At 42.1% G+C, this 61,924-nt stretch overlaps 2 protein-coding genes across 3 annotated transcripts; one reads left to right on the forward strand and one right to left on the reverse strand.

The window, feature by feature from the left end:
- The first annotated feature begins 24,255 nt into the window (after positions 1 to 24,255).
- Krr1 (KRR1 small subunit processome component homolog) lies at positions 24,256 to 37,498 on the forward strand. The gene is made up of 10 exons (XM_052753362.1): positions 24,256 to 24,592; positions 27,176 to 27,348; positions 28,601 to 28,735; positions 29,022 to 29,147; positions 29,229 to 29,312; positions 30,493 to 30,549; positions 31,354 to 31,524; positions 35,867 to 35,944; positions 36,027 to 36,120; positions 36,983 to 37,498. Exons 1-10 carry the CDS (start codon positions 24,508 to 24,510, stop codon positions 37,123 to 37,125), a joined length of 1,146 nt encoding a protein of 381 aa, XP_052609322.1. The 5' UTR covers positions 24,256 to 24,507; the 3' UTR covers positions 37,126 to 37,498.
- Positions 37,499 to 37,502: 4 nt separating this feature from the next.
- On the reverse strand, positions 37,503 to 56,811 carry Glipr1 (GLI pathogenesis related 1). 2 transcript variants are annotated; one of them, XM_052753364.1, is made up of 6 exons: positions 55,947 to 56,811; positions 52,754 to 52,993; positions 47,270 to 47,369; positions 40,277 to 40,362; positions 38,242 to 38,268; positions 37,503 to 38,150 (listed from the first exon to the last, which is right to left on the reverse strand). In XM_052753364.1, exons 1-6 carry the CDS (start codon positions 56,256 to 56,258, stop codon positions 38,061 to 38,063), a joined length of 855 nt encoding a protein of 284 aa, XP_052609324.1. In that variant the 5' UTR covers positions 56,259 to 56,811; the 3' UTR covers positions 37,503 to 38,060. The 2 variants fall into 2 exon arrangements, with proteins under 2 accessions (XP_052609324.1, XP_052609323.1); XM_052753363.1 differs by having other exon boundaries at positions 47,270 to 47,382; positions 55,947 to 56,802.
- Between the last annotated feature and the right edge of the window lie 5,113 nt (positions 56,812 to 61,924).

Here is a 61,924-nt window from a genome sequence, read left to right on the forward strand (position 1 = left end):
TGCCTCTCACCCTCCTCCTTGTTTGGTTTAATGTCATGTAAAGTGTCCTTATGGTTTAAAATGAGTAGGTTAGGACAGAAAATGGAGACACTTTAAGGAATTTTTTTTAAAAGGCTTCTAAGAATAATTTTTCAAATCACGGTGTAGTTCTCTTAAAAATCATCACATTAAAGATTTCTTTAGCAGTATGGACCACATACCTCATGGGCACTAATAAAAATGTCCCCTGCCTAAAGAACAGCTGTTCTTATCGGTTAAGCTGATTGGAATGGAGAACTGTGGCCAGCTGCAGAATGCATTCAGGAGCAGTGAGAGAAACTGGCAGCTGCTATCCCAAGTCTATAAATATTTTAAATTAAAATTTGCCTCCTGGTTCTCAATTTGTGTAGTAGCGAGGAATTCTGGTTGGTAACTTTAGGGGTAAAAGGACACCTTTCTCTTCAAGAAAAGTCTCTTCACTCTTCCATTAACAATAATGGTGGCGTCCTGCTGCCTGATGGGAAAACAGGCTCCCTAAGGAGACATTTACGTGTACCCAGTAATTTCAAAGCTCCTTTGCTTTCTTTTAATACCTGCATATTTAGACCAGAGTCCCCATTTTCCAGCAGACATTCTTGAGAAAGGTGAAGACAGTGGATGGAATTTTCTTTGAAGTTTCTAGACGAGAGGAGCAGTGAAACACCCATCCCCATCACCCACGCACCCTCCATGCATTTTCTCACTGAAATTCTGCACTTACAGCTCGTCAAACTCTTTCTGCACTCTGACAGTTCCCTTTCATCTCATCCACCATTTGTTCTAGTGGTCTCTGCAGTTGAGTTCCCAGCCTCTTCTCTGCAAGCTCTCCTTAGGCACACTCAGATTCTTTTTATGGTTTTATAATCATCATGCAAATATACCCCTCTACAGCTCTGCCTCTCACCTAAGCACCAGATTCATCTGGATTGCCCTAGGCGCTTCAGGCTCTTTAGGGTCCACATATCTGCTTCTCCAGTCTTGCTAATCTCAGCGAATGGCACCTACATCCTCATTACTGAACACTTACCTGAGACTTCTTTTCCTCCCTCATCTTCTTGACTAAATCCTATCACTTTTCAAGTCTTAATAGTTTTACCTCCTAAATATTTCTCAATCCTTTCACTTCTACCTTCATCTCTAACCCCTTTCAGAGAGCTGAAAACATGCTTGCCTAGCATCCAGCAATGACCTCCTCACAGGCATCCCTGTCTCTAGAACCAGCCCTTCAAATGCCCCATCTTCCTAGAATAAAATCTGACCACATTGCTCCTTCAGTTAAGACATCATTGGCTTCTATCTTCTCTAGAATAAAGTTTAAGTTTTCAGCGTGGGCTGTAAGGTTCTGCCTGAGTGGGCTGTGAGATTCAAGCTTCCATGCCAGGAAAGGAGGGTCATGCTCTCCGCCACTTGCTCCTGCTCCGACCACCCAAGAGAGCAGAGGCCCCTTCTTCCTCAGCTCTGATCCAGTCATATATGCAGACAAGACCACGCCCTAGGGCTTGTTACCCCAAAGCCATTGGCTGAACAGATCGAATTCCCACAACACTGCATGCTGGGAAAAGATTTTTGAGGTGCCTCAGACACATAAAACTTTACTTACCTGTGCACAGACCAGTAGGCAGGCAGATGAAGTAGTCATCCAGGTATATGCTAGGGCATGCAGGTTGCATGCAGGTGGGCACATACACACATGTAGACTAGCATATAGGCTACATGGATGTAGGCATATAGATCATATAGACCTATGGATTGAAAACTAGCAAAGGCACCCACCTTTACCCCATGGCCATATTATAAAGATACATACAAAATTGACGTATTGCCACAACTAGTGTGAGGAATCTTATGTCATGGATTACAACACTATTTTCTTTTGGTCCTCTGGATATACAGTACCAGCCACTTTGTGCTGACTCAGAGTCCTCTGGATCTCCAGCATTACCCATCTTGGCCCATGCGCGAGATCCATATCAGTACCATGCTGTCTAAACATAAACTGGCCCCGTATAGTTTTCTGTTCCTCCAGGATTGGTTTCTCTTGCCACTCCTCACTTTTACAGTTTGTGCCTAATGGTAGTGTACTTTAGCAGTTCCTCATCCACTAGCTAGCCTGTGTAAAAATAGCTTGAAGTTCACATTAAGTGAAATCTTCCAGAGATGCACTCTTCCTATCTCCAAGCATACGATTCTATGGTTTTTTATTTTATTTTATACGTGTGTATGTGTGTTGTATGCAAATTTGCATGCTCATATAGTCACATGCGGAGGTCAGAGGAAGATGCTGGATGTCTTTCTGTATTGCTTCTATCTTAATTTTTGTGATACGGGCTCTCTCACTAAACCTAGAACTCAGCATTTCAACTAAATTGACTGTCCCAGAATTTGTCTTCATCCTGCAACACTGTAAATACAGGTATATATTCTCAACAGCAACTCAGGTCATCTTGTTTCCATAGCAAGTATTTCTCACCCACCGAGCCATCCCCATGACCCTTAATCATGCACGACCATTGTAACATTTACCAAAGAATATTATATCCATTTTTACAAGCTCATGTCTCTAATTGTGATACTCTGAGCAAAAGCCAGGTCTAACTTAAGATCATTTCCCACAGTTACCATCACAGGGATAGCTAAATGTTTCATTATGAAAAATGAAAACAAAGAAAGAGTTTTAAATAATAAACTTAGATCAGCATTTTTGGAAGTCTTAACGTTAAATAGGCAATTAAAGAACATTAGAATTTTTGAAGTACCCATTGGTTTTATTTAATGAGATAAATACTCTACTGAAGGCTGAAAAGGAATTTCTCTTTTATTTACAGATAATATTTAGTCAAATCTGTTTATGTTTGTGTAGGATAATGGCACACTGGGAGCATCTCTTATTCATTTAATTTCTTTCAGTCTCATGACTGAAGATTTATGCTTCAGATACCTCCATTAGATAATATCTTTTATAATGTATTATTAACGTGTCTGTTGTGGCAGCATAAATAACCTTTCCAACACTCTTATTTGTGAAGAAACTTTTTTTAAGCCTTTCTTCACTGAGGATCCAAGGCTTAGATGCAAGTCTAAGGGACTGGATGTAGGTTTTAATCAGTCCATGGTAGAGAATCTGCTTGCTTACACAGTTGTCTAAGATGTTTGCCAGCAGAAATACAAAAAATTACACGAAACATTACTTAGTCTGATTCTCTGTATTCAAGTCGCAATCGAGCCTGAATCTGTAAAGCATGCCCATTGCTAGCTAGGTGGCCTAGTATGGAGTCTTCTCAACACAATGGGGGTGTGAGCATTCTCTAGAGGAGTGTCAGTAAGGTTAACGTGCCGTGAGGATTTGCCTGATGGAACAATCTACCAAAGATTGTAAAATAAGTGTGCATAGTGTGTGTAGGAGATAGTAGAGGGAAAAAACAAGGAATGAAAAATCGAATATTAAAAATAAGTACAAAATGGAGGAGCCAAAGAAAACTTCAATACATCAGATGGATTTAGCTAACCTGAAGAGTGGGGGACTGTTATTCCATAACTTTGGGGATTTATGTATTCTGCCTGTTTTGTAATGAAATCATTCTCTATTGTTTCCTTTTGCAAGTTTCTGGTAAGCTTCCAGAACGTCTATGGCAATTAGGGACACCTATTGGGTTCACATTGCCTAGCAATTTACATCTTCATCTATAGCGATAGTTACTTTGTCTTTGTGGGTTAATTATGGTCAATTATAGTCTAAAAGTTCCAAGTGTTGCCTGTTTACAAAGAACACTTTTGGTTTTTGGAAGATGAATGTATTGATATAGTGTCAATTTAAAACCCAGGCTCTATTTATGGCATTATCAGAAACACAAAATTAGCTTTTTGAAACTTGGTGAAATTTATTTCTCTCTCTCTGGCCATTAATCTCTCTGCTAGAGAAATATTAATTTTAATAAATAATTCAGTGGCATAAATTTAATTCTGACACCATTGCTAACTGCCTTGAACAAAACTAGAAAATAAATAAATTCAGGAGATTTGAGTTTTGTTTTTATTTTTCATAACATAAACAATACTGTAAACAAAACAAGACCCAGGAGATCTGTGTGGGTGTACAGGGGTGCTAGGGACCTTATGATCTTAAAACAGCTCTTCCATTTCGTATTAAGAAGGTGGAGGTTTAATTCACCTACATTCCTTAGATGTAGGGTCCTTGGGAACTGATTAAATCTAGATAACCATTAGGATGGCACCCCCATGACTGGAGGCTGAAGGCTTAATGAGAAAGTGGAAAGAGACCATACATAGACATGTGCCACCATGTGCCACCTCAAGGGACTCTGCCCTCAAGGAAGCTATCACCTTGAACCTGAACCTCCAAAACAGAAACTATTTTCTTTACAAAGTTATCCTGCCTGGAGTACTTTGTTATAATAATACTGGTCTAAAACAAAGAAATATATGAGGGAACTAAGCCTCCTCAAAGTCCCACATTTACCTAAAATTACATTGCTAAATGTGTTTTAGCAAAGACTTGAGCTGGGCATTTGACGTCAGAGCCTTGGTTTCCTATGAAGCAAAGAATCTCACAGATAATACACATATCTAAATATCTGAGACTGTTTTCTCCAAAGTAGAAAATATGCTCCATGATAGGCAGCTTCAGGCAGCCTTACCCTTTTTTCATGTGTATGTGGGGTGTGTGTGCATATGTGTATGTGTGTTTGCACGTGGGTGGGCATGCATGTGTATGTGTGTCCATGCATGTGGAGGCTGGAAGTTGATGGATGCTGAGTGTCTTTCTCAACTGCTCTCCATCGTATACGTTGAGGCAGAGTCTCTCTCTGAACCCAGGGCTCGCCATGTCTGCTAGTTTCACCAGCCAGCTAGCTTGAGGATGGATGCCTGTCTCTTATGAATGGCATCGCAGACAGGCAGCCATCCCTAACCAGTTCTGGGAATTCAAACTCCTGTTCTCCCTGAGTGCCTTATCCTCTGAGCAGCTCCCCAGCCTCTAACTTTACACCTTTAAAAATCACATCATCTCAGCTTCAGACTCTGCCTCTGAATGAGACATAGCTTGTCAGCATTACATTTCCAGTGGTCACAGTTGTGGGCTTCTCAGAATTAAAAGGATTCTCATCTTCCTGTGCGGACAGGTTGGTGCTGACAGATTTATTTTTATTTAGTTTGGCTATTCCAATGTTTATTGATCAAACCTCAAACCTAGAAGATAAAGTGGTGCTAAGATGTCTTCATGCCACGTAAGCAAGTATAAGTGTGCTCTGACCAATTGTTGTCCACTGGAAATTTTGATTATGACCTTTCTTTATATGGTTAATATTATTATTATTATAAATGAATAGTACAGGATTATATTAATCTATGATAAGTGCTAAATAAAATAAACATATCAGGTTTGATATGGGTTATGCAAGCCTGAGACAGTCTTTTCCCTCTGAGGCACTATTAAAGAACTCAGCCCAACAGTGGTGGTGTTCACACCTTTAATTCCAGCACTCAGGAGGCAAAGACAGATCTCTGAGTTCGAGGCCAACCTGGTCTACAGAGTGAGTTCTGGGATAGCCAGGGCAACACAGAGAAACCTTGTCTTAAAAAAAAAAAATGAGCCGGGCGGTGGTGGCGCACGCCTTTAATCCCAGCACTCGGGAGGCAGAGCCAGGCGGATCTCTGTGAGTTCGAGGCCAGCCTGGGCTACCAAGTGAGTTCCAGGAAAGGCGCAAAGCTACACAGAGAAACCCTGTCTCGAAAAACCAAAAAAAAAAAAAAAAAAAAAAAAATGAACTCACTTCGTCTGTTTTTACTGTGTCTGTTTTAGAGACAACTTTCAACTTCATGGTTTCATGATATCTGTTAGAGTTCCAGGCATCACAGGCATGTTCTAAACAGGAAGGCTCGGAAAAACACAGAAACTTCGATTATAGCTTCTTGGTGAGAAGTAGATTGCACAGCTACCCTTCCCTGAGAGAGAAACTGGGAGGCATTTCATGCATCTTCTTCCAGCTTTGGCAACAGAGGAGAGCCATTGAGGGGCATTGAAAGAGTCCGCCTGCAGCATCTGCTGGAACTCATCTTGGAAGCTAAAGGAACCATCAGAATGCTTCTCTGTCTTTGGACATGTGATGCAATACCTTTATTTGGCAGTACAAGGTCTGAGGGAATTTGCAAATCCACTTAGTTCTGGGGGAAGATGATAGGGTAGTACCTTGGGGACATAGGCAGCTCACAATGAACCAGAAGAAAGTGCCAGCCACAGTGATGTAGGAATAGGAAAACAGCCTTGGCTTTGGGAGATGGATGTCTCACGGCCTTGTCATGTTATTTCCAGCAGGGTAAAGACCTTAGGATTCCAGTGTTGATTGTCACTGTTGGTGCTATGGGCACAATCAGACACAACGGTTGTCTCCACTGACTCTCCAAAAGGCCCAAAACTGTTCTCATAGGGAAGGCATTGAATCTGCCGTGGGGAGTAGGGAGATATTATGTTTTGAGTATAAAATATCTCCCATAGGTTCATGTGCTGAACATTGGATTTATTTATTTTATGTTTATGAATATTCTATCTCCATGTAAGATTTTATCAGAAGAGGGCATCAGATCCCACTATAACTAGTTATGAACCACCATGCGTTTAGCTGGAAATTGAACTCAGAAAGAACAGCTAGAAAGAGCAGCCAGTGCCCTTAACCGCTGAGCCATCTTTCCAGCCCTGATCTGAGTCTTTTTTGTTGTTGTTGTTGCATTCATTAGCAACAAAGTTAAACATGTTTCTATAATGAAAAAAGAAGTCACCCTACAGTTTGTAGAAAGTGTATCCTGAAAGGGTGAGAACTTTTTTAACAGGTGGGTCCTAGCTGGAGGTTGCCAGGGTGTGTCTTTGTGGGTGCTATGCCTAACTCCATCCTTTTCCTGGGTTTCCCTTGCTCTGCTTTCTCTCTACCCTGAGGCCGGCAGCTCCGCTCTGCCATTCCTTCACCACCCTGAATTACTGAGACCTCTGAAACCCTGAGCCAAAATATGTAATTCCTACCGGAAGCTTGTCTTGGTCAGCTGTGTGGTTCCAAGGGTGCAAAACTCAGAGGTTAAGAGCAGTAACTGTTCTTCCAGAGGTCCTGAGTTCAATTCCCAGCAACCACATGGTGGCTCACAACCATCTGTAATGACATCTGGTGCCCTCTTCTGGTGTGAAGGCATACATGCAGGCAGGACACGGTGCATAATAAATCTTTTTTTTTTTTTTTTTTTAAAGCAACACAAGATGTTTGAGTAGGATCCCATGACCTTGGCACTGGAAAGACCCTGCCAGCTCACCTCCAGCCATGCTAGCTAGCTGTGTGTGAGAAAACTAAAGCCTAGGAAATCAAATCATTCATCTCAGCAGATCACAATGGAAGTCCATGGCTGCCTTCTCTCTCTCTCTCTCTCTCTCTCTCTCTCTCTCTCTCTCTCTCTCTCTCTCTCTCTCTCTCTCTTTCCCTCTCCCCCTCTCCCATTTGGAAGATGTAGGAGCACGCTGAAGTGTGTTTCTGTTGCACGATGTGCTCCCCACGTGGAACACTGAACTCAATAGTTAACACGCGCCATTTTGCTTAGGTTAGTTTAGTATCTGCCCCTTCTTCCCAACATGCTCATGCGTGGGTAGAACTGTGTCAGTCTCATTAGAGCCTGGTGCCCTTTGGGTGATGAAGTTGTCATTAGATACATTTTCACAGTATGAATAAATGACAGAATCTATGGTTCAGAATATACTAACCAGGCCCTGGTTAAACCCAGTGTGGGCCACAGAGCAAAAACAAAAAGCAGAGAGATGAAATCAGGGCAGAGACTTTGTGGAAGAAGTGGGAGGTTGATGGTAGTGAGAGGCAGACAGGAGAGGGTGGAGAGACAAGTGTGACTAGAATATATTACACACGTGTGTGAAATTGTCAACAAATAATAATAATTCTCAAAAAAACTTAATTAAAAAACGTAAATGCTAACCGACACCAAGTGGAGATTATAGTTGTCCCTCAAGTGACCAGTGTGTCCAAGGCTGTCACTTAGGTCACCAGCAGAAGCTTTGTAAAGAGCCAACACCACTAGACACGGGTAGAGTCTCCCACTCGCTCCATCACTGACTTTCTCATTGTCTACTTTCGCCATCATTTCGGAGCGCCCAAGCCCATCCTGTTGGTGAATCTATGAGGGAGAGAAAGAGAGATACTTCTAACGCAATGTTCCATTATCAGAGGAGACACTGGTTATCCGGGAACGGTATAAAGTCGGGAACCTCGGGTAGGAACTGAACCAGACAGATGCTCTAACTGGAGAGCTAGAAAAAGGAAGCCAGTGCCTGTTGAGATCATCCCTGAGGAGTCCTCACTGAGCTGGCTGGCTGGTGTGGAATGTGTGGCTACTTAGCCTATTTTCCATCCCCAGACCTTAGCCAGCTGGAGTCCACTGAGGTTAAAAATGTTCAATCTCATTTTTTCCCCCAACTATCTTTGGACTCTGCTGTCTGCATTATGTGTCCAATGCCTTACTTTCCGGGTGCCGTTTCAATGGTTACAGAATTAATTTTCTAATTGCATCCGTAATAGAGATGTTGCTTAAGATCCAGGGGCCCCAGACTCCATAGACTGCCAGGTAAGAAAAGACTGTGAGGAGGTGGACCGACATCAGGCAGTAGCTGGCTACCCAAGGTAAGAATGTGCTATAGAGAGAGGAGTCACTTGTTGCTATTCCTAAGTCTAATTGTATTCCTAAGTCTAATTGTAAACCCTACGCTCAGTGCAGGATGAGAAACCACAGATAGTGGCGATCTTGAAACATCAGTTAAGGTCTCCTTACAACACACAAGGGCTCCCTCTAGTGGTGAAAAAGAGAATACTGAACTCCTTCCTCTCACAGGCTAGCATTCCCGTCAGAGGTAGACTTGTGAACTTCTGAACATCGTGGTTTTGTTTTCTTTTAAATCAGGGTCTAAATAGGCGGATCTTGACCTTAAAGTGATTGCCCTAACTGTCATATTGCCTCGGCATCATTCATTTCAGACCACCAGTCAAGCTCAGCCGTTGTGTGTTCCCATCAAGTAAAGTCCATATTCTAAAAAATCATAATATCTCATTGAATACCTGTTGAAATAAACACCAATAATTTCTCATTTCTTAGCCCACAAACATGTCATAAACACAAATAATGACACAATCTATCCCTTTGTGAGTTTTTTTCTTTTTCCAATATTACCTTTTATTGAATTTGGCTTTTCAAAACTTCTACTAGTTTTCAGGTCAGAGTTCACCATGTACCTCCTAGATAGCATGGGGTTTTTCCATGAGTTTTCCATAACAGACATTGCAAGATTGGCACTTCCATCCATATAATCATGTATACATCTATGCAATATTGGACATTACATCTATAGGTTGTAAAATAACTCAAGATTTGTGGCCCCTTGTCTTTGTCAGCCCCCCCTCTATACCCTTAAAGAACTCCAACCCTTCTATAGGTGCATTCAAACTGTTAAGTATAAAAAATGGTGAGTCCTGGAGAGTTGTAATAGATATTCAGTTATCATCAGCGAATGCCAAACATGAGATTTATTTTAGAAAGAAAAAGCAGAATTTGAAGTCACTGTTGAAATGCAAACACTTTCAAACTGCATCTTAACCGTTGTGATCATCACGTTCCCAGATTTATCTGAAAGCAAATAGCTTTTGTAATGGGAGAACTACATTTTATTGATCTCTGTTAGATCCAGGCATGTTTCCTAGATGCTCGTGTCTGTACACCACACACACACACACATGAGAGAGAGAGAGAGAGAGAGAGAGAGAGAGAGAGAGAGAGAGAGAGAGAGAGAGAGAGAGAACAGAGACAGACAGAGAGACAGAAAGGGAGGTGGGGGGGGGGGAACGCCATGTTTGATTGTTATTTGCTTTCTCATGGTTCATGCTTCAGAAACTTGGTCTCAGTAAGGAAATGTTGAAAGGTTCCACATGATTAGGTCATTGGAGGTGCCACCTTCAGAAGGGATTGATGTAGCAAGTGTTTCATTTTACTATAATCAAACACGTAAAATACCATTGTCCTGTTTTAGAAAAGTAGAAAAGTTAAGTAACTTGCCAAGGTCACATTGCTGCTAAGCTGCATAGCTGGGATTCAACTGCATTAGCCCAATATTTGCTCATGCAGCAAATGTTTACTAAGCCTGTACCAAGGACGTGACACTGAGAAGATGAGGGAATTCGGGGAAAGGCAACAAAATTGATTCTTTCAGAGTCATTCATAACTTTAAAAGACTGTGAGAAGAGCTGGGTACCACATTGTACGCCTATAATCCCTTCACTTGGGAGGCTGAGGCAAGAGTATCTGGAGGTCAGCCAAAACAAACAAACAAACAAACAAACAACCCCCCCAAAACCATCAAGCAACAACAAACACAAACAATAAGAACACACAGCCCCTCACCCCACCATTATGAAAGGACCACAACAGAATACTTATTGGGTGGGAACCATTTTATTTATAAAACAAGAGTGTGTTTTTGGTTTTGTTTTGATTTTTTTTTTTGAGACAAGAGTCTTGCTAAATTGCTTATGATGGCTCCACACTCCTGGTTTTAAACTTGTGGATAAAAGGGCTGGAGAGATGGCTCAGCAATTAGAAGCACTGGCTATTCTTCCAGAGGCCCTGAGCAACACAACTATCTGTAATGAGATCCGGTGCCCTCTTCTGGCTTACAGGGATACATGCAGACAGAACACTGTATACATAATAAATAAATATTCTAAATAAATAAATAAATAAATGTAATTTAAAAAAAGACTTGAGGATAAAAGCCATCCTTTTGCCTCAGTCTCCGAAGTAGCTGATTGTAGATGTAAACCACTGTGTCTAGATTCTCCACTTAGAATCTTACCATACCCTTGGTTCAGAGGAAATGAGAATATATAGCCACCTAGAAACTTACACTGTGACTGTAAAGTATCTAGTTCCCTCTACAAATTTACGTGTGACTGTAAAGTATTTAGTTCCCTCTAGAAATTTATTTTATGACTGTAAAGTTTCTAGTTCCCTCTAGAAATTTACATGTGACTGTAAAGTTTCTAGTTTCTGATCTCTCCTATCTTAGGCTTACTTCTTTTGAGCACAGTAGGGACCCTCTCTCTCAGAAACCACACTAATAGATGATATAGCCCAACATTTTGCCCACTCTTCCAATACTGTCACATCCCATCTTTATTTCCCCAAACTGATAAAGTGGGGAAAAAAACCCACACCTTGTCAAATCAATTTCCTTATTAGTAAAGCTGGGCTACTAAACACATAATGGGAAGACACAGCTCACATCATGACTTGTGAGTGTATGATGAAAGTGTAGAGAAACCCAGATGTGGTTGTTTGAATGAGAATGGCCCCATAGACTCCAGAGGGTGATACTATTTGAAAGCATTAGGAGGTGTGCTCTTGTTGGGGGAAGTGTGTCACTAGGGTGGGCTTTGAGATTTCAGAAGCCCAAGGCAGGCCCAGTGTCTCACTCTCTTCCTGCTGCCTGCCGATTTGGATCTAGAATTCTCAGCTCCTTCTCCAGCACTATGTCTGCCTGCATGCCACTGTGTTTCCTGCCGTGATGACAATGAAGTAAAACTCTGAACTTTAAGCCAGTCCCAATCAAATGCTTTTCTTTATAAGAGTTGCAGTGATCATGGTGTCTCTTTATAACATAAGACACTAGTGTGGGCTTTTTTTCTTCCTACCTATTGATTACTGTTGATGAGCCCACGAGGGCTCAAAATCATGCTGTGCAAATTGCCCTTTTCCCAAATGCACTGTCACTGACTGAACCCCGCCCCCCCCCACACACAGTGTGTTATAGTTATAGTTGTCATTCATCTTGTATTTTAGGATGAACACACTATGAGATCAGAAGGCTGTCTATGCTATATCTTTTGGTATAATAGGCTTGTGCCTGAAACTGCCTGAGGCACAGTAGGCAATAAATTTATTCAACAAATATTACTAGGTGTAAGGGATTTAGAGAAGAAAGAAAACATACATGCTTTTTTTAAATCAGAGCTCTTTTTTTTTTTTTTTGGTTTTTCGAGACAGGGTTTCTCTGTGTAGTTTTGGTGCCTGTCCTGGAACTCACTCTGTAGACCAGGCTGGCCTTGAACTCACAGAGATCCGCCTGGCTCTGCCTCCCGAGTGCTGGGATTAAAGGCGTGCGCCACCACCGCCCCGCTCATCAGAGCTCTTAAGAAGTTAACGTTTGTATATTCTAAAATGGAATCGCTGCACTCCAATTTGCCAAAGTGTTAACATTTTTTTGTTTACTCATTTCATTTCTCTAAAAGAGAAATTTAGTAACGAGAAGGGGCTGAGAAAAGTGTGCCCCTATTGTAAACACTATGGTTTCAAATAGTTACTTGTTCCTGGAGAGAGCTGGCTCTCGGCAGGTCAAGAACTGAAGAGGAGGTATGGAGTAGGCTACTAACCACACAATTGACTTTTTTTCTCTGGGGGAGCAAAACTTAATTCTCTGGGGCCAGCAAAAGGGGGAAAACACGCATATACACACACTCACATGGACACACGGACACATAGACACACACGTGCGCGTGCACACATCTTCAACATGTCAGGGTCTCTTGTCTTTATTTTTTCCTTACCTCTTTCCTGGTGTTTTCCTTTTATATCTTTCCTGTGGTCTCCCTTCCACCTCACTTTATTTGTTCCCTGACAGCTCATATACCCCAGCAAAATCTTTCAAGCAGTATAAAATTTACAGTGTGGTTACATTCTATTTTTCAAGTGAATGATTACAGTGAATCCAAGCTTAAAAAAAAAAACCAGCATGTTTCTCGTTTCCCTTACATGATTAAACATTTTTACTTATTACTGGTGAAAAATTATTCCCAAAGACCCACATACTTTCGTGTTTAAGCCACTTGTTATAGATTAACAAAGTGAGCAAGCAAAGTATTTTTCAAGACTGTTCTTTTACTGACAGGCTGCATTTTGCAGTTGCAGAGAAAGGATCGATCATTTTATTATTTATCTCAAAAGATGATCTTATAAAAAATCTTAAAAGAATCACAAATTTAAACTTTTATATAAAAACCAATCAGTAATTTCTACTTTCAGTCTTGAGAATGCATGCATACCCACTCATCAACAATTTTTTTTTTATTAAATCCTATCAGGAAACTGAGGGCAAAAATGGGTACAATGAATTAATCATCACCCTTGATCAACCAACCCATCCTAGCAAGAAAGGCACATCAATGCGTAATAACCAGGTTGCCTTTGTTCTTGTTCCCTGACCTCAATGAGTCACCTGTCAACTATCAAAAGTGTGCCTTTCTAAACTTTAAATTATTCCCCCAAGATTTTCTGCATCATTAATCTGCTCCAGCAGCAATGCTTAGATAAAGCCAACCACTGTTATTGTAAGTACTAGTAACACTGCCCGGGGAGAGGCTGGAAGTCCCTTCAGGGTTTTCACACAGCTCATAGATTATGAAGAACATGGTGACCACAAGGGCAATAAACAGAGCTGTGCTCAACAACAGCATGAGGTCTTCAGAACACATGGTCCTCAGGGGTCTGCCTCGCCAAGGCTCATCCTGTGTGTTTATATTGACTGCTGGGCTGTATGTATTCCATGAGTTCCAAAGCTGCTTGCTGTAGTCAGAAAGTTTTCCTGTGTCCCGCCCGGTCCCACAGCTGCTCAGACTCAATAACACAGAGAGGCTTATATTAATTACACACTATATGGCCATGGCCTATGGCTCATACTTCTTGCTAGCTAGCTCTTATAACTAAACTCAGCCAATTTCTATTAATCTGTATATCACCACATGTTCTATGGCTTTACCTGTGTGCCATTACATGCTGCTCCCTGGATGGCGGGATGGCGTCTTCCCTGCCTCTCCTTTCTCCTTTCACTATCTCCCTTGGATTTTCCCACCTAGCTCCATCCTGCCCTGCCATAGGCCAATGCAGCTTTATTTATCAACCAATCAGAGCAACACATATTCACAGCCTACAGAAAGACATCCCACAGCAGTTTGCTGTTCCTCTTGCATGCCCTTCCCGACAGCTATTGATATGTAAAAATATCCCCCAATATAATGTTAACAAATAATTATGAATCTTTACAACACAAGCTGGACAGGTCCATGCAGAGTCTACCTAAGTAAAGATGTTTAAGATTTAGGAGTGCTCCTCTCACTCATGACCAGAATCTCTGCTGCGATGCTTCTGCTTCTTCAGGTGGCATGCTTGTGCTTCCTTACTGAGAGGTGGTCCTGGCATGGTTGATCGCCATACACTGAGGTTACATCCCGAGAGAGGAAGTAGAAGCTACCAGGCCTCCCAGAGTCTTGACTTGGGATCAGCAGAGCCATCTCTGCAACATTCTGTTGGTCTGAGCAAGTCCTGGAGACTGGCCAGATACAAAGATAGGAGAAATCAACTCAGTTCCTTGTTGTGAGAAATGACAAGGAGCAGACACAAGTGAATACATCAATCATGGTTTTATTTAAGGGTTATATATCATATTCGTGTGGTGTGTCTGACTGGGTTACCTGCTTATGTACCTTGGGAGTACTGTCACTATGTACCAATATGTTCCAGACAGGGCTGAGGAGTCAAGCCATGTGTGGATAGATTGACACTGTGCCTTTCCCACACTGATTTTATATTACTGGAGTGTTGACATTAGTCATTGCTTTGGTGGAGTCATTGCTCCAGCCAAGCTACTCCTGCCAGGCACCTGCTCATCTATCCTAAAATGTGACTAATTATCATTGTAATGATTCTTCAGCTTTATTAAACAGCCATCTTCCCCAAAGTCAAATGAGATTCAGGGATAATTTTTTTCATTAATCATCACAACATTTATGTTGAGACCTTGTCTTAGTTACTCTTCTGTTGCTGTGACAAAACACCATGACCGAGGCAATTTATGAAATAAAGCCTTTAATTGGCTAGTGACTTCAGAGGGGTAGTGTAGTGATATTTTAATTGTGCTGAAATGTGATTTTATTTGTATGTTAATAAATAAAGTTTGCCTGGAGACACATAGCCATAAAGAGGAGTCAGGTTGTGGTAGCACACGCCCTTAATCCCAATCACATGGCAGGCAGAGTCTCTGTGTGTTCAAGGACACAGCCAAGCTTGGTGACATGAACCTTTAATCCTAGTACCAACCATAGAGGCCTGGAGGTCTGTATAGACAGGGAGTGATGAAGAAGTCATGTGGCTGGGCTTAGAGTCAATGAGAAGGCAGAACAGGAAGGCAATAAAAACACAGGTTAGACGGGAAGAAGCTCTCTCTGGGGGAAGTGGCCGCAGTAAGGTGGTAAGATAAGGTAGTTGTGGCTCTTCGCTATTTCTCTGATCTCTTTGGCTATTACCTCTGTATTTGGCTCTGTGTTTCTTATTTAATAAGACTGTTTAGACATTCGTCTACAGGGTAGACTCTGTGATGGTGGAGAAAAGGCATGGTGGCATGAACAGCTGAGAGCTTACATCTCGATCTGCAAGTTGGAAGCAGAGAGAGCAAGAGGCACCCTGGGAATGGTGAAATACTTTGGAAAACTCAAAGCCCTCACCCAGTGACACACCTTCTCAAACAAGGCCACACCTCCTAATCCTTCTCAAACAGTTCTACCAGCTGGGGAACCAAGTATCCAAACATATGAGCCTATGGGTGGCCATTTTCATTCAAACCTCTATAGGGAGGGTAGAGGTTTATTTGCTCTTAAAAACAAAAGAAAGCTTTGAGAAAGTTAAGCAAGGTCATTACACAGAGGATGTTATCTTTGCAAACAAGTGAAGGACAGTATATTGCTTATTTTTCTATTTCTGTAATAAAATATCATGACCAAAGTAACTTATAGAAGGAAGGATTTATTTTGGGCTTAGGGCTCCTGTCCTAGCCAGGGTTACTATTGCTGTGATGGAACACCCTGGCCAAAGCAACTTGGGGAGGAAGGGGTTTATTTGGCCTATGCTTTCAAATCACTGTTCAACACTGAAGGAAATCAGGGAAGGAACTCAAACAGGACAGGAACCTGGAGGCAGGAGCTGATGTAGAGGCCATGGAGGGGTGCTGCTTACTGGCTTGATCCTCATGGTTTGCTAAGCCTGCTTTCTTATAGAACTCAGGACTGCCAACCCAGGGGTGATCCTACCCATAATGGGCTGGACCTTCCCCCATTAATCACTAATTAAGAAAATGCTCTACAGGCTTATGTATGGCCAGATCTTATGGGGGCATTTTCTCAATTGAGACTCCCACCTCTTCAGTGACTCTAGCATGTGTCAAGTTGACATAAGCCAGCCAGCTCAGTTCCAGGGAGATTAGAGTCCATTGCCATAACCCTGGTGAAGCATGCCAGCAGGCAGGCATGGAGACTGGAACAGCAGCTAAGGGGTCACATCTCAAACCACACCACAAACCAGAAGTGCAGAGAACAAACTGGTAATGGTATGTGACTTCTGAAATGTCAAAGCTAACCCCCAGTAACACACTTTCTCCAGCAAAGGCCATTTCTGGGGATCATGTGTCCAAATGCCAAGAATATGGTGGACATCTCATTCAAAATGCCACAGATTATTTTGAATGTGCTCATTAGTTTTTATTGTCAACTTGACATAATCTTAAAGAGAGAATCTCAGTTGAAAAATTGACCTAATCAGATTGGCCTGTGGCTGTATCTATGCAGAATTGTCTTGATAAATGACTGATGTGGATGTCTCTGTTCCTGGGCAGGTGGGTGTAGGCTTTATAAGAAAGGAGTCTGAGCATCCAAAGGGAGCAAACTTGTAAGAATGTCCCTTCATGGTTTCTGCCTCAAGCTCCTACCTTGAGTTCTTCTCTTGATCTTCTCCAGTGGTGGATTATGGCCTGGAAGTACACAATGAAATAAATCCTTTCCTCCCAACTTGCTTTGACCACAGTGTTTATTACAACCAAAAAGCAAACCAACACAGTTATCAAATTATTTGGGGCTGGGTAGTGGTGGCACAAGCCTTTAATCCCAGAACTCAGGAGGCAGAGGCAGACGGATCTCTGTGAGTTCAAGGCCAGCCTGGTCTACAGAGATAGCTCCAGGACAGCCAGGGTGACACTGAGAAACCTTGTCTTGAAAAACCAAAAAAAAAAAAAATTGTATTTTCTCTTCCAATGTTTTATAAATATCTATTCAAATGTCTCAGTATGCTAAAATATTTCCAGAAGCAACAAACATCTGATATAATCAAAGACAATCATTTGCCACCCTTCAGGGGGACACTGTAAGAAAATTTAAACTGTCTCAGAATCAAATTTGGTTTTGCTTCTTTTAAGCTAATTCTTTGGATAAGTTATTGACTCTCCTATTGATAGGCAAAGTGTCAAAAGCATGTTGTGTACATTGACCGAAATGCCATATAGCAATATAGAAGTGGCTTATAACCCAATAAATAGGGATAGTTATTTTCTTAAGTGTGGTGATCTCAGAAATGTTAATCTGTCAATTGAATTAAAGAACAACAAGGATTAACAAAGTGATTTTACCCTTTATTCTATGCCTAGCATTAAAAAAACAACAGAATTGATTAATATTAATATGTTGTTAGATGTTGCTGAGTTTGTATATTTAGATCTAGCCTGAATCACTTAGTGTCTCTGGGTATTTCAACCTCACAGGTAACTTAACAACTAACCCAGATGAACTTTTTTTGCATCTTATCTCTGGGGTTCCATGGATATAGGCAAAGCCTTCCTTCCTGTCTGTCTGTCTGTCTGTCTTTCTTTCTTTCTTTCTTTCTTTCTTTCTTTCTTTCTTTCTTTCTTTCTTTCTTAACTAATGTCATTATGGTGGCCACTTGCCCTCTAGTGGCAAGAACCAGTGACAGATATTCCACTGGACAAAGTTTCTGGTCCACACACCTATCAAAAGATGATAAAGGATCCAATGAATTCTTAATGTTCACTTCAATATTATATTCACTGTGTTTGTCTAAAAATTTATTGATTCCCCCTCCCCCAAAGCAGTTGCTTAAGAAACAAACAGTGAAGATTTTATCAGTTGTCTGGAGTAGTTTAGCAGAGAATTTGTTCTTGAGGGTTTCTCACAGGCTGCCGTGAAGGAGTAGCTAGGGATGTGGTCACCGTCATGGAAAGACTCAAGCAGAGCAGAGGACTTGCTTCTGAGCTGTTGCATGGGGCTGCTGATGTGAGACTTTCTCAACTGGGAACCTTCTCTGCAGGGATGCTGTTCAGCCCTGGGGAGTGGCAACTGGCTTTGCCAGCATGAGAGGAGGGAAGAAGAGAGACAGAGAGAGAAGCGGCTGAGAAAGGACATCAATGTCTTTATGGCACTGTGCCTCCTAGATTGAGTAGTGGGCTCATAGGATAGCAATAGATCCTCTTATTTACTCTAATGACTTTAAGTTGAGTTTTTATGACTTTTGAAGGCACCTCAAGAAGAATTGCTATATGCGGTATCCAAGTCATACTGAAATTCCAACTGTAGAACGTCGTGCTTATTTATTGAGGTAAAGAAGTCACCCAGTCTATCCCGGGGAGCTCTAATCTCAGAATATTCACTGTTCACTATCCCGGGGAACTCTAATCTCAAGAGTTCTCACTGCTCACAGACCTAGGCTCTCGAGACACTCCTCCCATGATACTTTGGAAGCATAAACTTGACATTGATTCACTTGGGCTTCTGGGGAAGGGTGCTTGTATGTGTTCTCAAATGTTTGCACTTTTCCAGGGAACAATCTGGAGACTTCTCAGATCGATAAAGTGACTAGCAAACCAAAGTAGGTTATAATCACCACGTGGTCATAAAATGTAATTATGAAATGCTTGAGTTCTCACTTCTCCCAGGGGGTCATGGGTAGCTAGACTTTTGAAATGGAGAATTTGCAATAATGAAGCTGCAATGTTTACTAATATCATGAAGTGACTTACTTAAATATATACCCATTAAGTGTTTAAAATACTTTCGGTAAAAATTTCATTTTATCCCCAGCCATCTGCAGTTACCTCCATCAAGGATGGGGGAATGCATATAAATTTGACAAATGACTAAAGATCCGCTTTCCCAAATGCTTAGATATTCCTCCCATGTTATGTGTAGAAATAAAATACTGTAGCTTGTTCTTTTTGCATAAAATAATTCTCAGCAATATCAATACATCTCATGTGCCACTGATTGAATCTTGAATATTCATGAAGGCATTTAAAAAACCTTCTGCTGCTATGCTACAACCTAATATTAAGAAATGGGTTCCACTCTCCTTTAGGAAGAAAGAATAAGTGCAAATTAAATCAAAGCTGTTGCTTATCAACGAGAGCAAGCCTAAAGGGAAAGAAAAAAACTGTAAGAAGTGGGTGTGGGGGGCTGGAGAGATGGCTCAGAGGTTAAGAGCACCGACTGTTCTTCCAGAGGTCCTGAGTTCAATTCCCAGCACCCATATGGTGGCTCACAACCATCGGTAATGAGATCTGGTACCCTCTTCTGTGTACATAATAAATAAATAAGTTTTTTAAAAAAATAAGTGGGTGTGGGTGGATTAAGTTCCCAACAAAATATGAGTGTTTTATTGGTCTTGAGCCTGGAGAGACTAACATTCAAGCAGTGATGAATATCTTTAGACACCAGACATCCCCATGTACTTCCAAGTCCCATTGGGTAAACAGGCAGTTGAATTCCAGATGACAGAGGCAAAGTTGAAAGAAATGGGGCAGGGTTGCCCATCAAGAAACCCAGTAGGTAAATAGACGACACGTTGTCAAGCTGCCTTCTAAATATTTACAGATGTGCATAGACTGGCGCTGCTGTCTCACTTGGGCCGAGAAGCCCCTGCGTGGCACGTCACAGTGCAGACTCATAACTGGTCAAAGTGCTGACAATAAGTGACTGCTGAGTGCTCAACCCTAAATGGGACACCTATACCAACCCCCCTCAGGGCCCAGGGAACATCACAAAATAGAAGCAGAAAGCACAAAGACTATAAAAGCTGGAAGGTGAGCAAGAGCGCTATAGAGTGCTGTCTTCGGATGGGACATGGCCCTCCCACTAATGAAATCACTGCAGCTATAGGGTCCTGTACAATGCTTGCATGGGTGAAGCCAACAAGATTCAGGCACAAGCATTCATTGGACTCGGTGGATTACAAACAAAAAGTAAGGACGTGAGGGTGAGAGGGAGACAAACGGAGGGGATGTCTTGGGGGAGAGAGAAGTGGGAGTCGAGGTTGGGTCTATTGGAGATACAATGTAAATAGAGGACATTGTCAAAGAAAAAAAAATAAGAGATGTCTGAAAAGAAGCCCAGCAGAGGAAGGAACAGTTACCCGGAAACTTGCTTTGGATGTAAATTCTTCCTGTGTAGACAGAAGGATGGAAATGGACTCTGGCTGCATGGCCTGCTTGAGTTTAAAGCACTTAGTGGCCCATTGTGATGGAATCATATAAACCCCAAATCATAGAGATACGGAGCAGTGTTTCTCAATCTTAGAGCTATTAACATTTTAGATTCATAGTTATTAGTTGTTGGGGGTGCAGATTCTTGGGCCCTACCGCAGTACAATATGAACTGGGCCAATAACTGGATACAATTTCTTCCTTGGATGTGCTTGCTTCTTTTTGCTGTTTTCCTGGGGGATTACTGTGGCAGATGTGTACATTTTATACTGCTAGATTGTCTTGCCAAATATTGGTAATTGTGTGCATTTCCACTAGAAGTGTTTGCAAATAGTCTTTCTTCTAGCAGTTTTAATTTTGTTATTCTTTCATTTCTTTTTTTTGCCAATCTGGTGGGCAAGCAGCAATTTACTTGTTTGTTTATTTTTCAAGACAAGCTTTCCCTGTGTAACAGCCCTAGCTGTCCTGTAAATCTGTAGACCAGGCTGACCTTGAACTCACAGAGATCGGCCTGCCTCTGCCTCCCAAGCACTGGGATTAAAGGTGTGAGCCACCACCGCCCAGCAAGAAGTGATTTTTTATTTTAAAGTCTAAACATGTTTGCAGTAGTAATGAAGTTGAGAATCATACATGAAACAGCCACTCACATGAATCTTTTATCTAATAAATGTGGATTTACATACAGAAAGAATGATAAAAGTCTAAAATGGTCATGGTGAGATGGCTGGCTGGCTGGCCCTGAGGAGAACAGATGTAGTTCAAGCCCGAGGGCTTATTGCTACAGAATTCCTTCTTGCTAGGGAATGGTCAGTTTTCTGTTCTAGTCAGTCTTCAACTTGTTGTGTGAGGTCTACTCACTGCTATACATGTCAGCTTCATCCAAAGAGACATATAAACACCCCAAGCAATACATAACTTAATATATGGGCACTTTGGCTCACTTAAGTTGACTCTTAATAATTTTTCTGTTGAATGGTCTATATTCTTTTAGTCATTTTCTTTTTTCTTTTTTTTTTTTGGTTTTTCGAGACAGGGTTTCTCTGTGTAGCTTTGCGCCTTTCCTGGAACTCACTTGGTAGCCCAGGCTGGCCTCGAACTCACAGAGATCCGCCTGGCTCTGCCTCCCGAGTGCTGGGATTAAAGGCGTGCGCCACCACCGCCCGGCTCTTTTATTCATTTTCAAACCAGGGGTATTAACCAAATCAGTGTGCTGTAAATATTTTCTCAAAGTTCATATCCTTTAATTTTGTAAAATGATTTCTTATGATATAAACTTTCTTTTGGTGCTTGTTTGGTTTTTGAAACAGGATCTCACTGTGTAGCTCAGGGTGGCCTGGAAATCACTATGCAGATAGACCAGGTTGGCCTTAAACATGAGGTACTCCTCCTGCCTCAACCTCTCAAGTACTGGGGCTGTAGGTCACTATGGTCAGCGGCATATAACCTTTTAAATTATTGATTTAATACTTTATGATAAATGAATAACAGACTCACTAAAATTTAGTCGAAAATTATACAGGTCATGTGGATGGCATCAATCTGATAATCACTTTGAATTTCTAGTCTTCTAAGTTGACCTTAGAAAAATTTTCGGGATTTATTGAAACTGTTCTTATGCTTTCAACTCTTAAAAAGTACTCGGAAGAAGTTGAAGTGAGACCCTCGGCCCTTTTCCAGGAAAGGAACCCAGACCAACATTCCCAAATGTGAAAAGCACTGTTCAGTGGGGCTCAGAGTTCAGATCCATTCAAACATATGCTAATTATGTTTGATTCTTAAAATTAGTTGAATGTACTTTGGAGATTAATGATTGTAAGGGCTTGCCATTATAAGGTATCAGTTTGTATATGGAAAAATTTCCTTCAAATTTGTTTAAAACATAGTCTAAGCCAGAAGGTTCAACCTTCCTGATGCTGTGACCCTTTAATACAGTTCCTCACATTGTGGTGATCCCCACCACCACCATAAAATTATTTTCGTTGCTACTTCATGACTGTAATTTTGCTATTGTTATGAATTGTAATGTAAATATCTATGTTTCCCAATGGTCTCAGGAGACCCCTGTGAAAAGGTCATTTGATCCTCTATAGGGGTTGTGACCCACAGATTGAGAAACACGGGTCTAAAGCAGTTGAACTATTATTCTCAGTTTCCCAGTTTTACTAAGTAGATGTCAGCACTCTTCTTCCCTTTAAGCCATAGTAGGAAAGTTTAGCTAATTTTTATTTTAACCTCAATGAAAATATGTATATGCATTGAGGAAACGTTCGGCCTCTCTACTTTATGTAAAGGCTTCTCCATTCATTTTATTTTATATTGCTTATTATCATGACTTCTAACATCAATTTAGTATCCTTGTAGATTTTAATCATATTATTTTCATCAAGGGCAGAAATTGTGTAACATATAACTTTTATAACCTTCAGTATACAATTATATTTAATGCTAATTTTCAATTAATTTATTCATCTTTGGTGCTAGATTTATCTTTAAATAGAGGCTTTCATTTCTCCTATGTAGAGTTAGTCTCTCCCTACTAGCTGTTATACCACATGCTATAAGATTATTGGCTCCTGTAATGCAAGTAAATTTTTTTTAAATTTGCTTACCTTCTAGACATATAGGTCCAGTTTTTAGTTTGTATTTAAATGGTTGGTTGATAGCATCATCCTTTTTTTTTTTTTTTTTTTTTTTTTTTTAGTTAGGCAAGAGAAACAAATCATTTGAAACTGGAACAATTTTGTTGCTGGGCTCTGGTAAATCTTTTCCTTTGGAAGAATAACAATTTTGATATGAAAGCATCTATAATGGGGGGGGCGGCCCACAGCGCCTTGAGGACCTTAGACTTAATTGTTAATTATTCATGTTCTTATATTACTTATAATAATATTTTGAAAGAATGTTCGTATCTTTGAAAAGATGAGGAAACTGATTTTAAATTTGCATGCTGAAGCTGGGTGTGGTGGTGCACGCCTTTAATCCCAGTGCTTAAGGAGTCAGCGTCAGGCAGAGCACTATGACTCTGAAGCCAGCCAGGTCTACAAAGCAAGTCCCAGGCCAGCGGAGGCTACGTGGTGAGAGACCATGTCTCATAAAATAATTAATTGATGAATTAATGTTGGAAAGTCGAGAGACTCACAATAATCTTCCTCAAGTAAGAATCTTATTTATTCATTCATCCATCTATCTATCTATCTATCTATCTATCTATCTATCTATCTATCTATCTATCTATCTATCTATCTATCTATCTATCTATCTATCTATCTATCTTTCGAGACAGGGTCCTCGTTTTTTAGATCAGGCTGGACTCGAACTATCTATCTATCTATCTATCTATCTATCTATCTATCTATCTATCTATCTATCTATCTATCTATCCTCGTTTTTTAGATCAGGCTGGACTCGAACTATCTATCTATCTATCTTATCTATCTGTCTATCTATCTATCTATCCTCGTTTTTTAGATCAGGCTGGACTCGAACTATCTATCTATCTATCTTATCTGTCTGTCTATCTATCTCTATCTATCTATCTATCTATCTATCTATCTATCTATCTATCTATCTATCTATCTATCTATCTATCTATCTATCATCTATCTTTCGAGACAGGGTCCTCGTTTTTTAGATCAGGCTGGACTCGAACTCAGAGACATACACCTGCCTCTGCTTCTCAAGTGCTGGGATAAAAGGCGTGCGCCAACACCGCCCTGCTTCAAATAAGAATCTTAAAAAATTCTCCCGTCTCTTCCCTCTTACCACTCTCTCTCTCTCTCTCTCTCCCTCCTCTCTCTCCCCAGTCTCTAGAAAGAAGTTCGGATCCTGTTGCTACACGCCGCTACAAAGTAGACCTTGGTCCAACAGAACTACAATTCCCAGCTTGCTGTGGACCTCCGCGGTTGCAGCGCACCCTGGGAAAGGAAGTGTCCCGCTCCCCCATTGGCTCCGCGCGCGTGTGCGCAGAGACCACGCGGATTTCGTCGGGAGCCTCCGGAACTCATTTTGTACCGTAGACGTCGTAGCCGGCGGGATTAAAGAACCGTTCCACTTCCGGTGCCACCGGAAGCAGTTCCGCGATGGCATCTTCTTCTGTGGACGGGTCGGCCAAAGCAGCTCGGAAAAGTGACTCTCACCCGCAGAAGCAGAAGCGCGAGAACCAAGGTGAGGTAGTGTGAGAGCCGGTCTGGAAGCCGGTGGGTCTTGAAGCATCATCTTTTTTTTTTTTTTATTTCCTTGCCTGCGGGACTGGGGTTAAACCTCCTCCAGACTGTGAAGTGCCCGCAGTTGGAATTGCTGATAATTGGGAAATGTTGATGTGCCGGACACGTGTTTCTGACTGCGTGCTTTTGCCAAGGGCAGCCCCTGACGAGCAGAGCTGATGTGCAGTCTGTCTCCGGTGAAAGCATGAGGATTAAGACATTGTGGGAGGCGAGGCAGGGCTTTGCCGCGCTCCGGGGAGGGAAGGTTGGCGAGAGGATGCAGATCGGGATCAGGTGGGATAGATAATCCTCACATACAGTGAGCGCTGATGATGAAGGAGTGAGGCGGACACAGAAATGTGGGGACCGAGCGAGGTGGGAAAGCTTGTCCGACCTTTTTTCTGATTGCTAGATTACTAGATGACACAGCTTAGTCTTTAGTTTTGACTGCTAGTTTGATGTTTGATGCCCGAGTTTGATTACTCTCTTGAGTTATAATTTAATTTCAATATGAAAATAAATCCTAATGAAATGCATTTAAAGTTTTTTTTTTTTTAATTGTTGCGTTTAAAAACGAAGTGTGTAAAGGACGGCAGGGACTATAGACCTGACTAAAAGATCAAACCAACGCTTGAGGAACTGACAAGTCAGACTTGTAGGAAGAGTTCACAAGTTTCCCATGTGCCCATCACAGGGGATATTTCTGATACCCAGAGTAACGAGTCTGAGTTATTCGAGTGTGCCGTTACCTTTTCTTCAGCCATTATGATTTTCAACACAATACTTGTTTTTTGCCTCAGCAGAATGAAAGGAACTCGTTTGCATGCTGTGTCTCTAGCTTCTCTTTGGTTATTGAACCGAGGTGATGTTTTTAGGTGTGATTTTATTCTTTTCACTGTCATGTAATACTGCCTTACATGGAACACCTTTCGATTCTCCCGTTGGTGGACATTTGGGTTCTGCCCACTGCTTGCTATTGTAAGCACCTGTGCACATGTCCTCTGGCAATGCCCAAGGGTTTCTGTAGGGACCCTAGGATTGGGAACTGAGTTGCAGGTTATGTTCGAGTTATGCTAACACTGCCGGGAAGGAGCTGTGCCAAGTTTTTTGTAGTAAGGAAAAGTTTATTACGGCTCACAGTGTGAGGGTACATACATACAGTCAACCATGGTGAGGAAGCTGTGTTAGTATGGCTCACTAACAGATGAGGTTTCTCATTGCTCCAAATTTACAGTAATCTTATTACTTCCGTTTTGAAAAATGTGCTGTTTTAAAGATAAGAAATTGTAGCTGATTGTTTTTAATTGGCTTCCCCGATGAAGTTGCATGGTTTCACCTGTCTTGGGGCTGTTTGTCCTTCCTCTGTTGTGAAAGCCTCTTTCACTTCTTTTGCCTTTCAGTGCTTTGGTAGGTGGCCATTTTTCCCTTTACTGATTGGAGTGTTTAAACGGAACATACTGCATTTTACATTACCGGTTTTGGTAGCATTTTAGTTCGCATTTTAAAAAAGAAGATATTGGAGACTAAATGGTTTATGAGGACTAATTCTTGGTATTTTGAACTGGAAATAGCAAAGTGAATGTAAGTGGAAGAGCAGAGAGCAAGTTTTCTTAACTGGAGCTGATAACCTGGGCCAAAGACCAGCTTTTCAAACTTACTCGTTTACGGAGTGCCAGATGAGATGGTTTAAGGAGAGATTTCTGGCCCTCACCCCAGGGATTGTGACTATGTCTGGGATGGAGCCCCAGATAGCATAGCCCACAAACTCCCACAGGTGTGCTGATGCTACAGCTTCATAGGTGATATCTTTGAGTGTAGTCAGTGTGTAGCTATTAGATTTGAGTGACTTTTAAAGAGCTGGGGCAGGGGAGTTTTAAGACAGACGTGATGCAGGGGTCTCGAGGTGTTTTGATTTAGCCATCAGTGTTCTAGGCTATTCCAGCTTTTGTTCCTTTGGGTCTATTAGTCCTTTTGGATTGGAATATCTTCCCCTATAAAGTAGAAATAATAATAGCTGTTCTTCTTTTATTCAAAATGTATGTAGAAAACTCTTTGGAAAACTTAAAATCCTGTCACAGTGATTGTTAATTGACATTATACACCAGAATCCACTTTTAAAAATTTTACACACACACACACACACACACACACACACACACACACACACACACACACAGGTTCTATAACCGGAGAAGTCAGATTATTAATATTAAAATGATAAAAGGGTGCTTGAACCATAATATAGTGCAGTAAAAGTGTCTTAATTGCTTATCTGCTAATACATCCCAATTTGAGTGGCTACAAGGAAGAGTGCCCGCCCCCCATCCTTGAAGAACTTGTTCTGATGAGGCAACTGCAATGTATTCAGATGGTCCGATATGGTATTATAATGATGTCAGAGTTGTGGTCATGATGTTGAATAATGTGAAACCTGTGGGGAGGAAAGGAAGGAGTGTATCTGGAATCTTATGAGGATGTGCACAGAATGTGCACCAAGTGTCTGAAAGACCATTAACACATGATGTGGAAATTGTTTCTTCTGCAGATGAGGCAGAACTCCTCACTGTTCCTGATGGTTGGAAGGAACCAGCTTTTTCCAAAGAGGACAATCCCAGAGGGCTCTTGGAGGAAAGCAGCTTTGCGACCTTGTTCCCAAAATACAGAGAGGCTTACCTGAAAGAGTGTTGGCCTTTGGTGCAGAAAGCCTTGAACGAACACGTATGCAAGCTGTAAACATTTCATTTGAGAGTTTGCTCTTGCGTTTGCTTTCTTTTTTTCTTTCTTTATTGGTCTTTTTTTGAGACCGGGTTTCTCTGTGTAGCTCTGGCTCTGGCTGTCCTGGAACTAGCCCTGTAGACCAGGCTGGCCTAGAACTCACAGAGATCCACCTTACTCTGCTTCCTGAGTGCTGGGATTAAAGGTGTGTGCCACCACTGTCCAGCCTGCCTTTACTTTTAATGAAATTTGTGTGTGCTGGTGGATTTTGGTTTTGGAGATGCTGACATAGCTTGTTAATTTGGTTCCTTTAGTATTTAAAGGAATCGAGTTTTTACAGTTCATTCATTTTAATTTTGTGCATAATAAAGTATTTTGAGAAATTCCTATGCTTTGAATAATTTAGAGGTATCTCAAACTGTCGGAAATCACCTGTGACATCCAAATCTCCAAACGCCATTTCCAGGCAGTGATGGTTACCATGTACTTGGCCAATCTGAGCCAAGCCATGTTTCAGATTTTATTTTAAACAAGACCTGCTGGTGCACCCAGTGTTTCTGTATTTGTCTCCTGCTGACAAGTCTCTAGGGGGGTGGTGTTGTAATGTTCACTACTCACCATAAATCAGGATTCTTCTGAATGTGTCACAAGTGCGAAAGGAGCATTTGGCTTTGCTTTGTTAAAATGTAGTTCCTGGGGCTGGGGAGATAGCTCAGTTGGTAAGGTGCTGGCAGTCAAGTGTTAGGACCAGAGTTCTATCCCCAGTATCCATGGAAACAGGCAGGCATGGAGGTGACAGACCTGAGACTCACTGACCAGTCACGATCACTTACTTGGTGAGTCCCAGGCAGCGCCTGAGGTTGAGCTCTGGCCTCTCCATGTCATGTGCACCTCCTTCCTCACATGCTCCCATGTACACAGAGGAAATTAGTTTTTACACATCCGGTTCTTGCTATCGAGAGCCAGGGCTCATCTTTGCTGATTATCGCTGCTTTGGGGACCTGTGATAATTTGTTTTGTATTTAGTCCCTTGACCAGGTAGAAATTTGAAAGGAAAATCTGTTTCTCAGTCTTGGTTCCAACCGCTTGTATGAAATAAATCAAGTTCTCATTATTTGCATTTAACTGCCCAGCTTATTCGGAGTGGGACTTGAGAGAATTTGTTGGCGGAAAGGCAGAGATTGGTAGGTGGGTGGGATTGGTTCTGTAATGATGGAAAACCGAACCCCCCTTGGCCCTTTTCTTCTTTTCGTAGCATGTTAAAGCAACGCTGGACTTGATTGAGGGGAGCATGACTGTGTGTACGACGAAGAAGACTTTTGACCCTTACATCATCATTCGGGCCAGAGACCTAATAAAGCTCTTGGCGAGGAGCGTTTCTTTTGAACAGGTGTGTCTGGGACCGGGGTAGAGGGATGGGGGGGATTAGTGTGTTGGTGTTTGCAGACAGCTAACTTGGTGAGCTCCGGGCCAGTGAGAGACTGTTCAAAAGACAAGGTGGGCTGTGCCTGAGGGAACCGTGGCAGCTTGTTCAGCGGCCTGCAGGACTGTGTCTCCCTATCTCTGCCTGTTCCCTCCCACCCTCCAAGTTTCGTGTTTGTGCTTAGATTTTATTAGCCTGGACTGATAAGAAGAAAAGAAGAAGGTTGATGCATTCTTTTTTTCTCTCCTAAAAGGCAGTGCGGATACTTCAGGATGATGTTGCATGTGACATCATTAAAATCGGTTCTCTAGTGAGAAATAAAGAGAGATTTGTTAAAAGAAGACAGCGGCTTATTGGTCCCAAAGGATCTACACTGAAGGTACTTGGCATCAGTGGAGTGTGAGCTGCTCGGTAATGGACTTTTCAGTGCACTGAGTTTGAATTTGCTGTTTTGGTGCAGGCACTGGAACTCCTGACAAACTGTTACGTTATGGTGCAGGGGAATACTGTTTCAGCCATTGGGCCTTTCAGTGGCCTGAAGGAGGTGAGAAAGATGACCTAACATTTTCACCAGACAAAAATGAAATAATCTGGTAGCAGTATAATTGTTCGTTTGATAATGTTTTATAATCCTTTTGTAGTTTTAGAATGTGCTTTGATTTCTCATATGTAAATTGTATGCCGCATAACTTGGGCGTCATCACTCCAGGAACATCTTTGACAACCATGGAGCCATCCTGTTCTGAGTTAGGTCTGTGGATCATCACCCGACCCATTATAATACTTAAGAGGGTAGTTCACATCTTAGTAGCTCCTATAAGACCCTGGTGTCCACACACGGAGGCGGTATTTGGAATACTGAGCAGAGGCCTCGTTTTTTGTAGTAATGCATGCAGCCAGCAGAGGTCAGACTCTGAAAACATTTCCTTCAAGCCAAGTTTTTTGTTTTAGTGTTCTCTTGAACATTTTATGGAACTTGTCAAATGTTTTGAGAATGCCCTTGGAGCACATCTTTCTATCAGGTCCTCTTCATACTGTTTTGAGCTGGGTCTGTCTGGCTGGGCTGTTTGCTTCTGCCTTGGGACGGTTTGTAGTAGTAATTCTGTTGGCCTCTTTCTCCTAAATTGCTTACCTTTTTCTAATGAAGCAATAATAAATACATTAAATATTTTACAGTTGTAAAAGTTTTTGAAATAGTTTATGTAGTTCTTAGACTAGATCTGAGATACAGTTTTATCTCCATTTTGCAGACATAAAGATGAAATGGGAATATTGACTCTTACGTGATGTGACAGTCCCAGAATTATTATAATTTATATAGTAATAATAATAATAATAATAATAATAAACATTATTTTGCAGAGCTGGCAATCAAACCTAAGGCTTTGTGTAAAATAGGCAAGCACTCTTCTACTGAGCTATAGCCCCTATGCCAGGATTTGAACCCTCACCTTTTAACTCTAAATCTAGCCCTCTTCCCCTGAGGCGCTACCTCTAGGGTACTGGCTGTTGTGTTTGTTGTCTGCTATATAGTCACAGTAATTAAACAGTTTTTGATTGAAAAGGTTGACTGCTGTTATAAATGATCTAGAACAATTGAAAAAGTTATATCCAGTGTAGCGGTTAGTCTCTGATCCATAGGATAGTTTACAGTAGGTTAGTCCTCTTCTGTCTGGTTTGTTAAAAGTCTTCGTGACTGCTTCATTTTTCTTTGTAAATTTCAGGTTCGAAAAGTAGTCCTTGATACCATGAAGAACATCCATCCAATTTATAACATTAAGGTGAGTGTTGATTGTAGTCATTAATTAGTGATTGTCAGACTTCTAACATCACAAACTGCTTTTGAAAATTAGATACTCTCTGAAAACATGACATGCTCAGAGAGAGAGCAAAGCTGTTTGGGATGAGTTCATCCGTCCCTTCTTTGGTGGTGCTTGTACCGCCCTTGTAAAAACTGTGGAAGGAGATACTGTCATTTATTGAGCGTTCTAATCCATTGAAAATAAGCCTCTCAGAACTGACTGTAGGTGATAGCAATCAGATTCTGCCTACTTTTGTCGAAGTCTAGACTCTCAGGTTACATTAAGCTTCCTTTGGGATTTATGCTCCAATTGTAGCCCTCTTTGGGAGAGGCCTGTCGTATGCCTGTGTGTGCAGAGTCACTGACTGGGCTGGAATGCAGCTGTAGTCCAGGGATCTGTGGTGGGAGCACGTGGGGAATGCACTTAAACTTGAAGAAGTTGAATAGTCACTAGGATTGAGTAAAGTGATTTTAAATTACTGGACTTTTCCTTGTGCTACCTCAGTTACTGCTGAAGCATCTTGCCCACAGCAAGTGCCTGCTAATTAAGACCTCTCTCTGCTATCAAGTTGAGCTTTAGTGACATGATGGCAGGGAAGCTGGCCTTCATTTCATATTTACGTTTAATCTAGATTCTTCCAGTTTCTGATGTTTGGCCAATTGTGCAGGTTTAAAATCGATGTCCTTGCAATTGGTTTATTCTCCTGAACACACTAGGAAGCAATGTGTTAACAAATGTATGAATTTTAAAATTTAAAATCTTATTATATGTATGTGCCTAAAGACCTTGATGATTAAACGGGAGTTGGCCAAAGATTCCGAGTTGCGATCACAGAGTTGGGAAAGATTTTTGCCACAGTTCAAACACAAAAATGTGAACAAGCGCAAGGAACCGAGGAAGAAGAGTGTTAAGAAGGAGTACACGCCCTTCCCTCCTCCTCAGCCAGAGAGTCAGGTGAGTGGTCAGGTCCAGGACAGACGAAACCGGATTTTGTTTGGCAATGTTACTGAGAGTTTAGGGTGGGTGTGGGGGTATCAGGACGGCAGGGGTCTGGGGAGTGGGCATCACAGTGGGAGTAAACTGCTGGGGGCAGTGTCAGGCCGCAGCCCGCGGAGTTCACGTTTTGTGACCGTGGACTGGATCACTTTAAAAGTCTTAACTCTCATCCATTTGTTCTAAGTAATGGATTCCTTCCCTTTTTGCCTTCCTTCTGGTTCTTTCCTTTACACTCGTGGCTGGGATTTCCATTCCTTTTTTTTTTTTTTTTTTAAAGATTTATTTATTATGTATACAGTGTTCTGCCTGCATGTATGCCTACAGGCCAGAAGAGGGCACCAGATCTCATTACAGATGGTTATGAGCCACCATGCGGTTGCTGGGAATTGAACTCAGGACCTCTGGAAGAGCAGTCAGTGCTCTTAACCTCTGAGCCATCTCTCCAGCCCCTCCATTCCTTTCTTGCCCATCTTTTTCATGCACCTTTTTCTTTCAGTCACACCCTCCAAGCAAAACTCAAAAAATTAAAGTGGAGAAAAGTCCCATCCTTGGATTAAATTCACTAAAAGTTCATGTCTCCAGCCTCTGCTAGGCCTAACTGTGTGGCAGTCCTCTGTGTCTCTTTTCAGTTCCCTTCCACACCTGGCAGATACCAGATACTGGCATTCTGTGGATCTGGAATAGTTGAGGCCATCAGAAAAGAATTCCGAATTCCTTTGACTCCCCTCCCCCACATCAATCCTTTCTTCCTGCTTGGCTTTGGTCTATACTTGCCTGGGATCTTGTTATTTTCTTCTTTGTCTATATCATAAAATATTCAGTCTATCAGGTCGGTTCTGATGGTTCTGATGGGAACTTGTGGCCACTGTCTTCTATTCCTCACGGGACTGTGTTTGGAGTTTCCAGGGAAGATTTTCAGGCCAGGGGTGGGAGGTATTAGAGTGTGAAGATCATGGTGAGAAAATGGGAATGCCAGGCAGGGCATCTCCTCTGGGAAGGCAGGAAAGTGAGACCCTATGGGAAATGAGAGTGGGGCTGGGCTGCCAGTGTACCATGCTGTTTAGACTTGTGTGAATTTGTGGTAGGTCCTGGAATAGAGAAGTGAGATGCCTCCGTCTTTTCTTTTTCTCAAGATTGCTTTGGCTCTTTTAAGTTCTGTGCTTCCTGTGAGCTTAAGGATAGCTTTTTCCCATCTGGGAAGAGCATTGATGTCATAGGTTGCTGTGGGTAGCATGGGCACTCATCAGTATTAATTCCTTGATCCACTACAGGGAGATGCTTTTATCTTTCTGTATTTTCAGTTTCTCTCATTAGTGTTTTATAATTTTCATTGTAGAGGTCTTTTATTTTCTGGAGTTTCTTGGTGTGTGTGCACATGTGTGTTACAGGCCTTGCCCAGACTGGTCATGTTTCCCACGATAGCCAGGAATGTGGCCCACTGCATTTGTAGACAAGGGTCATGTTGTAATATGAAAAGATTGGAGACCCTTGAAGTTAGCAGATTTGTTACTGGGGTATGGAAAAGCTAATGGCTTTGTATGCTGACTTTGTGTCTTTTCTGAGTTCATTCATCAGTTTAGTAATAGTGTTTTGGTGGAGTCCTTAGCTTTTTCTACTTAATTACATCTGTAGACGGTCATTTGTTTGCCTTTTTTCATGCCCAGTTGCTGTGGCTACCACCTCTGGTGCTTTGTTGAATAAAAGCACCAGAGTAGACCTCTTTAGTTCTTGGTCTCACAGAACATTCTCTGAGTTTTCCACAGTGTGGTGTTGACTCTGGGTTTCTCATTTATAACTTTTATGTTGAATTTTATTAACTGCTTTTGCTGTATCTATTGAGGTGACTCTCTTCATTCTGTTTTAAGATGTCTGGAGTGGTTTTCCTTCAGCTTTTGTAATTAACATGTGGTTGTGCAGTTGTGTTTAGTTAACGCTGGCTTTGATACGCCCTCTTCCTACTCAAGCCTTACCTCTTGTCTTGGTGAGTGCTGCTCTTTGGCCATTGGCCTGCTGCTCTTTGGGCTTTACTTCTGCTGTAGTTTTTCCTTCCCTCCCTGAGTTGGGGTTTGATTTGAAGCCATCCACAGTGAGGACTCGTTGCCTCCTTATTTAACCTCTGCTGAGGTTGCTGTGTAGTCGGAGTTCCCCTCTCAGTATTGCTTCCCACGGCCTTGCTGTGTTGTATTTCACTTTTGCAACGGGTGGCGGGTGGGAGCTGAAACACACAGTCCTAGATGTCCTGAAACTATTGAGACCAGGCTGGCTCAAACTCAAGAGAGCTGCCTGCATTGGCCTCCTGGGTGCTGGGATTAAAGGAGTGCTCTACCACACCCAGCCTATATTTCATTTCAACAAATTCTTAAATATTCCTTCACAAATTTTCCATGCACCTGAATAACTTCTAAAATATTTGTTGCTGATTTTTAATTATATTCCATAATGTTATAGGATACTATTTTTTTTTTTTTAAATTTCTCAGGATTGTTTTGTAGCCTAATCTGGTTTATTATAGAGAAACTTATTTGATGAAAGCATGTCTTTAGGTCTTTTGTGGCTATTGGATATGTTCTATAAGCATCTATTTGAGCTGCAGTATGGGTTCACTTTTTGTTTGGATTATCTGTTCATTGATGAAACGGGTATTATAGTGTCTGATGGTGCCACCTGTAATTTCACGGCTGGAGCACTTGCCCATTGATTGGTCAGACTGGTCAGTAGTGTTGGCCTAGCAGTGCCACAGGAAGGGTGTTAGGAACCTTAGGACCCCTCTGTGACACTCACACTGGGGCCCCCCTCCCACAGGGAGGGAGGGGGGGACAGTGTTGAAGCAGAACAGTGATGGTTCTGCTCTCCTTTGATGGCAGTATGTATCGGAAAGCTGGAGTCCAGCAAAGTGACTTTCCACCGTGGGGCAGCTCAGCCTGAGATGGTCCAGCCATAGCTGCTCTAGGGCCCCTCTGTGTCCGTGTTGGAAGAACAGTAGCAAATACTATAGTTTTTTTGTCCTATCAGTGACAGACAGGTAAACAAGGGTGGGTTAGGATAGCAGGAACTGCTTAGGTGCTTACTTCCGGTCCTAGCACTAGTTTAAATTCGAAATTTTGGCTATACCCTGTTTCCTGGGGCATACTTGAAGAGATAGAGAACTTGAAGTGGGGAGCAGTTCCCCATCAATCACAGCACTCATTCCTCACACTACAAGACACTCAGCAAGCATGGGTCATTGTTACTCTGTTGGGCCATGCTGTGTTCATCAGCTCAGTGGAGTGTCTGTGGTTGGCAGAGATAGTGTGCAGTGTTTGTGGTCCCTAGATCGGTCCCTTCCTAAGGTTGTAGGCCCTGGGAAATAATATCAGGCCCTTGGTACTGCCAGGCTAGTGTACAAACTTCAGGTTCTTTACCTTAGTGAGCCGTAAAACTCCAGTGAGGATTGCCTCCCCCTGCACGGAATTTGCTGGCCGTTCTTGCATCCATATCCCTGCAGAGCGGAAGTGTTTTCTCCCCTTGCTCAGTAGCCAAGATGCTCGGAGTATTTTGTTTCCTTGGGCTGCTGTTGTGGGTTTTGATTATACTACTTCACTCTATCTCATGCTCATTCACCCCAAAACAGGGTTATACACCTGTTGGCTCGTCTTTATCAGGCACCTCCGTTTGGCTGACTTGTTTCTTAAACAGCAGTGCCTCCCTGGACTTGTCCTCATACCCCTTTCTGTAACTATGAGCAGCTTATTTTATCCGACCTGTTCATGGGTCAGTTCCTCATTCCTCAATGAGGTAATGATACCAATCTCAAGGAACTGTTAATGAGGTTCAAACTACAAGAATTGAGATAGTGACTTTGGGTCCTCTTTTTACCTTTCTGCGACAGGGTCTGGCCCTGTGGCCCTGGCTGGCCTTGAATTCCTCCCTCTTACCTTAGCTTCTCTGGGTGCTAGGACCAAAGGCATGCACAGCCACACCTGGCTTAGATCCTTTCACTGTTCTTTTGTGCTATAGCGTCAATCCTTTCTAAGTCCGGTTCCACCTTCTTGGAGTCTCAGGCCCCACCCACCGTCCCCAAACTCATCTGATTCCTTTCACTCTTCTCTGAAACCCTGACCTCTGGTCCTACCTGAATTCATGGGTTTTGTGATGTCCTGTCTCCGGGTTTGTATTGGCCTCAGCTGACACTTCCGCCTTGTGTGGCCAGCTAATTAGAGTACTGATTCCACAGCTTTTACCGCAGGACACCGTGACTTTCTTAGGAAATTCCTGTCATCTATATTATTTCTGATCTAACTATAAATACTGTCACTAATAGATTGATAAAGAATTGGCAAGTGGTGAATACTTTCTGAAGGCGAATCAGAAGAAGAGGCAGAAAATGGAAGCCATAAAGGTAAGGCTTTTAAGATGGCTTACAACATTCACAGCGAAGCTGGCGATCACTCGTGTTTACTAAGGCGTCTCTCACTGCCTAGGCCAAGCAAGCAGAAGCTCTGACGAAGAGGCAGGAGGAAAGAAACAAGGCCTTTATTCCACCTAAAGAAAAGCCAGCTGTGAAGCCCAAGGCAGGCAAGTAACCCCCAGGGCGTGTCCGTTCACACTAAGAACAACTGTGGTCTCATCGGCTCCCAGACCTAGACAAAAGGGACGGGTAGTCAAGGCTTTAGAATTTGCTGTGGCTTCGGGTCCTACCCCGCAACCTCTGCCCTGTGCTGGGGTTGGATTCTTATTGAAGAGATTTAAACCCAGAGCCGTCACTACTGCCATGCCTCAGAGGCCTTTCCCAGCTGGGCTTAGCAGCCCCTTTCTGTGTTAGCATGTACTTCATCACCTGAAGCAACCATCAGGAAAGTCTTCATTCTGATCCACCCTCTCCGTTTTCTTTGCCTCTGGTGTCACGTGTCAGAACCACCCTCCAAAGGCAACATTGGCACGCGGGGTGGGCATGGATAATTATTTTTTAAAGTAAGTTTCAGTGGTTAAGTACTGTGGTAGTACACCAATGGTTGCCTCAGAGTGGAGGCTGAAAATGTCTCCACTTCCACTGTCTGGACTATTTGATGGTTTGAAAACTGTACCATTATAAGAAAAAGGTGCATCCTTTTAGAATTGTTTTCTATATTTAGTTCAGCACCAATAAGATATTTTGGCCTGTTAAGATCACCAGATGCTCTCACATAACAAAATCATGTTACATAAAATTACTCAAGCTAGAAGGACTATACCTAATACTTTTCATGGAATGCACTTTTAAATTATTTCGTACATAGTGTAGAAAATTGGCTTACTAATGACTACTCAAAGAATTGAATTCAATATACCATCATACCATTTCATCTGTGATTTGTTTCCTCAACTTGAAGTTCTTAGGTCTTTTTTAAATTGTTAAAAATAATTTGAATTTTGCACATTTTCTTGTAAAATTTTGCAGCTTTTACTGAAACTAAGATTGATGTGGCGGCTATCAAGGAAAAGGTTAAGAAAGCAAAGGCCAAGAAACTGGGCGCACTGACAGCGGAGGAAGTTAAGCTTAAGATGGAGGCTGATGAAAAGAAACAGAAGAGGAAAAAGTAACATTGGGAAAAAAGCTGGACCTGAACTTGGGAAGGTGTTTCCTTTTGTAAAGGATTTTGAGACGACTCTCCTTGCCTTACCTGGAAGTAGTCATGCTCAGAAAATCATGATCAGAGTTTCGTCTGTTGATGGACATATCCTTTGTAAATACATTCATATGTATTCTCAAGTTTGTGCAAGATAGTGGTAGATACATCGTGCCTGGTCAGTCCCAGGCGGTTTTGTCTAGACATCATTTCAGGAATACCTCTTTTAAATTATATAGATTTTTATTGATTATCAAATCCAATGTCTGTTGCCATTGGGTGTTTTTATAAAGACTAACCAAAGCCTTTGGTTTTGAGGAAAATAAATGTGTCCTTTCTAGTGCTAATGGCAACTGTTTTGACTTTATTTTATTCCAGGACAAAACCACCCACAAACAGAAAAACCAGGACTCCAAATATTATCCTAACTATGAGGAAATGGTACCAGAAAAGCGTATGTGGGCATCTAACCTGCATGTATGCAGTGTGTCCACTGAGGCCAAAAGCAGGCATCGGCTCCCCTGGAACTAGAGGTGGTTGTGAGGCACCATGTGAGTGCTGGGACTCAAACACAGGTCCTCCCCAAGAGCAGCAAGTATTCTCAACCTGGGAGCTGTGAGGGCAATTGGATTTATAATAATTATCAAAGGTGTGTTCTGCAGCTCTGAGCCACAGGCAGGCAGTCTGTTGCTGAAAGCCTAGCTGTGGCAACCTAGACAGTCCTTATTCATCAAGTAGAAAGGAGAGTTTACTCTTTGTAGACTTAGGAAACTCCACAGTTCTAAGGCTCTATTAAATATTTTAAAATAGCCACTTAGGAATAAGTAGTCCCCCACTGATGGCATTAGTCCACAAGAACTAAGTTAGGGTATTTGTGCTTTACCAAAATGGTAATTATAACAGACAGTATTAGAAGTACTGATTTAACAATGAGAAAGAGAGATGTGTATCTGTTACGTAGATATATGGGCCATTCTGGATAGTCAACAGAGTAGTAACCTGGGAAACAAACAGAGTGTGCTTTTAGTTTCTCATGGGCGAACCCAGCCCACCCAGTGCCCAGTCAAACAGTTTAGGTTTGCATACGTACGTGAGACAGCGTCTCTCTGTGGGTTAACTGTAAAACCAGAAGGAAGAAAAGGTTAGGTGTAGGGGAGCTATGTTTTTAATTACATCTTTATAACCATGAACTTGATTTGGCTTTAAGTACAGTGGTTGTGGTGGTTTAGAAGAAAATGGTCCCCAAAGGGAGTGGCATGATTAGTAGGAGGAAGGGTGTCACTGTGGGAGTGGGCTTTGATGTTTCCTGTGGCCTTCTGTTAAAGATGCTGCCACCATGCTCCCTGCCATGATAATGGACTAAACCTCTGAGCCACCCCAATTAAAGGTTTTTCTTAGAGTTGCCGTGGTCATGGTGTCCTTTCACAACAATAGAAACCCTAAGACAGTGATTTTCAAAGAGCAATCAAGTTTTTGCTATTAACTGTAAACTTAAATTTTTCAGTATTTTTATATGAACTTAATATGAATTTTTGTACTCTATCAGTTAATGGAAAAATTGTTTAATATGCCACAACCACCTGATGAATCTTATTTTGAGCTATGGTTGAAACTAAAGGTTAAAATATGATTTGTTTTAAATGATGCAATTAAAGTTATTTTCTAAGCTTTTCCCAGAGAAGAATGGTAGATACTGTTTGTGGGGCATCTGGCTTATTAAAAGTCATAATTATATCTTCTTCTGAGCTTCAGATTTTGATATTCAGAGCACTAGGGAAGAAAAGTGCCCCAATTGCTTTGGCATTCTAGAAGCTTTTACATGGATTGCTATTGAATGCCCATGATGGAGCCACCTGGGACTTGTTCTGGGTACTTGCGATCATCTTTGGTCATTACACCTGAGCTGCCTTGACAGTTATACCATGCATTTGCAGCGTGTTTCTAGCTTTTTTTCCCCCGTGTGCATCTGCAGAGGCATAGATCAACATTCAACCCCAGAAACAAATGGACACCCACGTACTAGCTAAAACTACCTTATGTACCATGAGTATGTCCCAAGTACTGGCATGGCAGTCTTGCATAATGAATGACAAACTATAATTTGTCAGATAGGTTCTGTTAAATGAAAGCTTTTATGTTACAATCTTTACCCTTCTCAACCTCACAATAAAAGATGGGATGGTTTTGTCAATTGGAAACACTATTATTTAGTATTAGTACAGAAGAAAGTGCAATGCTTTTCAAATAGGCCTATATTTATATTTAAAAAGTTAGAAAAATGAGTGACAACCTAGAGGTTAAGTCATCTAAAGTAAATGGTCTTGTATGTACCATGCAAGTGTGTGTGTCTTTCTCACTTCAGTCCAGGGTTTTCACTATTGGAGTATAGTTAATCTCAGTTTTGTCAAGCATAGACACCATCTCAAGTTCTATTTTTAAAGGTTCAGAACTAAAACACCAGCAGCATTTTTGTGTTGTGGCAGATATTGACAGTTCACTGAATGGTTTACACTCAGCTCTATGAGGTGGTAGTGTCGTACATTTTACTGTTGAGGAAATGGATACAGAGGATGGCCAGGGTCTCAGAACTGTACATTAGACTGGTACTTTTAGTGCCTTGGTTCTGAGAAGAAATTAACTGCATATGGGTACATATTTTCGAGTTTCCTGATGCTGCTGCTAGTATGAATAAAAAATATATATATTGGGAGAAAAATGGGTCAGGTGCGATTTCATGCCTGAAAAGTTCAGTGTTTAAATGGGGGAAAGGGGAGCAGTTTACTGGAATTTAGGTCTGGAAGGGACCTTGAAAATTGTGTATACAACACACTCCCTAACAGGATTCATGCAGTGAAGCATGGACTACTATCCCCTTCCTTTCTAAGCACCCCATGAGGCAGCTTGCTGCAGATGTGGCACAGAAGAACCATGGGATTGGCATAACTGTAGTAGCTTCAGATTCCCTTCATACCAGGGGGGATAGACCTCTTAAAGGACACTCCTGCAAGCCTATGTTTGGTCCCAGAACAGTAAACTATTGGTTTGTTACAGCTCTCTAACTACAAGGATAAGCCAAATACTTAAACCTTAATTCTATGGAAAGTTTTTCGTGTTTTCTTACTTACTGCAGAGATTGTTGAGACACCTGTCATCTTCTGGACAATCACTGCAAGTGGTTCCTCGCTTATATGGCCACGTTGGGTAGTTTCCTCTGTGAAGCAGAAGACTGTTAGTAAAGGGCCCTCCAATGCCATTGTGCTTTACTCGGAATGCTTGACCAAACCCAGAATAGTAAGATGGATAAAGACTCGGGAGGCTAATAAACTGCGTAGAGATGGAAGCGAGGGGAGAGTTGCTAATATTTGGAGGGTTCATGTTATGTCCTAGTGTCTATGAGTATTGTATAATTTATACCATCTTATCTAACTATGATAACTCGGAGAAAGAACTATTTTTGTTTCTGTTTAGCAAATAGGGCAACTGAAGATCTGGGAGATTAATAGCTTGCCAAAGATCTCAGTTTATATATATGCGTCAGAAATCTAGAAATGTCTTATGTTGGGCCTTTTCTACCTAACCCATAGCCGATATGATTACTTCCATCCAAACACTGCCTATCCTAGAAAACAGTTACACTGTATATATTTTCATTGTCCCGGGTCACCATAGTTTTTACTACATACACTATTAGGCTGGGGTAATGACCTCCAGAAAGAAAAAGATGAGAAAATTAGAAACAATCCATTTGCATATAAACAATGTGATATGAATAGTAACTGACAATTACTGCGTAATAGAGGATCGAAGGGATGGATGGGGAGAGCTCAGTAAAGTGCCTGCCATGCATCTATGAAGATCCCATGTTCATTTCCCAGCTCCTACTACAAAGCCAGGAATGGCAGTGTTTGTTTTCAAGTTCTAGCTTTGGGGAGTCAGGTAGGTGGATCCGTGGAACTCACTGGCTGGCCAGCCTAGCCTCATCAGTGAGCCCCAGGTTCCAGTGAATAGTATCTCAGAAACAAGGGATTGTGTATGTGTTGTATGTAGAGGATAGGGATGGGGGGCTGGAAAGATGGCTCATTGGTTATAAGCCCCTGCTCTTTCAGAGAACCTGGGTTCAGTTCCTAGCACTCACATGATGGCTCACACAACAATCCATGATGCCTGACCTTGGGTTCCAAAGGATCTGACACCCTCTTCTGACCCCTGAAGGCACCAGGTACATAGGTGGTACACATATAAACATGCAAGTAAAACACTCAAACATGAACCATTCTAAAAAAATTAAAACCATGCATACCAACACATACATTTGTACCTGCACACGTGCATCTATCCCCCCCCCCCAAAAAAAAAATAAGATAGCAAGGGATCTGATAATTACAGTCAGTTTCAAAGTAGGGCTGAGCATCAACTACTTAGCATCTTCAGCAAAGAGAGTGTATGTTGTAAGAACATCCACTGTTCTCAAAGATAAAGGTACTGATAATACAAAAATCAGTTATGGCTATAAAACAATGATGTCTTCATTCATAATGAAAGGAAATGTTGGTTTCATGGAAAACAAAGATTTAACTTTTCTAATTGAAGTTTGTAGATGTCGCCTTCTCCGGTACTAATACACCCCCCATTAAGAAATCCTTATTTAGAACCACAACTATATTTCATCCCCAGTCCTATATGCATATACATGTATGTATGTATCTTCTAATCTCATTTGGCTTCAAGTTAAATTAGGTTGCTTCAGAAGTTCACTTTTTGGGCTCGGGGCTGGGGAATATGATTGGTACATTGATAGAGCATTTGTCTAGCATGGATGAAACCTTAAACTCAATCTCCAATACTGTAAAAATAATAATTATCCTCATCTTATACTATGTCATAGAAAATAGGACAAACGTGTTAGAGAGATTACAGATATCCAAAACAGACATTAGTCACTGGGGTGCCTTTCACTAGTAAGAAGCACAGCACAGAGGAAGCAGTTTAAGTTATAGACTGGTTTTGATGAAACCACTATTGTTATCTTATTTTTTAATTATGCATTCCAAACTTGAAGGGGAAAAAATGTTACTTAGAATTGGTAGATTCGTTTTGGGGAAAATGTGAAACTAGAAAGACCTGGGTTTGTTTGGGAAAAATCTGAGAGATTGGCTGGAGAGATGGCTCAGAGGTTAAGTAAGAGCACTGACTGTTCTTCCAGAGGTCCTGAGTTCAATTCCCAGCAACCACATGGTGGCTCACAACCATCTGTAATGAGATCTGGTGCCCTCTTCTGGCCGGCAGCCATATATGCTGTATACATAATAAATAAATTTAAAATTTAAAAAAAAATCTGAGAGATAAGATGCTTGGGACTCTGGGAAAGAGGGGAGATGAGTATGAGTGAAGGTCCCCAAGGGAGTAGCAGACGGTAGTGGTACCCAAAGAACACTAGCATATACTTACAGTCAAAACTTACTCCTTCCTCTGTTCTGCAAGCCCCTCCTCCTTCCTCCACCCTACTCTGCATGCTGTCTTACTCAATGTTGTATCACTGTGAAGAGACACCATGACCAAGGCAGCTCTTAATTGGGGGCCTGCTCCAAAGTTCAGAGGTTTAAGTGCAGTATCATCATGGCATGAAGACAGACACAGTGCTGGAGAAGTAGCCGAGATCTACATCCTGATCCACAGAGGCAGAGCATGGCCTGGGCTACAGTGACATGCTTCCTCTAAGAAGGCCACACCTCCTAATCCTTTTATATACGTGTGTCTCTACCACATAAATACAACTTTGAAGACAGCACGCTGGCTGGCTTGTGTGAAGCTCAAAAGCTTGTGTGCTAAAAAGATGACTCTAAAGTTATTCTTATAATCTGTGTTTCAAAATTTGATATAATTCTGAAGCTAGCATGAATCTATACTAGAATTCACATTTGTACTTACTGTTAAAATAAATATTTTTGAATCACTCCATCTTTGATAGGTATTGCCTGTAACTGGTATTTCTGGATAGTTCTTTATGTCACCTTCATAGCTACAGGAAGTGGTTGGTACTCTTGTCATTTTTGACCTTTTGGGTACAACAGACTCAGGGACTGATTTGTGGTCACACAGTATTCTAACTACCCTACCCTTCGAAGGTGTCACGAAAAGTTGTGGCTGGTTCAGTCACAGCTTCAGCTGCTTTTTCTCTTGTTTCTCCCTTCCCAGATCAGATTTTTAAGTCAGAACTGTTGTTGACTTTTAAATGACACTTGGCTTCGGTTCCTCCTTCCAGCTCACATATTGAACACCTCTCTGGAACAGTAGCTCAGGGGGAAATGAGTTTGTTCCAGTTCAGGAATCCAAGCAGAACTCCAGGCAGCAAATGTAAGGAAAATGGTTGTACGTAGAGAAGTGGAGAAGCTTTAAAGCCCTAAACTATAAACAACTACTGTAAGTCACTAAGGAAATCACCCCAACAGGAGAATAGGGCAGACAATAGGATTCACAAAAGATAGGAATGAACAGTCTGGTTTTAATCAGTGGGTTTTAATCACTAGTTAGGAAAGAGATGGAGAAGAAAAAGTAGTTTTCTGCAGCCCACCTTCCATCACCTACTGGCCATTCACATGAAACCCAATCCTGAACTCTAGTTAGAGACCCCAGAGCAGTGTCTCCTCCACCTTCTTATCAGCCAACCCACCTACTGCAACAACCGGGGACCATGCAGAGCCTGACCCAGAGCCCCGTTTAGGAGCCTCTGACTGCCTGTTACCCACTGCTGGGCTTGGAACCCCAGTAAGGGACCTCTAGAGCTAGTCCCCTTCCCTCATCCATCAGCCATCCCGCTCACCTCTTGGCTAGAACTCCATGGAGAGACCTCAGGAGCCAGCTCCCTCCCCCAGCTACTCCATCCACCTATCAGTTATCCCTATGACTATGCTAGTTTAGGACTGTGGCATCCAAATCACAATTCCAGGTAGAAACCATCAGAGACCAGTCACCCTCCTGACCATCAGCCACCCCACTAGCTGAGCTCTAGGGCCACATGGAGCCCCATAGGGAGTCCCAGCTATGGATATCTGAGCCAATTCTTCCACCTGCCCACACAACTATCAGCCACCCTACCCACTGCTCATCTGAACCAAGACCCCAAAGTGGCCCAAGACTGAAAACTTAAGCATTCTACAGTTGTTCCGTAACCCTGACAAGATCCAAACACCCACCCAGCCAACAAAGATGAGCTCCTATCTATCCATACAAACACCACCAACTAACCCTAAATGCCTAAGTCCCATGCAAAAAAACATGAATTATCAATACGTCTCCTCAAGAATCCAACACCCCCATTGTAGTGGGTAGCTGTTCCAGCTTTGATCTGGAAGTACTACCCCCCTATTGAGGCTTCCAGTAACTGTCATGCCTACCTATGGCCTGCCCCTGAGGTGGGGCTGAAACTGGAGCCCTTAAGACCCAAGATCCGGATGTGCTGGCTCTCTTGGTTCCTGGTAATCCTGGATGCTGGATGGTAGACCGAGCAGAGTTCTTCAGAGAACACCGCCGGACTGCACTTCACCTCTCCCGGACCCTGTAACCTATCCCTTTACTTGTAAGTTACCCCCCAAAATAAACCTCCCTTTTAACTATGTGGAGTTGCCTTAATAACTCCCCCAATACCCCTGTAGTATTTCCTGAGAAAAGCAATTTAGCCAACACCCAAGATAAGGACTTCAAAATTACAAATAGGTTCAAGGGTCTCAAAAAAAGGATATGAATAAATGCCTGGATGAAGACCCTGAAAACATTTTAATAAAATAACGGAAAGAAGATTTGAAAATAGAATTTAGTAAAGAGAGACTCTCTTTAGAAAAGCCAAATTGGAATAAAACTTGAAATGAAAACCCCAGGTGTGGTGGTAGTTTATTTGTGCTCTAACAAATAAAGCTTGCCTCTGGATCAGAGGACAAAGCCAGTCACTATATTAAACATAGACGTCAGGCTGTGGTAGCACATGCCTTTAATCCTAGCATGCGGGAGGCAGAGATTCATACGGACCTCTGAGTTCAAGGCCACAGTGGGAACAGAGCCAGGAGTGCCTTTAGTCTCAGCACTAGTTAACCATAGTGGTCTGGAGGTCTGTACAGACAGACAGGAAGTGATAGAGCTGGATGGAAAGAGGAAGTGATGTAGCTGGGCAGAGAGAGGAAGTGAGATGGCAGAACACAGAAAGGTATATATAGAGAAAATGTTAAGTATAAAAAAAAAAAAAACCCAGGAACAAAACATCCAGGATATCTGAGATACTATGAAAAGAAAAAACCTACAAATAATAGGTATAGAAGGAAAAGAAACCCAGGTCAAAAGCACGCACGCACGCACGCACACACACACACTTAACAAAAATCAAATTTCTCAATTCTAAAGAAAGAGATCATATTATCAAGGTGCAGGAAGCATACAGAACACCATATAGACAGAACCAAAAAAAGGAAATGCCTCATGACATAATAATTAAAACATTAAAATATGTACAGAACTATGAAAGGATGTTGAAAGCCAGAAGAGAAGAAGACCAAGTCACATACAGAAGCAGACCCTTGGAAAGAACATCTGATTGTTCCCTGGAGACTTTGAAAGCCAGAACAGTCCAGACTGATGTTCTACAAGTTCTGAAAGAGCAGAGATGCTGGCCCAGACTACTATACCCAGCAAAACTGTCAGTTCTGTCCAAAGGAGGAAAACTTGACATGAATGCCCACTAAGACAGCTTTGCATAGGATACTGCCAGTGATATGTCAGTCTGAAGAGATGATTAAACACACCCAAGAGGACACAAGAAATAAACAATCCTAGAACAGTTAACCAAGAGAGGTCTGAGAAACCACCACAACAGAAATAAACACCGGTAAATAATAACTCAATGATTTTCCCCACAGCTAACAAAACGTCAAAGACTAGCAGGTTAGATTAGCAAACAGGATCCATGGTTTTGCTTTCTCCAAGACACAGCTCACCATGAAAAATATAGTACACCTTAGGGTAAATGAATGGGGGAAAGTCTAAGCAAACCACTAAAAATCCAGCAGACATATCTATTTTATGACATAATACACTTCAAATCAAAACTAATCAGGATAGGGAAGAATGATTCTATTCATTAAGGGGAAAATCCAAGAGGATATTACAATTCTAAACACTTAGACCCCCAAATACCACCCAGTTTTACAAAGGAAACATGTTTAGATCTAAAATCACATTGGCCCAAACGCAGTGATAATGGGTGTCTTTATACCCGACTCTCCTCCCTAGGTCATACAGACAGACAAAAACTAAATAGAGAAGCCCTGGAGTTAAGTGGGATATAACAGATGCTTATAGTGTACCACATCCAAACACTTAAAAAAAAAATACACATTCTTCTCAGCAGCCCATGGTTCTTTCTCCAAAACTGACCACTTATTAGGACACAAGGAAACTCTCAGGAAACATGGGGAAAATTGAAATAACATGCATCCTGTACAAAAGCAATAAAGACACCACCAACAATAATCTAACACTTGAAACACGCAGAGTGTTCACACATAGAACGACTCAGTATTATCTATCACTGTTTTCGTACTTACTGGAACCAAGCTGTAAAACATCTATTTCTGGTCTGACCACAGTTTTCTGACTATGTATGATTCACAAGCACAGTGAAGTAGAATTGCTTTTCTCATTTCCAGAGGGAACAACCTGTTTTTACCTGAAAAATTCAACTGTCAAAAGTAATGAAGTAATTAATATAAACTGAGCAATTCCACCTTAGTTTTTTTGTTTGTTTTGTGTGGAAAGTATGCTATGATCTTAATAAAACAATAAGTTAATATCAATCTTCCTTCCTTCTATTAATATATCAATTTATGTCCCTGGTAAGCATTTTCACCTTGTTACTCTTAAAGATGAATGCCTCTAGAGTGTTAATAAAGTGTGTGTGCACATGTACGCTCTCTCACACACACAGGAAAAATGTATTAGAGTATTAATGGAGTGAGTCTCTGGGTAAAGAATTTAGAGGCCTTGGGATTTTTGTTTACACATTTTATAGATTTTCTATATTAAAGATGAATACCTGTAATAACATATTTTTAGAATTTAATTCAAGCACTTACCCTGGTCCATAGTTGCATATGAAATGTGCTCCATTAGAAAGGCTTTCAAAGTTAGAAACTCTAGGGCAAAATTGCACTGCACAGCCAACCTTGTAACTATCTGCCCAAACAACCTGAAAGCATAAGAGAACTTCTTACCACAGAAATGAACATTTAATCATCATCAAGCCTTCATAATTATGGTAAGGAATAGCTACTCCTTAGTATAGTTAGTTGTACAACATTTTTTTACCAGGGAAATTTTGGGTGCTAAAAATTCCGCTGGAAACAAGTCCTGAATTATAATCTCATACATGTGTGCATGAGTGCATGTATAAAATAAACATGTACATGGCAAGATAAGAGTGGAAAGACGTTGTAGGACCCCTGCAGGTATCATGGCCAGAGAATGAAAACTCGCTATTGCCAGACTTGGTCAATCAGTGGATCAAAACTTCTAGAGAGTCTGACCCCTTGTTTTAATTTTCTTACACATTTAAACACAGACAAACTGGGGGGATGTCTCCACATGACAGTTATCATAACGAAGCTTCGGGAATGACTACATCGAAATTCCCCTGCACAGTAACAAAGCGCCTGTGCCCTTTACAATAAGAATGAGTTCTATTGGCTGATAAACAGCTCAGGGCCTAGAGAAAGGATTTGTAATGACCATAAAGATGGATTCTACTGATGGGGGATGCAAAGTACATGGGGCCTCCTTCATAAGGATGAGTTCTATTCACTGAGACACAAAGCCCGGGAGTAGAGCCTAAACAATTCTCAGGATCTGGGGGAAATTGAGGTGGAGGCTGGCTCCTAATAGAATAGCAAAGGATCCCCTGGTTCTTTGCCCACTTTCAGTCAAACATTCCAGGTGACCAGGTGTCATTCTTCTTTCCATTAAGGAAAGCAAGCCTGTGTGCTCAAGAATCCTGGTTTCTCCAATGCTTACTCTAAGCCAGAAGTTCTCAACCTGGGGTTATGACACTTTTGGGGTCGCCTTATCAGATATCATGTAAATATCATCATGATTCATAGCAATAGCAAAATTACAGTTATGAAGTAGCAATGAAATAATTTTATGATTGGGGGTCCCCACCACATGAGGAACCGTACTAAAGGGTTGCAGCTTTAGGAAGGTTGAGGACCACTGCTCAAAGCCATGCTTCCTGCAGAAAGCTACTACAGTGAGAAAAAACAGGGGTAACTTGATGGAGTGTCTAATGGGAAGAAAGCAGCTGATTCAAAGGGGGTGTTGAGAGAGGACCTCTGAAGTGACCTTTGAACTGAGATGCAAGTGATGAGGATGTAGACCAAGAATAAACATCAAAAGACTTGGACAATGGACAACATCCATCCTCAGAGATAAAAAGGCTCCTGCGGTGCAAGTTGCTTGACATGTTAGAGTGGCAGGGGGGAAAAAAAAGGCAAAACGGAGGCAGAAGGGAGAAGAGGAGACTGAAGGATTTCTGTTAGGTGAGAAAGATACTCTTTCTGGGCATCTTAGCAAGGTCCACTTGGTACTTATGAAGTGAACTGAGAAGAGTAAGGGAAGGGGGAGGCAATTCTGGAGGCTGTCTCAGCAGTGTGAGGAATGAGCACATGCTGACTCACTCTTGAGTGAGGGGATTCCTGGAGACTGATGGAGTTCATGATGCCTAGGTGTGGCTGAAAATATTAGATTTTGTCCTGAGTGTGGGAAGCACTTGGGTTGGGGACCCAAGGGACATTTATTAAGACAGAAAACTAGGGAACAAGCAAGGTCGGTAGGACCTTGGGCACGGGGTTCTTTGCAGAACTTGTTCGTTCTGAGCTGCCGATTAGATATCGCAGTAAAGACTGGCGTAGCTGCTGGGCTTAACTGCCTGCAGTTCAGAGGATGGGGTAGCATCAGAGATAGCAACCTGGAAGACACAAGGCTGTATCAGGCCATATATAGGCAAAGATAATAGAAAGAAAGGGGCAACTGCAATCCTGGGTTAAGAAAATACATACAGGAGCAGTCAGCAAAGCAGATGTAAAATGTGGTCCCTCCCTACTGTTGGGGAAATGAAGACCACAGCTCGTTCCCAGGAAGACAGCTGTGCTGTCAAACTGGGTCTGGTGCTCAGGGGAGCTCCAGACTCAGTTTAAATCAATATGCCTGCTGAATCTTTAGCACCTTCCATGGTGCTTTCTCCTTCCTTTCCCAAAGAAGCATTCCACCTCTTCATTTTTCACCGATTCCCATAAGTTATGCGGCTCGTCTTGACTAGGAATGATTAGTATTAAAGATTACCGAAAACATTTGAGAACCTACTTAATTAGTTCTTGAAGTCAAACCAACTATTTAACAGTTTTGTTTTTTACAGTGACGCAAAAATTATACTTTAAGATTTTTTTTAAACCATAATTATCAAGGCATTTTGTGCCAAGCATTGTACTAAATACGTAGGCACAATGGCGGGTGATCTGGGGCCTGCAGGAACCTTCATGAAATCTAGATAGAGGCAATCATGGAACTGACAGAGCTCTGATCACTATCAAGGGTTCTAATACATGGCTTAGAACCATTCTCTCAGGAAGAGGGGCTGAGCTGGGGCTTCTCTGAGGGCCACAGACTTGAATCTGTCTTTAAACATGAAGCAGTGTCCTGTGTGAGCCCAGGGTAGAGAAGACTCATTCACCAGCTACAACAGAGGCCGGTCTGGCTGTGGGGAAAAAAAGCATGTTTACTTTAGAAAATTAAATTATCACTCCCCGAGGAGAGAGTAGAGGGAGGGAAAAAGAGCAAGTCAAGGATGGACTCTGAGATCGCCTAAGGTCTTTCAGGTGGGACACGGGATGTAGACATGTGGGTAGGATTACCTAACCTTTGCAGACTGATGTTCCCTTGCTTTGGGAGCTGGGAAGAATCTAGATCGGTTGTTCCTAAACCTCAGAGACAAAGAGCCATGCCATCCTTTGGCTAGAAACAGTCTCTTCCTCCATGACTGAAAAGGATTGCTCCCTGAGGAACAGCTCTGAGTATCTGAAGCCAAGAATTCCATGTGGGGATCTCCAGCCTAGACAGACAGTAAGGCGACTTGGGCTTCTCTGTTGAGACGTTGAACATTGTTGGGTCAATGTGACCCTTGTACTTCTACTTTCCAATCACCTTTGTTTTATTTTGAAACTTCAATTTTATTCATTTCATTTGGGACTGATTTTTATCTGGGCTGACCACATCAGACTTATTGAGAAACATTGGTGTTCTTAAACAACTCCGTTTCAGCTGTATTTCAACAGCTCCCGTCAGGTGCTCCTTCCACACCATACAGGAGTTCTATGTCACCATTCCTATCTATCACCTTAGCTCACTTAGCATTTTGTTTAATCTCTTAATTTTTGAGGACTTCCTTCCATAGTGTTTTCAAATTTCCTTCATCTTTGGGCCACCTGTACTTTTTCAGAAATGTGCAGGTATTGCTTAGCATGCGCAGTATGCTTCAGTTGGTGCGTTAGCTGTTAGTCACTGAGGCAAAATATCAGAAGAAAGGCAGGTTCTAGGTCATGATTCCAGTATGTGGTCATCTGTCATCATTGCCTTTAGGTCTGTGAAGAAGGTCATGGAAACTAGTCCCACCTTGTAATGTGGAGGATAAAGTCCCAATATCCCTTTCAAATGACTTCCCCATGACCTATCTTCCTTTGCCTGGACCCCATCCAAGAAAAGCTTTCGACACATCCCAACAGTGCATCAGGCCTTTAGGAGACCTTGACGATCTCAACTCTAACAGTTTTCAAAGTTGGGTTTAAATGGATATGGCACCTCCCATCTCTAACCCCAGCCCTTGGGAAGCTGAAACAGAAATCTCACTGTGACATCAAGACCTACCTGGGCTACACACTGAATCTCAGGCCAGCCTGGGCTACAGACTTTGTCCTGTTGTTATCTTTACCCAGTAGTCAAAGAGGCAAGCTGGGGTTACACAGTGTCAGGGTGGGAATATGAACTCAGATCCAAATTTAATCTGGAACTTTCCCACCAGTGAATCCTCTAAACAAAAATGAAAACTTGCCAGTCTGTCCCCAGTGAACATAAAGGTAAAGTGTTGAATTAACATGCCAAGAAATATTGACTGTCCACAGATAATCAATCTGACCGTATGCCCTGTACTGTGTACCAGCTGTCATTGGGCAACATATGGAAACAACTTGATTTTCAAAAAGATCAGGGTAAGTAGACGTTACAATCCCCACTTTAGGTAACTGTCCAGCAGGAAGCTGAAGTGACTGAATTGTCCTGAAACCCCCACCAAGGTCTCTTCAAAGGATGAAACAGGAATTGTAGCCAAGATATATCAGTATCCTCTTCCAACATGATTTATTAGAAAACTAGATCCTGGGCTCTAATCTTTGCTCAGTACTTACCAACAAGTGTTGGTCCAGATTTCTCCACAGCACACTCTGAGATATTAGCTTATATGCTGATACTTGATGGGCTTACAATCTCAGAGGTGTGAGTAAGGAGAAACAGGAGCGGGCAAGGAAGGCAGGATATGGTTGGAAATGGTTTCTGGCTCTAGCTCCCTCTGATTTTGGGGGACACATGTGTGCAACTTTGGGAGACATGCATGTGCATGGCTAGTACAATTCAGAGCAACTGACACCAGCCATATGAGCAAAGAGGACACAAACTATACAGCCAAGGGCTCACACGATGTTCCACACTGCAAGAGGTGTGCATCAAATATGTAGCACTCAGAAGACAGTTCTCTTTATAACAGACTTGTTAGCCATACTTATATCTCCCTGATCCCTGGGAGTCAGAACAAGAGGAGAGATTCAAGTTCATGTCACACAGACTTGAGACAGCAGAAATGTCCCTCAATTTTTAAGTTTCCCCTCTACATCCAGGAAGAAAAAGGAGGGCTAATACTTGGAACATGAGAAAACTAATTTCTGATATCATATCTATCTCTCATGCAGATATGAGACCAAATTTCGTGGTCCTAACCTCTTCAGTAGACTGCCATGTTCTATCCTCCTGCAGAAGGAGGACCTCATCATGGGAGAATATTCAGAAATTCCTGAGTTTGGGAGGATATAACTCTTGACAACCATTCTGTAAGCGAGCACGGTGTTTACCTTTCTAAGCCAAAAGGCTCATTTGGTTCCTACCACAAACATAGAAGGGAGGTTCTACCATCCATATATCAACCATACATCAACAAATTGAGTTAAGAGAGTTTACGATGTTTCCCTAAAGCCACTTAGCTAGTGAGAAGAGAGTTCCAATTCACTTCTCATTTACATTGCAAGGCTTTAACTAATATAATGTATGCAGGTTATCTCATATGAGTAATACTACCTAGACGGATGGCTCTTGTATGACTTTATCCATGTAACTAGTGTCTCCAAGTACATTTTTCTCTCATATTTATAATCATACTAGCTCACTATATATTTCCTCAACACCAAGTTCAGTTCTCTCTTCACCTTTAAAAAGGTGATTCCAAGTGATTACAGGGAAGTATTTACCTGAGTGTAATGGCCACAGACATTTGTGCATCTCCTAGTGCTGAAGTCATAGTCCTTGATTTCGTTGTACCAGTCTGAGATGGCTGAAGACGCCGAAAAGAGGAATAAAGATCCAGTCCAGATATTTTCCCCCACTACGGTGAAGTTTGGGTGCAGCCGTGATTTCAGCTGTGGGTTGTGTGCAAATCGACAAGATTTTGCCCATGCTTTTGCAATCCGGGCTAGTGCTGGGTCCCAAGACTGAAAAATAAACAACATAAAAGTCAAGAAAGAAATCTCTTCCTCAAAACTGTAGCAACACAAGGCTTTCCCCCCTGTTCATTCAGATCTGTAGACCAGTGGGGACTGGCTTACTACTTACTGTGCTACCAGATTCCAGTTCCTTCTGGAGTGGGAGCCTAAGGGGCAAGTGAGGTGGGATGACAAGAATTGAGGAGGAACCACAGCCTACAGCAATAACTAACTAGTCTCAACCTGCTAGTGAGGGTGAGGGCGAGACTACGAAGTCATCAGGTCAGAGAATATGACCAGGAGAGGAGAAGCAGAAACATCTCTGGCTGCAGGTGATAGAGACTTATCACGAGACGCCCTAAGAAGTGAACAAGTCCAGTGAAGGAGCAGGGTAAATAAAGATCAGCAGGCAACACATGGCAGCTTTAGGGCAATGAAGATCAGCATGTAACACGTGGTTGCTTCTGTACAAAGTAGTGAACGTGCTTAAGCGCGCACACCCCCCCCCCAGAAGAGCTCCATTCTCATAGTCCTCCAACAATAACATATGTAGGAATAAACCTTACCAAGGGGGGTGAAATACCTCTCCAATGAAAACCAAACATTGAAGAGAACACTGGAGCAGTGGTTCTCAACCTGTGGGTCGAGACCCCTTTGGGGGATGAATGACCCTTTCGCAGGGGTTGCAGATCAGATATCCCGCATATCAGATATTTACATTACGATTCATGGTAGTAGCAAAATTACAGTTATGAAGTAGCAACAAAAACCATCTTATGGGGCCGAGCGGTGGTGGCATACGCCTTTAATCCCAGCACTCGGGAGGCAGAGCCTGATGGATCTCTGAGTTCGAGGCCAGCCTGGTCTACAGAGCGAGATCCAGGACAGATACCAAAACTACACAGAGAAACCCTGTCTCGAAAAAACAAAAAACCAAAATAATAATAATAATAATAATAATAATAATAATAATAATAATAATAATAATATTTCATGGTTAAGAGTCACTCCAACATGAAGAAGTGTATTAAAGGGTCACAGCATTAGGAAGGTTGAGAACCACTGCTCTAGAGAACGGGAAGGCTGTTCATGCTCATGGAGTTGGATATTTTCAAACAGCAATACAGCTGAAAGATGTTTATAGATTTACTTCGCTGCTAATGCTTTATCCCTTAAAGCTAGAAAAAAAAAAACCAGAAAATGAACACAGAAACACAAAGGACTCCATACGCCAAAGGATGTCGGAGCAAAAATAACAGCGCTAGAGGAATTGTCCATCTGGACTTCAAAAATATGAAGTGCGGTCAGAAAGGAGCCGAACAGAGGAGGGCGCTAGACAAATGATGCCGGAGAAACTGGATATGCATGCGCACATGTCCAAAACCGGGTTCTTACAGTGTGTAAAAAAATTAGAACGTATTACAAACCTTAATATGAGACCCGAAACTGCCACAGCCAATGTCTCCATTTCGCTTCCTCTTTTTCTATCTGCAGCTTTTCTTTCTTTCTCTTTTGACCGATTGCTTTGGCTAAGATTTCAATATATGAGGCATAGGCAGTAATTTTCTGAATAGGGCTTTGGTAGCTCAGGAAGTAATGGTAAGTAACAATAGTCCTGACAAGTGAGACCGCATCAATTAAAAACCATGGGCACAGCGGAGGCATTGCCAGAGTGAAGTGACCACCTCAAGAATGGGAGAGAAATTGGGTGTGATGGTCCATGCCTTTAATTACAACTCTGAGGGTGGGATGCAGAGAGTTCGAGGCCAGCCTCATCTACATATCAAGTTCCCAGGCTAGCCAGGATTGGTGAGACTGTATCTCAAAAAGATAAAAGAAAATATTTTTCAGATACTCATCCACCAACAGATTAATGTCCAAAATGTATAAAGGACTCAACGTGTTAAACACTAACAGAATGAAAAAGCCAACAACTGACCAATGGACCACTGAACTGAACAGAGTCCTCAAAAATAGCACAGCTCAACATCCTTAGCCATTAGGATACAAAAAGAAAGAACACGAAGATCACATCTTACCTTAGTCTGGATAATATCCAATTAAAAAAATAAATGGCATCAGAGACGTGGGTGGAGAAGAAACCCTAATATACTGCTGATAGGAACATAAACTAGTTCAGCCACTATGAAAATCCGTATATAGGTTCACCAAAAAATATAAATGTAAGACTATCATGTGATTCAGCTATAACATTTTCAGGCATAGATCTCCAGGAATTGGAGTCAGCACACTTCAGAGATATCTGTATATCCAGGTTTATTGTGGCACTATTTACAATATCCAAGCTACAGATTACATCTAATTGTTCACAAATAGATGAAGGGATAAGAAAAATGTGTGTGTGTATATGTATGTGTTTATATACACATACTGTGGAGTATCATTGAGTCACAGAAACATTTGCAGGAAAGGGTGTGGATGGATTGGAGATCATCATGTTAAGTAAAATAAAGCAGACTCTGAAGGGTAAGTACCATATCCCTCTTATATGTGGAGTCTAGAGAAAAACAAAGACCACACAGAAGTGAAAGAGGAATGCGATCAGAGGACCAAAAGGCCAAAAGGGCAATGTGATGAGTATAATCAAAGCACATTGTATGAAGTTATCATAACGAAATCCAGTTATTTTATACAGAACTTGATGATAAAAAAATGAAACCTTAAGACACAAAATGAAACCTCACAAATATTAACAGGAAATAAAGTGACAATGAGGAGACATCTCATGGCTGGGGGAGGGAAGTGTGCTGAAAGAATCGAATCATGGCTGGGGCATTGCTTAAGACAGAGTCCAGGAAAGTGGGTTCTGATCACACGCACACAGTCATTACAAGCAAAACAAAAAAACCATTCAGAATGACCCAGAATTCACACCCAGCTTAATGCGGCAGACAAGCTGCTTCTGACTGACATGTGCTACAAATAATGCTGGTACACTCACCATGTACAGCATATTCCTGGCTGTTGGATTCACTTTTGACCGGAACTGGTTGTGAATTTGAACACATTTTTTGATGAAGTCCTCATCTGCTATATCTGGCAAAGTACTTGCTGTATATGAAGCACTAGAAACGGAAGAAGCCATCCAGGCTATCACGGCAAGGAGGGCCTGCATGATCCCTCTGGCTGCAGATGGACCTAGAACCCAGAACCCCGGCGTTCTGACAGGATGCTTGGTTCTCTCAGCGTTCAGACTTTTTTTTTCCTTCTTCCTGTGCTGGAGGTTGAACCCAGGGTCGCTTGGGCTAGGCATGGGCTCTGCCACTGAACGACGTCTTCAGCCCTCTGCTTCTTTATGGCCAGCTTTGCAAAGTGCAGTCAGCGTCAGCTTGAGAAGCCTGGAAGCAGAACGTGAAGTTGTTATGAAACTTCCACACTGGGTTTCTCCATATATGGCTTGCAGCTCATTTTTCTCTTAACCCTGCCTTGTCAGCGCTATAGAACACAGATTGTTAGGCTTTGAGATGGGAGATGGTCCCAAAGGAACTTCTGTGGTCTTCAGAAATAAGTCCTGTATTAGTCAGGCCTCTCTAAAGGAACAGACATGACAGAAGGCATGTATTAAAAGGGGATTCATTAGACTGGCTTAGAGGATGTGGCCTGAGGGGTCCCACTATGGTTGTCTCTTGCCAGGAAGCCTGAGAATCTGGTAGTTGTTCAGTCTCCGAGGCAGGATGTCTCAGCAGTCAAATATGGAGTGGGAGCCCTGGATTTTATTCCCAAAGAGCTGCTGGTCTTCTGTCTACAGTCTTGAAGCGGCTGAGTTTAACATCAACCACAGCAACAGGAAATGAGAGAACTTACCAGCAAGACGGTGGGCAAGCAGGCAAAAAGCAGCGTTCTTTCAGGTCCTTTTATGTAAGCTGCTATGAGAAGGCGTGGCTCAGGTTTAGGGTGAGTTGTCCTACTTCAACTGATTTGATTAAAAAATACCTCCCTGGAGTGCCCAACTGCTTGGGTTTTTGTTGATTCCAGATGGAGTCAATTTGTCAGCCAAGATGACCATCTCACCTCTCCCCCAAAAGGCTTGCAAATGTTTTTGTAAAACCTTTTTGTTGGACTCCTATGTGCAAACTGTGCTGGGAATACAATGGTCCCTGCTCTATCAGTGAGTGTCTGAATGAGTGCTCTGTACAGACTACTTTCCTACACATCATGGTAAAGTTGAAGTTACAGCTTATGCACAGTAGGAGATAACACTAACAAGAATCAACGTAAACAGTCAAGGGTACTTACTGATAAACTTGCCAGAATCACCCCTGTATGCAGTGGGGCCATTATTAAGTAAAATAAAGGTTTCTAGGACATGGACAGCAATACTTAAAGTTTATCTGAAAAAAAATAAACTGTTACTAAGTTACTAAGTGACCAATGACCAGTGACCAAAACCACAGTATGTATATACTATGTTCTGAACAAAGGTGGGGTGACTTTCAGTACAGAATAATTTGCCGAGGCACAAAATTTCACCACATTCTTCAGAACAGTGCCCAACTTAAAACCTATGAATTGTTTGATTCTAGAATTTTCTATGTAATATTTTTAGATGGTGGTTGACCACGAGTGACTGAAGCAAGAGGGGACTATTGTGTCTGGTTAGCATCATGACTTTATGCAAAATTCAAAGGTTGAATTGTGTGATGCACACGCCCAGGCATGCTTGGAGGGAGGGAGAAGGGTGTGGCGGGGTGTTATAGTTTCATTTCTGTTTGTGCCCCGCAACTAGCTGTGAGACCTTGAACAGCTTAGCATACTCTTAGAAACCTATTAAGTGAGGCTGATGGGGGATATTTCTGTCTCCTTGATCATAGAGGTTTGGGAAGATCAAACAAACCTTAATTCAATACATTAAACTCCCGATGTGTGTATTAGGGTTAATGATATAAAGCTGCTATAAACAATTATGGGTCTAACCATGAAAGGAGCTATGAGATGAGGTTAAGAGCAATTACAGTACAGCCTGTTGACCTGAACGGGGTGCACAGAAAGGTGGGGGGTCAACGGGAGAGGATACATGGGAAGGGCAGAGATAACAGCTTTCACTTAGCACACCTTCCTAATGCTGCCACCCTTTAATACAGTTCCTCATGCTGTGAACCCCCAACCATAAAATCATTTTCATTGCTACACCAGAACTGTAATTTTGATACCTGTCATGAATTGTAATGTAAATATTTTGGGAGATAGAGGGTTGCCAAAAGGGGTCACGACCCACAGGTTGAGAACCACTGATCTAGCAGTAGGTTTTTTTGGTGTTTGTTTTATTTTTTCTGAGTCTAGAGTCAGATAGGTGAGGATTAAGTAAAAGATAGGAAATGTATAGCAGCATTGCTATTGCTATCTAAGCAAATGGCCTTGCTAGACCCGTATAATCTCAAATTCTGTCTAGGCTACTCTGTTTCTGGTAGCATTCCATTCTATCCATACAGACTAAGCATTTTCTTGGCTGAGGCGCAGAAGCAACATTTGGATAGCTGTGCTAATCATTAGCAGTGAGTAGGCTCTTCCTTGTAGCTTACTTTCCATCCTTGGGGTCTGTTAGCTACACTGTCTGGGTTTTGAACATAGAACAAGAAACATAACCCACCACGTGAGCAAATTTAGTGGTTGCTTGAGCACCCTCGTTGCGTGCGCGCGCGCGCACACACACACACACACACACACACACACACACACAGTTCCCAAGAGTGAATGTTATTATCTTGAAATTTGCCCTACTTTTCTTTCCGTTAATGTGCTCAAACATGGGGCGGCACAGCTTGGGGGAGGGAAAGGGTTCATAACTCCACACCACACCCAATCAGTGAGGGAAGTCGGGGCAGGAACTCCAGCACTAACCTGGAGGCAGGAACCGAAGCAGAAACTGAGAAGAACTACTGCTTACAGGCTTGCTCAGCTCACTTTCTTAACTGTCCCCAGGACCATCTGCCTAGGGGTTGGCACCGCCCACGGTGGGCTGGACCCTCCCCTGTCAATTATGAATCAAAACTATGCCCCACGGACTTGCCAACAGGCCAGTCTGGTGGGTGTAATTCTTTACTCGAGGTTCTCTTCCCTGGTGACTGCCATTTGTGTCAAGTTGACAAAAACCTAGCAAGCACAATACCGAAATGCTCAACTGGCATTTTCTCCAGTCTCCTAGAACTAATCTTCAAAAAGGAAAGTGCCATCCGAGGCCATTTTCTTAGTTACTATTCAGAGCAACTTAACCCCTCAGGCCCCACCCCCACCTTCTCTAGTCACATTGCGTTTCTGCAGCTGAAGCCAAGACGTGGTTTACCACAGAAGAGCGGAAATGAGTGCTTGCAGTTCTCGGAAGGTTTACGGGGTTGTGGGGGGTACGAAGAGGGTGGAAGGTGGGGGTCGGGTTCCCTCCACTCCTTGACTTCAGTCTTTTTTTTTTTTTTTTTTTTTTTTTTTTTTTTTTTTTTTTTTGGTTTTTCGAGACAGGGTTTCCCCTCTGTAGTTTTGGTGCCTGTCCTGGATTTCACTCTGTAGCCCAGGCTGGCCTCGAACTCACAGAAATCCGCCTGGCTCTGCCTCCTGAGTGCTGGGATTAAAGGCCTGCACCACCACCGCCTGCCTGGCTTTCAGGAAATTCTGTTTCAGATTTTCAGTATTTTTATTTTTAACAGTGCAGATATACTACATTTTGAAATAAGAAAAGAAACACTATTTTTGGAGTCATACCCACATTAACACACAGACACAGCGTGATAAACCTGTACACAGATAAAAGGATACTGGTACCCCCTGTATCATGACTGTCCCCGCATGAGAGGGTAGAGGAGAAATGACATAGGACCCACTATACTCTTGCCCTCTCTAATTAGATTCTGGAAACACCTAGGCTTCAAAAGCCTCCAGCATGCTGGTTCTCAACCTATGGGTTGTGACCACCCCCCCTCGAGTCAGATGATCCTTTCACAGGGGTCACCTAAAACCATCAGGACACACGTATGTTTACATTATGATTCATAACAGTAGCAAAGTTAGTTAGGAAGCAGCAATAAAAATAATTATATGTTGGGGACCCCTCAGCCATTGGTTCATAGTTCGTGTGTTTCCAGTCGTTTGGCTATTTGTCCCTGTGCTTTATCCAACCTTGGTCTCAACAATTTTTGCTCATATAAACCCTCCTCTTTCTCACTATTTGGACTCCCAGAGCTCCACCTGGGGCCTAGCCATGGATCTCTGCATCCAGATCCCTCAGTCGTTGGATGGGGTTTCTAGCACGACAATTAGGGTGTTTGGCCATCCCATCACCAGAGTAGTTCAGTTCGGGCTGTCTCTCGACCATTGCCAGTTGATTGGCTTGATCTGTTTGGGAGGCATCCAGGCAGTGGGACCGGGTCCTGTGCTCATTGCATGAGTTGGCTGCTTGAAGCCTGGGGCCTATGCAGGGTCGCTTGGCTCGGCCTGGGAGGAGGGGACTGGACCTGCCTGGACTGAGTCTACCAGGTTGATCTCAGTCCGAGGGGGAGGCTTTGCCCTGGAGGTGGGAATGAGGGGCGGGCTGGGGGGAAGGTGAGGGGGGCGGCAGGGGGGAGAACGAGGGAATCCGTGGCTGATATGTAGAACTGAACTGTATTGCAAAATTAAAAAAATAATAATTATATGGTTGGGGGTCACCTCAACAGTGCAGCATTAGAAAGATTGAGAACCACTGCCCTAGAGACTTTCCTTTAATAAGCACCATTTCAAGTTGGGTAGTTCATCTTTATAACCAGGAATTCTGGCTTTGGGGGTTCGCCGTTTGATGCAAGGTCTTACTCTCTAGCTTAGGCTGTCCTCAACTTTGTGATCCTCTGGCCTCAGCCTCTCAAGTGCCGAGATTACAGGAGTGAGCTACCACACCTGGCCTCTAATGTTTGTTTTGAGACAGGGTCTCTCTAGTCTGTAGCCCTGGTTGTCCTGGAACTTACTAAACAGACCAGGCTGGTGTCAAACTCACAGAGTTCCACCCACCTCTACCTCCCCAGTACTGGGATTAAAGGCGTGAGCTACCATACCCAGCAAGATTCTCTAACATACTGCTGTTTTTTCAGTCATATGTGTATGTGCATTTGAACACACATCTGTGTGTTTTAAAGAAATACAATCTGCACATTCAGAGATTTCATTGAGGCCATAATTTTATGCATATTGTATCATTTTTCCATAGTCATAGTTTCATAAGAATGCTATTGGATATTGTAACTCTTCATAAATACTTCATGAGCTGTATTTTCTACAAATGAATGTATTAATTTGCATACTATAACATATATACATACATACATATGAATATTCAGATTTTTTCCATAAATAATGCTGTGGAAATCTTTATATAGAGAGAATCATGTGCAATTACCTTTAGAACTTATACTAATTTATATTATCATTAGTATGTGCCTATCAGGATGACAAGATATATACATATATATATGTATATATATATATATGGTTTTTCATATTGTAAGATAACACTAGAGTGAGATAATAATGCAAGAGGCCAGAATAACTTTTGTTTTGGAACTACTAGAGAAAAAGAAATTTCAGTATAGAACTGGGCTCAATTTCAAATATAACAAAGACACCTGAGGAGTTAGTTATCAAGTAGAGGACATCAAGGGGACGGCAGATTTCTGCTAAGACTGAGTTAACGTTGCTGATGTCAAGATTGAAAGTTCAGATATCAAGACAGGAGAGATGATACACTCGCTAAACTGCCATAAAAGCATTTTTGCTAAAGCTGATCTAGGCGGGTCTAGCAAAGGGTAAAGGGTAAGGCCTAGCACAGATGGGTGCTTAGCCTGTCCTGGCCAGTTTGGTCAAGTTTTGTCAACACTCAGTACCTCCCCTTTCCTCCTCTTGCATGCTAGACTCTAGCTTATCACTTCCTAACTTGAGCTGATCTTGGGGTACAGTTTTTCCAAA

This window comes from Peromyscus californicus, unplaced genomic scaffold, assembly GCF_007827085.1.
Source record: "Peromyscus californicus insignis strain IS unplaced genomic scaffold, ASM782708v3 Scaffold_24__1_contigs__length_46423439, whole genome shotgun sequence".
In the NCBI taxonomy this organism is placed as follows: Eukaryota; Metazoa; Chordata; class Mammalia; order Rodentia; family Cricetidae; genus Peromyscus; species Peromyscus californicus.

Coding starts and splice junctions, on each gene's coding strand:
- Glipr1 (XM_052753363.1), bottom strand. CDS start 56,258: ATGCCTAGCCCAAGCGACCCTGGGTTCAACCTCCAGCACAGGAAGAAG. Junction 52,994..55,946: donor CCAGGAATATGCTGTACATG/GTGAGTGTACCA, acceptor TTTATTTTTCAG/TCTTGGGACCCAGCACTAGC. Junction 40,363..47,269: donor ATATGCAACTATGGACCAGG/GTAAGTGCTTGA, acceptor TCTGCTTCACAG/AGGAAACTACCCAACGTGGC.
- Krr1 (XM_052753362.1), top strand. CDS start 24,508: ATGGCATCTTCTTCTGTGGACGGGTCGGCCAAAGCAGCTCGGAAAAGT. Junction 29,148..29,228: donor CCAAAGGATCTACACTGAAG/GTACTTGGCATC, acceptor GTTTTGGTGCAG/GCACTGGAACTCCTGACAAA. Junction 35,945..36,026: donor AGAAAATGGAAGCCATAAAG/GTAAGGCTTTTA, acceptor CTCACTGCCTAG/GCCAAGCAAGCAGAAGCTCT.